General features: G+C 44.5%; 1 protein-coding gene across 1 annotated transcript; it reads right to left on the bottom strand.

The window, feature by feature from the left end:
• Positions 1-11,883: 11,883 nt before the first annotated feature.
• On the bottom strand, positions 11,884-46,282 carry LOC144691582 (POU domain class 2-associating factor 2-like). The gene is made up of 5 exons (XM_078559799.1): positions 46,199-46,282; positions 45,771-45,920; positions 32,529-32,574; positions 26,304-26,611; positions 11,884-14,893 (listed from the first exon to the last, which is right to left on the bottom strand). The coding sequence occupies exons 1-5, from the start codon at positions 46,280-46,282 to the stop codon at positions 14,456-14,458; spliced, it is 1,026 nt and encodes a 341-aa protein (XP_078415925.1). The 3' UTR covers positions 11,884-14,455.
• Between the last annotated feature and the right edge of the window lie 25,807 nt (positions 46,283-72,089).

Genomic DNA, 72,089 nt, shown 5'->3' with positions numbered 1-72,089 from the left:
GTTGAACTTTCATATTCCTTAACCTTATTTCGGCCTTTACTATTTAGAGAGTCCAGGTGGCACTTTAGTTAATCCACTCCACATACTGTGGACATGCCCCCACTGTCTAACATAGAACAATTGAATGAGTCTGCAACTAGAACACCCATTACTGGACTAAAGCTTCTGGGGACAGTACAATTCCTTCTGACTGATCAGTATTGTCATTTTCCTCTTCTGGTCCTCCCTCGTCATGTGTCATTTCAAAAACCCTGTTAACCCATTTCAGACAACTCATCGCATAATGATATTTCGAGTCACGTCTGAAGCACTTAATCTGCCACTCCTTGGGTTCATTGTCTTGCCATGGTTACCTAATTCCTGTCATCTTTTAGAGCTACCAAAAAGGTTCTCCATCCTCAATTCTTTTGTTTGTGGCTCTTCTTTCATATTTATGCCCACACCCCATATCTAAAGTCACGAAATGCTGTCAGCATCAAATCCTCCACCTTTTGTGTTACCACTGAATGTTCCATTGGTGCCATGAAAGTGGATGGAAATGAATATTTCCCCAGAATTTTTTTAAGAGCTTCAGACATCTGTTCCAAAAGTGTACCTCTTTCTGAGAATCTAACTCCAGTCTAGACCAGGAGCCTGTCCATGTTCGATACTTTAGCACAATCTGACAATTTGAAAGGAAGCACAGAATTAGGGATCTCCAACTAGAATCTGTTATATAACTTGATAAATTCCATGATATATTCTTCTTTAGAATAATCATCCATCTTTCTAAATTTATTAAAACCTGACCACGCCTCATGTGAATTTAACAGGTCGTCGTCTTTCTTATAAATTTTGTCCACTAATTTTAAGAGATTATCTAAACCTCCCACAGTGTCCACATGATAAGCCTCTAGCTCCAAAAATACTTTGCACCTGACCCTGCTTCTGGTGGGATGTGAAAGTGCCAAGGCTATGCTTTTCCTTTGGTAAGGGCATAACCCATCCGCTTCATACTTCCATAAGGTTCAGCTTCACAGAACAACAGTGGAAAATCATACCCTGATACGTTACACTTGGTTTCAACCATTCTTTTCCAAAATAACTTCAATTACAATCTTCTGTCTGAAAATGTATCTAAGTTTCCAATCTTTACCTTTAAACCAACCATCCTCTGCCACCAATGTTAACTGGATCCACACCAGTTGGTGAAGTCAAAACTAAGACACAGAGCCTTTCCTTGCTGAGAGAGTTAATTGACTTTATTCACTGTCAACATTCTTCACATCCACCTAGTGTCCCAGCTATCCCCTATTTATATGTGTTCAAATACCCATCATCTGTTTCCCTTAACAATTTAATTGACATTAACAAACCTTAACAATGTAATTGATAAGACATTGATACCTGTGTCAACGGAAATGCTTTGTTAGCTGTCATCCAAGAGGGAGGCAGCAATCTTTATATGGTCCTGCTGTTAAATTAAGTGTTCCTACTTGGAAACCTGTGAACTAATGCTGTCAAGAAGTTGACCGAACCTCAACCACCAGGCTCCCAGTCTAAGTAGTAAAAACCTCTTGGAAAATTTTCACAGTTGTTCTTATGCTATTGGCAGGCTCATCTTGGGACCAGATATGGCCTATTCATTAACATCATCATCATCATTTATTTATGTAGTGCCTTTAACATTAACATGTCCCAAGTTGCTTATTAGGAATGTTAGAAAACAAAATATAACACTGAGCCACACAAGGGAATATTAGGTCAGATGACTAAAGGTTTGGTCAAAGAGGTAGGTATTAATAAGTGTCTTAAAGGAGGAAAGCGAGGTAAAGATACAGAGACATATAGGGAGGGTATCCCAGAGCTTCAGACCCAGTCACCAATGATGAAGCTATGAAGAATGGGAATGCACAAGATGCCAGAATTAGAGGAGCGCAGATATCTCAGCAGGTCATGCAGCATAAGCGTGAACCTATATAAAGCTCTGGTTATGCCGCAATTAGAGCATTGCGTCCAGTTCTGGTCACTACACTTTAGGAAGGATATGAATGTCCTTGAGAGGGTGCAGAGGAGATTTACCAGATTGGTTCCAGGGATGAGGGATTTTAGCTTTGAGGTTTGGTTGGAGAAGTTACTTGGAGCAAATAAAAGTTGTGGGGGGGAGTTTTACTGAGGTATGTAAGATGATGACATGTTTAGTTAAGGTAGACATGGGAAAGTTGTTCGCATTAAGCTGATGGTGCAAGGTCCAGGGGACGCAGATTTAAGGTTTTAGGAAAGGGATACAGGGAGGTTGTGAGGAAGAACCTTTTTATGCAGCAAGTGTTAATGACCTGGAACATGCTGCCTATGAGGATAGTGGAAGTGGAGATGATTGATGATTTTGAAAGTAAATTAGGTAGGTATTTGAGGGAAATAAATTGGACGGTTACATGGATAGACCAGGGAAATGGGCCCAATTAGATTGCTATACAGGGAGCCAGTATGGACTCGATGCGCTGAATGACCTCCTTCCGTGCCATAATGACTCCTGCCCACCATGGTTAAATCGGGTAAATGGAGCAACTGGTTGATGGGGGTCTGATGTCTGTTTTGTAGGACAATGGGCCAAGAATTAACGGAGACACATGAGGGAACATGTTTTTTAACACTTAAAATTCTTTATTTTTTATTTTCAAAACTGCTTATCTCCCCGAGGCAGCTCTGTGCCCCAGGGAGCCTTACCAGTGCACACTTGTGCACATGCACGAAGTTCGTTCTCGCCCTCACCCTCCCACCCCCCCAACACAGGCAGCGCTGAGCGCTGCAGCACGCAATTCACGCTGGGTGGGCCTTAATTGACCCACCAGCGTAAAATTGCGGTTGGGCCCGTCTCGCTGGCAGCACTCGGCTTCCTGACCACCTCCGATGAGCCCACCCGACGAAGGCAAAATTGTGCCCCATGTGATAGGAGCAACACTTATAAATTTGCATGAATCCCACTATTTTTTAACACCAGGTGAGAGGGGCCTCAGACACAAAAAAGGTTGAGATTATTTGGATTAGAGAATACACCGACCGCCTGGCCCATTGTCTAGTTTTATTGGCACCTAGAGTTCTGGTAAATGTTGTACCAAACCTTGTCGTCCTGAAATTTGCACATTGGCCCCTTGAGTGAGAAAAAAACTGGAATGTGATCCCTCATGCAAAAAGGTTGGACAACCCTGAGATATACCATTCAGACCAAATTGAGAAGGTTCTGGAGATGTGTGCCATTTTTGGTAAAGATTGGGTCCATGGAATCCGGTTGTTTGTGAGCTGCTGTCAGCTAGGGATTAGTCTACATCCTAGAAGGAGAGGAGCTAAAATTCTTCATGAGGAAGACAAAGCTTTGAAGGACTTTGTGACTGAGTTTGATGACCTATATGCTGTGTGGACTGCTAAGCCAAATGATAAGATCGGTCTTATCTGCTATTTAATGTGTAATTTATAGCCAACAGCAATTTGCCTGCTAATTCATGTTTAGCTTTTGTTAATTCTTGGTGTTAGAGTATAGGTGGTTAGCTAAGATTTAGTATTTAGCGTTTGCTTTGTTTCACTCTTGTATAGTAAAAATACTTCATTTTAAACTGTGGAATCTTATGGCTTCTTTCTCTTGGTAACTGGGATTTTGTTTTTAGAAAAAGGTCACTGGTCTCAACCGAGATTGTGACAAAATCATAAAATAAATGATCAAACGCTTCTTTCTCATGGTTCAGAATATTTGGGTATACAATAGCATACCTTCAGTAAGGTAGGCATCCATAGTGTGCTAGGACCTCATGTGGTGAAATAATGGCAAGACTATTTCAAAAGCATAAATTGCTGAGAGGAATGAATCAATCCTCTGGTTCTTGGCGCCAGTTAGGTTTCCACGCCCCAGTCTAGCCAACGTGCCAACTTTGTCATTCATTGCCATGGAAGTTCACCTCCTTGTGTTAAAGCTTATCATTAACGCAGTGGGATGGGAGGTGCCGATGTTCATGGCCTATTATTTAGTCATCCTGAATCCATGCCCCTATTCTTCGGCTTAGCTTTTGAATTGATAGCTATATTTTCTTGGAATGGGCAATCTTTTTGGCATCCGTATCAGCGTTTATTAAAAGCTGTTTATTGTTTTTCTTTTTAAGGAAACTGGAAAGTCTAGTTTGTGAATTATATTTCACACTCATGCAGGTCGATTCCTGTTAAGAAAGGATCCATACCTCAGAATGAATTACATATTCCTCAATCCAATATCTGCCTATTAATAACTGATCCCGGAAATGGTACAAAAGAATAAATGATTTTGAACCATATACTTTTCAGGATCGAGAAGCCCAGCACAGTCACTTGCTTAAAAACAATCTGAAAAACAATCTCAGTTGTTACAATATAAACTACTTTCCTCTGTTTAAGAAGCCTCTTCTTCATCATAATTTGCAACCAGGTACAGGTTTCAAAATACACAGTTCCTGAAAATCTAAGCTTATTCGCAGACTGTAAAAATTAGCTCATTATTACAACACCATCTAACGATAGTTTTCTCTCAACATTTCTCCAGCAGCTGATGAGCTACCCGAAATGGCGAGAAACTAGGAACTGCAGAGGAATGAAGAGTCCAAGTGCACAAACTAGTAGACAAGTGTAAAGCAATCAAAAAGGGGAATGGAGTAGGAATATTGACCTTTATCTCAAAGGTGTTGGAATAGGAAAAGGAGGAAATTATGCTTCAGTTGTACGGAGTCTCGGTCAGACACCATCTGGAGTACTGATTTCAGTTTTATTGGGGGCGGATGGTGGCATAAAAGTAAAGTCAGTGGACTAGCATTCCAGAGGCCCAAACTAGCAAGGGCTCAAGTTCCACCATGGCAGCTGATGGAACTTAAATTCAGTTGAACTGAAAGCTCTAGTCTCAGTAATGGCGACTGCAAAACTATCATCAATTATCACTAATGCCCTTTAGGGAAGGAAATCTGTCATTCTCAGCTGGTCTGGCCTACATGTGACTCCAGATAATGCGATTGGCTGTTAACTGAACAATGGCTTAGCAAGCCACTCAGTTCAAGGGTAATTGGGGATGGGCAACAAAAGCTGGCCTTGTCAGCAATCCCCACACTCATGAAATGAATAAGTAAGAAAAGGTTTTGGGCACTGCCCATCAGAAAGGATACACTGACTTTGGAGGGTGTGCAGCACAGATACACCTTTGGGGGTGGCAGGATGAAGATGGGTTGTATAAACCTGGATAAACTTGCATTCCCTTGAGCGTTGAAAGGTTATCTTTTTGAGGTGTTTAAAATGTTAAAATAGGGCCGATTCAGTGAAACTATATCCTCTGGTGGGGGAATCAAGAACAACAGGGACACCATCTTTAAATTAGGCTGGGCCATTTAGGAGGGAAATCAAGAAGCAAGTCTTCACACAAAGAATTCTCTCCTCCAAAAGGCTGTGGATGCTGGGAATTGGAGCTTTCAAGACTGAGATCAACAGATCTTATCCAGTTAAGGGTATCAAGGGATTTAGAACTGTTGTAGGTGAATGCAGATGAGGTGTAGATCAGCCAGGACCTAACTGAATGCAGAGCAGGTTTGAGGGGCTGAATGGCCTACTCCTGATACTATAAATGTCAAAAAAGTGATGGATGTAACTGACGGGTCTGCACCCTTAACACCTCACAACACGCTCTGATTAAGATGGGCACTAACTGGGTTTTAAGGTATGGGTACTCATTTCCTGTAAGAACTGAACTCAAAGAGGTGAGGTCAGAGTGATTGCGTTTGACATCAAGATAACATTTGAGTGAGTGTGGCATCAAGGAGCCCTAGCAGAACTGGAGTCAATGGGAATCAGGGGAAAAACTCGCCACTGGTTGGAGTCATACCTAGCACAAAGGAAGACGGTTGTGGTTGGTGGAGGTCAACCCTCTCAGCCATGGCACAGCACTGCAGGAGTTCCTCAGGGTAGTGTCCTAGGCCCAACCATCTTCAGCTGCTTCATCAATGACCTTCTGTTATGACATAGCAGATGATGTGTGCCAGGCGGATAAAATCCACGAGGGAAACTGGATCATGCGGTTACAACTGTTTTGTAATTTGTATTTTATTTTGAGATGCGTGCCTTGAATTCAAAAGTAAGAAGACTACCGTGACTTTCCAGAGGCTTTTAGAAAACTAAATTAAACATTTATTCACAAAAGAAAAGATTTCAAGCACATACATTATTCCACAAATTACTACTATATTAACTCCTGAAACCTCTAATTAATCTGAATCCCAGTTACACCTCAATTAAGGCAACAGTAAAAACAAATAGATTTAAACAGCCCACAGAAAGCAACACAATACCCTGGATAGGGAGTTTTTAAGTGAGTTTCCTCAGTTTCGGTTCCTATAGACAGCAACTTGATGAACAGAGGCTGGAGGCTTTGTGTTAGATCTTAGAATACTTTCTCCCCTTACACATAGCCTCATCTCCTTTATATAGGTTCCTCCCTTTTTAATGCAAATTCCATTGTTCCAATGTGTCTTTGGAACTTTACCTTTCTCATAATATAAACCTTTTCATAGTGCTAATTTTATCCGTAACCTTCAGGAAAAAAACACACACTGTTTGGCTTAGCTTCTTCTGGCTAGTTGCAACATCTTACCATCTCTTTGAAATTCAAACTTCCCTAATTTATGTTCCTTACACGTCCCATTTTAAAACTTCAGTTATTTTACGTATTTAGCATTTCAAACCTAGCCTCTTGTGGATAACTCAAAGCCCCCAGACCAGCTGTCTCCAATTCAATAAAATCACACACACACACACACACACACAGAAACTAATCCAAACCCCACTATTAACCCACTTTTACAATAAATCACAATAATATTATGAACATTATTATACTTTCATGACACCATCCCTCCAACACAAGGTCAGAAGTGGGGATGTTCACGGATGATTGCACAATGTTCAACACCATTTGCAAATCCTCAGATGCTGAAGTAATCCGTGCCCATATGCATCAAGCCCTGGGCAACATTCAGGCTTGGCTGATAAGTGGCATGTAATGTTCACATCACGCAAGTGCCAGGCAATGGCCATCTCCAACAAGAGAGAATTTAACCATCTCCCCTTAACATGCAAAGGCATTACCATTGCTGAATCCTCCACTATTGAATCCTGGGGGTTACCATTGACCAAAAACTGAACTGGACTAGCCATATAAATAGCGTGGCTACAAGAGCAGGTCAGAGGCTGGGAATTCTGCAATGAGTAACTCACCCGCTAACTCCCCAAAGCCTGTCCACCATCTACAAGGCACAAGTCAGGACTATGATAAAACACTCTCCACTTGCCTGGATGAGTGCAGCTCCAACAACACTCAAGAAGCTGGACATCATCCAGGACAAAGTAGCCCGCTTGATTGGCACCTCATCCACCACCTTACATATTCACTCCCTCCACCACCATCACATAGTGACAGCAGTGTGTACCATCTACAAGAAGCAGTGCAGCAACTAGCCAAAGCAACTCATGACCTCTACCATCTAGAAGGACAAGGACAGCAGATATATGGGAATACCACCACCTGCAAGCTCCCTCCAAGCCGCACACCATCCTGACATAATTATATCACTGTTCCTTCAGTATCACTGGGTCAAAATCCTGGAACTCCCTCGCTAACAGTGCTGTGGGTGTACCTACACCACATGGACTGCAGTGGTTCAAGAAGCTCACCACCACCTCCTCAAGGGCAATTAGTGATGGGCAATAAATGCTGACCTAGCCAGCGGCGCCCAAATCCCATGAAAGATTTTAACAAACTACTTGCTTGTCCAACCTTGAACTTCCTTCCTCTATTTTATCAGTATGATGCCATCACATCCCTCATCTTAAATGCCCCATCCTGCCTGGCAGCCACTCAATACCTGCTAGCATTCACCTAATTACTCAATCTTGTTACAGGACAAACTGGGACAAAGGCAGAGCATTTGAGGAAGCACCTTGATATTAAAGACCATGACCACACCACCCTCAAAGAGGAGGGAGAAGGACATGGAGCTGATGGGCAGGCTACCCACCGAGCTGTGAGAGATGGCAAGGCTGATGTGTATTGCCAGGGCCAGGTTTGTGATTGCATACCTACAAGTTGTTGCAGAATTCCTGAGATTGCCAGAAGCTACATTCCCTTCTTCATCCTCCTTCTTCCAACTTTTTAAGCCCAGAGAGGTAATGCTTATTATTTTTAACTGATATTCCTCCTTTCCTGCAGGTCTACAGCAATTGTATATGGAGGATAAGAAAGCAAAGGAAAAGTGGCAGAAATGGCTTCAGTCCTATCTTGCAGCCCAGTACAAAAAAATACTCAAATTTTACACAGTAGAAATGCTAAAAATTGCATGCAATTTCAGGGCAATTTTATTTGCATTAAGTTTTATTTATTCCTTATGTCAAGAGGAAGAACAAAAGACTTGAATTTATATAGAGCTTTTCATGACCTCAGGACATCCAATGCAATGTTCCTTCTAAGCAGCACAGCGCTGCAGCAATCGTGAATGAACAAATGGACTGTGAGCAAACAGCATCCCCTTTAAGATCTGCACATGCATGGCTGGGTTTTGATCTTAAAGGGACCGCGCGATGCAACAAGCAGAAGTTGAAGGAAACTTTGTCCCAAAGCACTTTGCAGCCATATGAATATTTTTTTTAAAGTTTGGTCACTGTTAAAATGCAGGAAACACAACAGCTAATTTGTGCACAGCAAGCTCCCATGTGTAGCAATTTGATAACCAGATATCTGGATTTTTTTTTTAGGCGTTGGTTACGAGCAAGCTGCAAATTCGAAAGGGGGGATAGGCCAAAGCTCCATTATTGATGTTAGCTCAGGAGGAATTTCCCAAAGAGAGCCACACTTGTACTTTCTCACAACAGCTGCAAACATCTCCTGGGAGCAGTCTTAACAATACTATAAAAGTGAGCATAAGGAGTGCATTTCATTACAGATAGCAAGCAGAGGAAACATTCCCCCTTGTGGTACGCTCCGCATATTCCCGGTATCATTGGTTTATTTATTACATGACGTTGGGTTTACAGCTAGATAGCAAACACTCCTGTTGGTCAGGTCACTGAGAAATGTTTCTGAAAGGGTTCGATTTCATACACACCAGTTTATGATCATCAGGAAAGAAAATCTTGAAGAATATCATCTTGATAAGTTTTCTGAATATTAAATAAGTTGTATCTCGGAATTTTTTCTGCACAACCCCATTCCATAATATTGTCACAGGTGCACAGCAGGGGAGTTGAGACATCTGCATGCAGCTTTGCAAAATGAAATTAGTGTGCAGTAATCAGATTTTGATGTCAGAGTTTCTTCACTAAAGAGACAAGAGGTAGACGGAAAAGATTGTGTTGGTCAGCTCAGTGGATGCAACACTAGATTATTAGCATCCATGGCAGATGAGTTCAAACCTCAGGCCTCAATTGTTAGACTTATGTACCTTTCCTTAGTGGCTAAATTTGTGGGGTTTCTCAACATGGCCACTAGATGGAGAGCTGTGCAGTGGGTCTGGAGAGTACTATATAGAGCAACAGCACCAACCAGAGATGTCATTCAGAAACATAAGAAATTTATGGCACAGAAAGAGACCATTTGCCCATCATGCCTGTGCTGGCTGCAAAAGAGTGATCCTGCCTAATCCCAGCTCTTAGCCTGTAGCCCTGTGGGTTCCAACACTTCAAATGCATATCCAAGTGCTTTTTAAATGCTTCCATCACCCTTTCAGGCAAATGAGTTCCAGACCTCCACCACCCTCAGGTTAAATTACATTCTCCTGAACTCCTCTAATTCTTCTACCAATTACTTTAAAGCTATATTCCCTATTTATGAAACTCTGTTAGAGGAAATCTCTGTGGCTGTTGTCCGTCTTGTAAGATGATGGTTTGTGCCATGTCGGCCTACACTGGAGTGGCTCAGTAGTTCCACCAGGTACGGCAGCCTCTGTTGCCTTTGCTGCAGAGGAAAACAGTGGGCGGAGAAGGTGCACAATTCACTGGCCTCTCTGGGCACTCTTCTTGGCCAGCTGAGCTTCTCGTTCCTACTCGTCCCTGCCAACGCCCTTCCCAGCGGTCAGTTTCCAGAGGTCACAGTCACCAGAGACTGCCTTCCAGTTGTCAGTGTCAATGTCGGCCAAATATGACCCTGATCCAGGTCCTTCCTATCTACTCTGATAGTGTGTCTGTTTTATTATCATTTACACCAGAGACCTCAGCTTATCTTTCAGTACATTTCTCTGGGTTTCACCAATTTTGAATTCCAGAGTAGTTACCATTAAGTCGGTTTGTTGTATGTAGCAACCCACCCAACTCCCAGCTTGTTTTCACATCAATGGCCCTGAAATTATCACAAGTTCAGGGACTGAAGAACAGGAGAGACATATTCCCAAGGAAACTTACTAGAGATCATATTATATTTAAATTTAGCACTATCTTTTTAAATAATTGGACTACCAGTGCTTTAATGGAATCTGTTTTAACCTTGAATTCAGTTTTCTGCAACAATTAGGTCTGGGTCAGAATGGATATAAAAATAGATGGAAAAAGAAACTTTCCTGATGATAATTGTTGACACTTGCAGTAAACATGAGGCTGGATTTTACATGCCCCCGCCAGGAATGTTTTCAGCAGGGGAGGCACATAAAATAAGTCGGGTGGTTAGTCCACCATCATCCCACCCACCCCCGAGCTCACACCCATAATACGCTAGGTGGGTGAGTGCCAAAGTCAGCAGCCTGCCTCTCTTATGTAAATAAATAATTAAGTGTCATTCAGGTTTGTTAACAAGCCTAATGAATAATACGCTGCCCATGCCATAACCCGGTTAGCATGGGCAGTGGGGTGGGAGACGGCGGGCTGTTTTTCAAGGCCAGCATAAACAATGGCGGGAAGAAAGGTGGAGCACCTCATTCGCTACCCTATGCAAGCATCAGGGGAACCCTGCTCCCCCAAGATGTCACCACCTCCTCTTCCTTCCATGCCGCCTGCCTTACAAGAACATGTCTGCCCATCCCACCTTTCCCCTCCCCTCCCTGGGCTCTGGGAACACTCCCCGCCCTAAAACCCCAGGACCTACCTCCTTGGGGCAGCCATGTTCCTCTCCTGCCTTCTCACTGTAGTCCCGGCAGCGCCCACTACTCAGCTCCGGCCCTGCTGGGAGTAATGGGATTGCTAGCCAATCCAATTGGCCGGCTGCTGCTAAGGATGGGACTTCCGCCCCCCCTCCCCCGAGTGAGGGGGGCAGAAGTCCCCTTCTCCACCAATTTAGCCCACACGCAGTCTGTATTGGTCACAGGGTGGGCTGATATGGAGCGAGTTGGCTTCTGGCTGACTTTACTTCCGGCGGGGGGGGGAGGGGAGTGGCAAGCAGTCCACTTTAAAATGCAGCTCATGATTTCAAATCAGCTGATATGATATCATGTTGCATCTACGTGTTGTTGCTTTGGTTAGGGTTAATACCATGTGGTTTCAAGGGGGCTTCACCAATTTGATAACCAAGGGAATTCCTATTTTTGCTTGCAAAACGGTACATTCATCTTGTATTTATGTATGAGTGGGTTCACTTTGTATTCATGCACGCATGGATTAATTTTACATTTACACACATGAGTGGATTCACTTGACGTTTGTGCACAAGTTCAGATCTAGTACAGGTCTGTGGGACTTGGTTACAGAAGAGCACCACCAGACTCAGGAGTGACATCTCTGAAGAAAGTACCACTGTTAGAATTCTACCTTTTGGGTTGATATCAATAGCCCTTCAGAGTAAAAGCCAATTCAGACAGAACCTACTAGCTTATTAATGAAAATACTTCTCAAGTTAGCCAGCTCAGCATTTCTTTTGGGAATAGTGTTTATTCTCTTTCATTAACCACACATTTGTTTGAATATTATATACACAAGACCAAAATCTTAGATTCCACAGCACTTTCCATCTTAAAAGTTGTAGCAAACAATCAGAAGTGGGAAATAAAATTGGCGGTGGGGCCTTCAAAGTGGGCTGTCCCAGGTAAGACCCTATGGGAAGCTCACACCTGAAAGCAACCATTCCCATTCCTGCAGGCACAAGAGAGATTTAACTGAGGTAATGTGTCAGTCATACCTTGAATTGGGAGGTTAATGTTACTCAGGGCGTGGTTTAGTTCATGAATTTAGTTCTTTGGAGCCAGAGTGAAATTTTGTATTCAGTTGGTGACATTTTGGGTATTCGGGAGGAGGGTAGCTCTTTGTGGATCAAGTTAACTATTGCTGCTGGCCAAACGTGAATGATAAAGAACATGGAAGCCTGTTTCACACCAAAATGGAAAATTAAACACGCTAAGGTGTACAACAGGCTGTTGATCTACTCTTGCCCCTATTTTTCTTTTGGCTGGTTGTAAAAGTTATCATAACCGACATTTACATGTGAACACATACGAAATGTAATGTTTGCAATTCGGTTACACACATGGTGAGCAGGCCAACTCTTCATCCCCCATTCCCCCCACCAACGTCAGCATCGAGCACTTCCGGATCAGGTATAGTGATATTTTATGCTATCTCAGGATCCTTCCTCTCTGCCATAGCCACCTATTATTGCATGAGTGAAACATTTTCCATTTCCCACATCCATGGCCTCTGTGCAATCGCAGATCCAGTATTGAATTATTTTTTTCAATTGTAATTGTATGTAGAAAATTCTGTTATGAGCTTTACTGAAAAAAAACAGGAAGACTACATACAATGTTAGATAGATGTTCCACCTACACAACATATCTATAAATACTAACATGTTATTCGCTAGTAATCAACCGCTGTGTATACCTTGATAAACCTGCAATGACCGTGTCGATGTCAATAGCCCTTCAGAGTAAAAGCCATCACAACAGGTAATTGGCATCTACCCTCCTACACTCTACCAACAAAATAAAATGAGAAATGAAACAAAACTATCCCAAGATTTTCACAGTATACAAACTAAAATAAATAGCAATAAATGGGGCAAATTTCAAGACTGCAATTCCATCAAGGGGTCTGGAAATAGTTATAAGCCACTTGGACCTCACCCTCAATGCCTGAGAGGATATCTGAACTCTGCAATGAGCTCACTTTACTTGTAAAAAGCTATTTCATTGGGCACTGAGAACTCTTCATGTGCAGTGTGACTGGTCACATTTTACTCACTTATTGCAACATGCTACGCAATATAAATATCAGATTGGCTTAGCTGTACAGTGAGCTGTTGCCTCAATCTTTCTTTTCTGCAGTGATCATACTCAGGGCTTCACGGTTAAAGGGAGTTAAAATAGCATCCCAGCTTTATTGTAAGGTGTTAAAAGCCTTCTGTTTAATATATATACCCCTCGCAAAATGTATCTTCAGTGGAATCCAGGAGTTAAGATGTTTTACACCATTATGGTTGTAAGTTTAAATCTTGGAATTGATTGGTGCTCAACTCAGTTTACCATGTTTTGACTGGTGACTGTATTATAGCTTTTGGCTGAGAGGTAGGATAATTGTGCCTCGTAAGGAGAGGTGGAGGTGTGGGCAGCAGGAGTGGGTGGCATAGGAACTGCCACCCACCACCCACAAACCCCCACCCCCCTGTCGTTCCAATTACATGTTAAACAGGCATGGAGGAGCCTCTGGACAGTCTGCCAGTCGTCTAATCGAATTCAGTGATGAGAGGCTGAGTAAATTGGGCCTATATTCTCTGGAGTTTAGAAGAACGAGAGATGATCTGATTGAAATATACAAAATTCTGAACGGGCTTGACAGGGCAGATACAGACAGGTTGTTTCCCCTGGCTGGGGAATCTAGAATGCGGGGGTTAAGCCTTGGCATAAGGGGTTGATCATTTAAGACTGAGATGAGGAGAAATTTCTTCTGAACCTTTGGAGTTCTTTACCCAGAGGGTTGTGGGTGCTCCTTCACTGAATATACTCAAGGCTGTGATAGACAGATATTTTTTATCTCTAAGTGAACAAAGGGATTTGGGGAGCAGATGGGGTAAGTGCAGTTGAGGCAGAAGATCATATTGAATGGCACAGCAGTCTCAAGGGGCTTATTGATCGACTACTGCCCCTATTTTTTACGATCTTACGTTCTCATTCACCAAGTTGTCTAGCGTTTTTCCCAGAGGAGCAATGTTACCGAGTGCATTAATTGTCACAAGTCACAGCCCACTTACCTGTATTCTGTAAATGACCCAGCTTTAACATAGCTGAAATGAATGTCTGTGTTACATATCTTCAGTTCCAATTAAACATTAATTTCATATTATATAATTACAACAGATACAGGCAACATCATTGTCTGACAATCCATTGCCAATGCAAAATTAAAAGTTGATTACTTTTTGATTTTTTTTCCCCTACAATAAGCGCCCGACAACCTTGAAAAAAACAACTGGGGCCCTTCATGCAGCTAAATTTACAACTGAATGGCCATTTTAATAGGTCCGCCTGACTTCATATAAAGGCCAGGTGGTGCTGGCGTCTTCTTTTGCCCAGGAGGAGGCATCGAGCATTGAGGTGGTTGGTATTTCAGGAGATTCTTCAGAAGAGAGATGGACGATCTTGGCAGCCAATTCTGAGGGTACAGTCATAAACGGTGCACATCCGTATGCCGAGGCAGCTTGGTAACTGGAGGCAAAGTGCATCTCCTCCAGCGGGTGAAGAGGATACGGCTGCGATCCCTGGCTTGACATGCTGCTGTTCCTGTTGGTGTTCCTGTACTGAGATGCGGAGGTGGAGTCATGGCCTGACAGAGAGTGGTTATTGTCGTGAGAAGCTTGACAATTAGTCACACTCGCCTGCATCTGCTGGAGGGAGTCACAAATTGCATCGCCCTGGTTGACACTGTCTGGAACACTGTCCCACGAATCTCTCTACGATTGACAGCAAGAAACAAAGAAGATAAATTTTAAAACATAACTCATACCGCAATGAGCCACAGCTAACTTTATAAAGGCCATGGAACATGGTTACAAGGTGATCAAGACTGGGAAATAAATATTCCAGGGTGCACAATATTTCAGAAAGACAGGCAAAACAGCAAAGGAAGAGGGAAGCCCTGATAGTAAAGGATGACATAAGGACATTAGTGAGAAAGGACCTGGCCTCAGAAGATCATGAAGCGGAATCAGTATAGGTGGAAATTAGAAATAACAAGAGTCAGTAAGCATTGGTGGGTATAGTTTGTAGGCCCCCTAATAGTAGTTATACCAGTGGACAGAGCATTAAACAAAAAATTTTTGAGCTTGTAACAAAGGCAATTTAGTAATTGTGGGGGACTTTAATCTTCAAATAGACTGGGATAATCAAATTGGCAAGAGTAGACTAGAGGGTAAGTTTGTAGAATGTTTTCTTGGAGCAATACGTTGTGGAACCAACTAAGGATAAAGTTATCTTAGATCTAGAATTATGTAATAAAACAGGGTTAATTAGTAATGTCAGAGTAAAAGATCCACTTGGAAATAGTGATCATACCATTGAACACCATGTTAAGCTTGAAAGTGACATACTCCAATCACAAACAAGAAACTTTAACAAGGCCAATTTCATAGGTATCCGGGGAGAAGTGGCTAAGGTTAATTGGGTAAATAGGCTAAAAGGTATGGAAGTAAATGAACAATGGGGGACATGTAAAGAAACAGTTCAAAATGTTCAACAAAAATTCATTCCATTGAAAAACAAAATCTTAGCAAGAAAGACCCATCCATGGCTCACTCAGGATGTTAGGGATAGTATTAGATTGAAAGAAAAAGCTTATAATCTTGCAAAAGACAATAACAAGTCTGGCGATTGGGAGTGTTTTAGAAACTAGCAAAGGGCCACCAAGAAGTTGATAAAAAGGGAAAAATAGAACATGTGAGTAAACTAGGCAGAAATGTAAAAACAGATTACATAAAAAGGAAAAAAGTAGCTAAAGTAAATGTTGGTCCCATAGAAGCAGCGACTTGAGAAATTATCATTGGGAATGAGGAAATGGCAGAGTCATTGAACAAATATTTTGTGCCTGTCTTCACAATAGAAGACTCAAGTTGACAGTACCCCAGGGGGTAAAAAAAATTGACAGTAACCTAGGGGATAAAAAGAGTGAAGAAATAAAGGAAATTAATATCAGCAGAGAAAATTTATTGGAGAAAATGACTAAAATCTGACAAATCCCCAGGACCTGATACCTACACCCTAAGGCTCTAAAAGATAGCTGCAAAGATAATGGATGTGCTAGCTATGGTTTTCCAAAATTCCTTAGATTCAGGAACGGTCCCATCAGACTGGAAGTTGGCAAATGTTACACCACACTTCAGGAAAGGAGGGAAAGTGAAAACAGCGAACCATAGACCAGTTAGCCTAATATCAGTCTTTGGGAAAATACTCAAATCTATTATTAAGGAAGTCTTAAAATGCACTTAGGAAAGCATTGTGAATGAGTCAACATGGTCCCTGCTATAGGGAAACCCTGTTTGACTTGAGGATGTAACTAGTAGGATAGATAAAGGGGAACCAGTAGATGTAGTTTATCTGGATTTTCAGAAGGCATTCGATAAGATGCCACATAAAAGGTCAATAAGCAAGATAAGGACTCATGGAATTGGCGGTAATATATTATGGGTAGGGGATTGGTTAATGGACAGAAAGCAGAGAGTGCGCATAAATGGGGCATTTTCAAGTTGGCAGGCAGGGAATAACAGAGTGCCGCAAGGATCAGTGCTGGGGTATCAGCTATTTACGATCTATATTAATGATTTAGATGAAGAGACAGAGTAATGCATCTACATTTGTTTAGATATAAAGCTAGATGGGAAGGTAAGCTGTGGGAAGGACACAGAGAGGTTGCAAAGAGATATATACAGGTTAAGTGAGTGGGCAACAAGATGGCAGATGGAGTATGTAGCGAAGTGTGAAATTATTCACTTTGGTTTTAAGAATAGAAAAGCAGGATATTTTTGAAAAGATGGGTGTGTTTGTACGAAGAACACAGAAAGTTAGCATGCAGTGCAGGAAGCAATTAAGAAGGCAAATGGCATGCTGGGCTTTATTGCAAGGGTATTGGAGTACAGGAATAAAGAAGTCCAGCTACAGTTATGTAGGGTTTTAGTTAGAACACATCTGGGATACTGTGTGCAGTTTTGGCCTCCGCATTTAAGAAAGGGTATATTTGCATTGGAGGCAGTACAGCGAAGGTTCACTAAATTGGTCCCTGGGATGATGGGGTTGGCCTATGATGAGAAGATGAGTAAATTGGGCTTATCTTCTCTGGAGTTTAGAAGAATGCAAGGTGACTTCATTGAAGCCTACAAGATTCTGAAGGGGTTTAATAGGTAGGGTAGACGCTGAGAGATTGTTTCCAAATCTAAAACACAGGGGCACAGTCTCAGGATAAGGGGCCAATCATTTAGGACAGAGATGAGGAGAAATTTCTTCACTCAACGGGTTGTGAATCTTTGGAATTCTCCATCCAGAGGGTTGTGGATGCTCCATCATTGAATACTTTTAAGGCTCGAATAGACAGATTTTTGGTCTCTCAGGGAATCAAGGGATGGGGAATGTGCAGGAAAGCGGAGTTTAAACCCAAGATTAGCCATGATCGTATTGAGTGGCAGAGCAGGTTTGACAGGCCATATGGTCTACACCCGCTCCTATCTCTTGCGTTCTTATGAGCCCTGTCTTCAAATGTGAAGAATTATCATGAAAACCCAGCTAGATAAATCTCTGATTGGTGGTGGTGTTAATGGATAAACAATTCATGTTCAAAAATGGGGTGGGAGATATAAATGGGCAATATCACCAGTGTTAACATCACTTCAGCGTGCCTACATGGCACTTACCTCTTTAGTTTAGGAAGGAACGCTGTGAGAAGTGTGTGATGTGGCTCAGTAGGTGGCACTCTCAACCCTAAGTCACATCTTTGTGGGTTCAAACCCCAGAGCAGGAAACTAAAATCTAGGCTGACATGCCAGTGCAGAATTAAGGAAGTGCGGCACTATCAGAGTTTCCATTAAATAGGGTCACATGTACATTAAGTTGTAAAATAACATTATATAATACGTTAAACACCTGTATGTATTTGGTGAGGAAAATAAATTGAGAACTTTTAAGGGAGCCTCTTTGGATAACTTTTTCTTATTTGATCTCCCAAGCATTATCTCAATAAAAAGCTTTTTCATAAAAATCTCGTGCCTTATTGACTCTACGGGCTGAATTTTCTTGCTGGCGGGGGAGCGGAGTGGGAGTTGGCGCGGACCCGATCGCCGCCCGCAATCGGGTCCGCGCCGCCATTTTACGCTGGGCGGGCCAATTAAGGCCTGCCCAGCGTGAATCGCAGCTCCCAAGGTCAACGGCGGAGGGTGTGCAATGACCACCGGGTCCAATGGTGACCCGGCAGCCTGTTTTAAAAAGTTGCTGCAGCCTTTCCAAGGCTGCGAATCACGGCCAGTGGAAGGGCTCCCCAGAGCGCTGCTGGTGAGCAGGCCAGGCAGGAGGGTAAGGCAGGGGGATACTGTGCCGCTCATTTTTCTGATGATTGCCTTGCTGCCCTCCTGGAGGAGGTGGCAGCACAGCAGGAGGTGCTGGTTCCCCAGGTTGGGAGGAGGAGGCCCCCCCCCCACATGACGAAACGCCCCTGGGAGGAGGTGGCGGAGGTGGTGAGCTCCCGCGATGTGGTGCGGTGCACCTGGATCCAGTGTCGCAAGCGCTTCAATGACCTGTTGCGCTCAGGAAGGGTGAGGACCATGTTGGCACTGGTCACTTAACCCAGCAGATAGGCTTTCTCCCCTGATGCCCCCACCCCCCCAAGTCTGAGTGTAGCAACTGCATTGAATCATTGACGGCCTGTGACCTTCGTTGGGTGGACCAGCAGATATTGCCCATGCCGAGGTCACCCTGAGAGGGTGGTAAAGAGATGGGTTCTGCCCCCGCAGCATGTGGTACACTGAGACCCACATTACTGACTTGGGGGCAACCTGGAGGAGCTGCACCTAGGCACAGTGCTGGAACTGCAGGTCATGTCAAAGTCAGGGTGATGAGATACTGGGAAGGGAGCTTCAAGGTGGCGTGGCACCGTTCGATCTGCTGTCCTCTGCGCTCCACGTGCTTGCGCCTCTTTGCCATGGAAGGTTAGACCATGTGGTGCCTAATGTATTGTAGGCAGCATTTGGCCAAGGGAGTGGGGAGGTGGGGGGACAGGCCCAGCATCTTTGTGTGAGTGTTCGACAGCAGCAGCGGGGTGAGAAGGCACTGGAGCCCTGCAATGTTCCACTCTGGTTGGGGTGGGCCGTGCGCGAAGAGAATCCAGGTACAATTAGCCTAATCAATACTCTTCTCTCCTTTTCAGGAGAGGAATGCACATAATGCAGCTGAGCAGGTGAGGACTGGTGGTGGGCCGGCACAGTTGGCGATTCTCAGCCGCTTTGAGTAGCAGTAGATTTGGAGAGGCACCATGCACACATGTCCACCGGTGTCGGTGAGACTGGGGTATGTTTGCCCAGCAGTGAGGTCACCATTGATCTCCCAGCAGCCATGGCACTGCTGAATGTTCAGTGATTAAAGTTTGCAACATGGCTTGACCATTGCTTATGGCAGGATGAGCGCATAATGATCCGGGGGACAGTGATACACATTGACATTGTCTCCACATTAACTGATCCAATGTCCTTGTCCTTCCTTTCAGCATCAGCGGAGCAGGGCCGGGAGGAGGAGCAGCAGAGGCCCCCTCTCACACCTGAGGGCCCTGAAGTCTCACTAGCGTCACACCATCTCTACCAGACAGGCACCAGCGCAGATACTAGCATCTCAGTGGGAATTAGAACATCAGCTAGTGTCCCGGGGCACAGCAGTGAGGACACTTCACAGTCGCTGGAGGAGCTGGCAGAGACAGAGAGTTCCCATGGCGCCAGTAGTCAGAGGACTGCAGGGGACCAGGCACATGCTCAGTCGGTGCCTGATGATTTGCCTCTGGAGTTGTCCGCGATGCAGCAGGGGCATGAAATGCAGCCGGGTGTGCGGGAGCATCTGGGGGAGATACATGAGGCTATGCTTTTGGTCTCCGTGGTGGAGGAGTCTACATGGACGCTCGCCGAAGCAATGAGCCTCATGTCCAAGCGCCATGCGTCCTCCATGGAGAGAGTGGCGACTCTCGTGGAGAGGCTTCTCCAGGAGACCCATCGGGGCTTCCTGAGGATGCGCTCTGACCAGCAAGTACCTCACATCGGCATTGACCTCAGCTGGTCAGTGCCAGTGTGGGCGATGGTCTGGGCACCAAGTTTCCCAGCTCGGTGCCCATCCATCCACGGTGAGCAGGGAGGTCCGAAGCGACCTCACGTCGGCGCAGCAGCTGCCTGTCCTCTCTGCGGGCTCCTCTCAGGGTGCTCTGGATGAGGGGGGCAGCTCCTCCACCCCTCTGTCAGTGACCATAGCAACTGGTCAGGCTGCAACAAATGGGGAGATGCCAGCTGTGGAACAGGCAGCTCCCTCCCAGGCGGGGCCAGCCAGGCTCCACGGGCCAGAGACCACCAAGGTCAGAGGCCAACAGGACAGCAGAGTCAGCAGGCTGTCTCAGATACCGCTCCCAGCAGGTGGTCAGCACCAAGACGCAGCACCCAAAAACGTAAACATAAGGCACCTTAGGCGCACCACAGGTTTTTCACTGGTGCTTTTGTGTTGGCCCAAGATGAGGTTTTTATGAGTTGGTGTGATTTTTAACACCTTTTTCATTTTGTTTCATAAAGTTTCTTTGCTTGTAATATTAAATTCAGACATGTCACCATGGCTGAGGGTGCCTCTTTTCTTCCGCAAGTGGATGGTTTCCAATAATATAATGAGTGCTTTGTGGGACATTCAGCTTTATTAACAAGGACCTTAGTTAATGTTCCTAACCAGGCAGATTTTGCACTTAGGTGTCGCGTATTGAGCCTACAGCCCAGGCTTGTCCTGGAGGTCCATCTGTGGTGTGCTAGCTGAGGATTCGTTGGATTAAAGTCTCCCGGGTGTCCCTGCCTCCCTATGCCCAGGTCAGCGTCTATCCCCTCAGCATTTCCCTGTGCGTGCTCATCCTCGGACTCACTGCTGGACTCATCATGTGCAGCCGCAGCCACTGTGCCAACGTCTTCATTGTCCACTGCGTCTCCCCTTTCCAGCACAAGATTGTAGAGAGCGCAGCATGCAACCACTATCACCAAGACACGATCTGGGGGGTACTGGAGTGCGCCCCCGAGCGGTCCAGGCATTGGAAGCACATCTTGAGAAGACCAGTTGTTCTCTCTACCACAGCCCTTGTGGAGCTTTGGCTCCTATTGTACCGCTGCTCAGCTTCTGTTCTTGGAATGCGGAGAGGCGTCATGAGCCACCTTCTGAGGGGATAGCCTTTGTCACCCAGCAACCATCCATCCAGCCGGGCTGGAGCACTGAAGAGCCCTGGCACCTGGGAGTGTCTGAGGATGTAGGTGTCATGGGAGCTGCCTGGGTACCTTGCACAGACTTGTAGAATCAGCATCCTGTGATCACACACTATCTGCACATTCATGGAGTGGAAGCCCTTCCTGTTGACGAAGGCACCGGGCTCACCTGCTGGCGTCTTGATGTCCACATGTGTACAGTCTATAGCACCCTGGACACAGGGGAAGCCAGCAATGGCCGCGAAGCCTCTGGCTTATTGTGTCTGGCTTGCCTGGTCCCAACAGTAGAGGATGAAGGTCAATGCCTGCCTGAACAGAGCGTCTGTGACCTGCTTGACATAAGTGTGGACAGCTGATTGGGCGACACCACAAAGATCACCCACCGAGCCCTGGAAGGAGCCAGAGGCATAGAAGTTGAGGGCAGCTATGACCTTTAGAGCCACTGGCATGGGGTGTCCGCCCACACAGTTCGCGGAGATCTCAGACCCAATCATCTGACAGATGGAGGTGACTGTCTCCCTTGAGAGACTGAGCCTCCTTCGGCACTGCACCTCAGACATATTGAGGTAGCTGCTTCACTGCCTGTAAACCCTGGCAGCAGGATAGTGGCATCTTCTGCGGCCCCTTTCACCTTGGACTACCTCTTGGCCCTGCACCCCTTGTGCCTGCGCCTGACCTCCCAAAGGTGGCTCCCCTGGAGGCTGAATGTGCAATCCTGGCCTCCTCCCCCTTCTAGCCCTCCCTTCCTTCTCAGAGGAGGTGCCTCCAGTAGAGAGTTCAGCTCCCATTCCCAGGCTAAGGGGAGGCTTCCTGAAACCTGCAGGCCCAAAAAAAGATTCCTCACTGCAGAGTGCTGACCTGAAGGTTGTGAGTCCGGACTAAACAGCTGGTATGTGTTTTGAAGTACTGCAGATGACACAGTCAAGTTTCAGTAACTTTGAAAAACCAATACTTGACAGTGCACACTCGCGACCCCACTGAACCCTCTTATCCCACCCGTGGATGAGGTTTGTACAAATGCGTCCTACCCACCTGCCCGTTGCACCCGTGCGCTGACCTGAAGATTGCACGGGTGCCGAAAAATCGCGGTGGATTGGAGCGTCAAGAGCCTTAAGTGGCCCGTTAATTAATGGCGGGCGCACATCGGAGAGCATCGCGCACCCTCCCAAAGAAATATCGCGATGGCGCGTGGTGATGTCGGGACGCTCGCCAGAAGTCACTGCGCGTCACTTTCCGTGTTTGCGTGCAGGGCTCACCTCACCTTGACCTGAAATAAGAGACACTAGAGTGGGGATAATTACAAATGGGTTAGGGAGAGGAAAAATTGTTCAGGCCTCCTGCTCCCGTTTCCTATCCCCCCTGAGGGGAGTGAAGTACTTGGGTGCGGCTATCGCCTTAGGATAGGATCTAAGCTTGTGTGTGGTGCCTCTGTCGCCTACTAATGCTTGTTATCAGGGCTCATGTGTGGAAAATAACTACTGGGTAGGGTAATAACTGGAAGGTGACATGTTGCCATAGAATATCCTCCAGCAAGGAGTCAACACATCCAGGAGTTGGGCAGGGAGGGGGGCGTTGGGGGGGGGGTTGCAAAAAGTGGTGTAAAGATGAGGAAAAAATAAGTTTATTTAATTTTTGGTGCCATTCTGCAAATATAACATAGTCACTAATAAATCCAAAAGGGATTTCAGGAAAAACACCTAACCCAAAGAGCGTGAGAATGTGGAACTTGTTATGACATGGACGGGGTTGAGGCGAATAGCATAGACACTTTTAAGGGGAAGCTAAAGATGTCCATGAGGGAGAAAGGGATTGAAGGATAAGGAGATAGGATTAGACAAAGAGGGATGGAAGGAGGCTCATGTGGATCATGAACACTGGAATAGGTCATTTGGGCCGAATAGTCTCTCTCTCTCTCTCTATGCTTCTAAATTCTATGCAACTCTAGTCGCTTAAGTTTTCTCAACTGTTAATAAGATAGGTTCAGCTATTCCCTTGATTCCCTTGAAAGTTCTGTTGAAGGGTCACGTGGACTCAAAACGTCAACTCTTTTCTTCTCCACCGATGCTGCCAGACCTGATGAGTTTTTCCAGGTAATTCTGTTTTTGTTTCAGTTATACCCTTGATTTGCCTCTGGCTTCAGTAGTGACTGTGCACCAATAACTATCCACCTGATGACTCAAGGCAGGATGAGCAAGATCATCTTGGCAGTGAATAATATTTTTTCAGGCAAATATTTGAATACCTCTGCTGGTGCTGTCCTATGAACAGGCATGAGCGTTGTGGACTCTCAGGCGCAAAGTGACCAAGGTGTTATATACAAATATGCTCAAAGCTGATTCGCACCTGCCAAATATTTCAATGCTTGTAGCTGTGTAGATTATATTGAAGGCGGAACTATATACCTAGTGAATGATGTTGCCTCGGGTCATCAACGATTCTTCAGGCAGTTCCATCCTCACATTTACTGCTCGCATTGTGAAAACTGTTCGAACAGTTATTCCTATTTTCTGCTACAATTTAAACCAAGAAACTCAGGGCTGGATTTAGTGAAGCTCACTGGGACGGGCAATTGTGGTGGGGGCCAGGAGAATCGGGTGAGAGTAATTGCATTAGGTTCACGACATCAGGAAAACTGCCCCCAATTAAGTTGGGGGTTGGGGGAGGACCTGTTGCAGGAATGCCACCTACTCGCAGCGGGAGGGAAATAATCCCTGAGCCCACCAGAATTGAGTGGACTCTCCCAAACTGAATTCAGGGAACTGACGTGGCTTTCCCACGCCCTATTGGGTTTTCCTGCAGCCTTGTGGTGGGGCGAGAACACAGGCAATTTTTGCCCGGTTGAAAAACCCAGTATCGGTGGGGGGCAGTGGGCAGGAAGGTGGAGCACCCCACATCTCTGGAACAAAATCCAGCCCTCCATTTTTGTTAACTGTTCCTCCACTCTCAGGTATTAACACTAGCATCTCTGGTACAGTTGACATTACCTTGTGTCACTGCCTTAGCTACAAGTCAATCGTGGGTCTTAGGAGTTTACACGAAATGAATTCATTCCAATGCAGACATTATGCAGCTTAATAGAATTTCTCACACTCAGGATTTAGTTCGATAACAAACTTCCTTATACAAATTAATGCAAAGAGCACCTTGTCACATGTTCTCATTGCCTAAAGTCAAAAGCATTAATAATATGTTAGTTATATGAAGTCATACACCTTACATAAAAGTAATAAAAGCATACATCATCGGAGGGACACAAACAGTTTGGCCTCTAATTACAATACAAATAATGGCTGCTACATTATTGTTAGCATCATCTGTTACCAGCAAAGCTACTGAAGGTGGTTGGAGAGGTGATAGCATAGTGGTATTGTTACTGGGCGAGTATTTCAGAGACCTAGGGTAATGTTCTGGGGACCCAGGTTCAAGTCCCAGATGGTGAAATTTGAATTCAATAAAAATCTGACCATGAGGTCATTGCCAATTGTCAGGAAAAACCCATCTGGTTCACTAATGCCCTTTACAGAAGGAAATCTGCTATTCTTACCTGGCCTCCAGACCCATAGCAATGTGGTTGACTTTTAAATGCCCTCTGAACAAAGGCAATTAGGGATGGGTAATAAATGCTGGTCTAGCCAGTGATGCCCACAAATAAAAAGGCATCATAATTGCATCAATTTTTCTCCACTTTGGTTCCTGCAATCTTCTCCAGCCCCACAGCCCTCCAAGATATTTACACTCCTCTAATTCTGGGCTCTTCCAGATTGTAATTGTTCCAGCATTGGTGGCTGTTCCTTCAGTTGCCTGGGACCTAAGCTCTGGAATATCTTCCCTGAACCTCTCCACCTCGCTGCCTCATTTTTCTCTTTAAGACGCCCCTTAAAACCTTCCTCTTTGACCAAAATTTTGGTTATCTGACTTAGTGGCCAGATCAACTAAAGGTAACACTCCCCTTCAGCCAGTGTAAACAGGCCCCTGCTGAGCTAATCCATTAGTGAGTCTTGAAGCTCAGCCAAGCATTCATAATGAGGCCATCTGTCTGTGTTGATACAATTGCCAGATGATCTATTTATGAATGCTTGAAACTTTTATAAAGTTGCAAGAGCAACAGTTTTTTTTTCAAAACAGATTTCTGAATGGGTGATTTTTCAAGAGTATTTCAAGATTTGCCACTGTTATTATACAGCTCATTAGTTCTGTACATAGTGCATACTGGGTGAGTGGACATGGAGGATGCAGGGGGCTTGGAATAAGTGTGGCAGATATGAGGGGGGGGGAAAGGCGGGTGCTATGAGATGCCTACTCACAATAGAACCAGCCAGGTTGAGAATGCATGGTGCGGGCTTGTTACCTGCACCCTTAACCCGTGCCAATGAAACTTGCCGGCGTCGGCAATGGGGGCTGGAATCCCAGAATCCTGTCCCATCCGCCATTTTAACAGGCTTCCGGAGTCAGCCCAACTCTGCGAAAATCTGGGTCAATATCTCCTTATGGGACTCAGTGTCATACGTTGTTTTCTAATGCTCCTATGAAATGCCTTGGGTTGTTTTATTATACTAAAGACGCTATAGAAATATAAGTCGTTGTTCTTCTTCTTTATCACTGCTGGAGTTCCTCAAAATTCAGTAAGAAAGCCTGAATGAATTCCTTGGGGGCTCAATTTTAACTCTGTACAGGGAGTGGGTTTTGAGTGAGTTAAAATCTTGCCCCAGTTTCTGAAGCCGGGATCTACGAGTTGTGCAAGGCATTCAAATGCACAATGTGCCATTGCAGCTTCTAGTCTGAGTGTCCCAACTAGAAGCCAACTCAATCCAAATACAAATCCAAATGACTTTTGTTCAACCTCAATGCTTATCAGTTTACCTCAGCCACTGACACCAGGTAAAAGTAAATAATTACCTACCAGCAGAAAATGTGATGACTCGTTGGGAAAAGGAGGGATGAGAGGCGGGGGAGCCTGAGGTGTGAAAATGGAATTTGCCCCGGATGGGAACGCTGATGTGCGGTAATCTCCAAATGCTTCTGCAAGGTACGGATCAAACAGAGGTTGATACCCAGAGACTCCTGGTGGGTCACAGCCAAGGGTCTTCCCGCCCAGGGAAGATGAGTATACATCAGCTGTGTACTGCTTAGATGAGTGGCAATGAGACAGCTCAGAATCTGACAGATAAGGCCTCCTTACACCATAGTAACCAGGTATTACATGAGAACCTGTTCAAAGAGAAAAGGAGGTGCGTTATTACTCATTGCAACTCAGCCTACTAAATTCACAATTAACAACCACCAGAAATTCTGCTGGAGGGAATGGCAGTTTACAGGGATCATTGCTTCAGGAGGTCACTGGCTATATAAAATCTTTAGCCAAGAGAATCAAAACAGTCAATCCCTTCCAATGGGGCCCAAGTGCTCAATTTTATCTTTTTATTTTAGCCATTTTAGGGAATTAAAGATTCTGTTTAGTTTGCATTAGCCAAACTAAAAAACCTAAAATAACCAATAACCCTAGATGTGGCATGAGCATACGCTCAGGTAACTATTAGTCCTGACCTGTTTTCGGGCACTCACTTGATGCTGTGCAGGTGGTGGTGTCCAAAAGAAGCAGGGTAACAATCAAAAGAAATGGGTCACCACATAAGGCTGCCAACTGTGATTAAATGTATACCTGGAGGTTTCAGCCCATGACTTTCCCCCATGCCCCAGACATTAGTCGGCCAATACATCCATCCTTGTGAAGCACTGCCTTCCTACGCCAATTGGAAAGCAAAAAGCCTCATTATTCCGCCCCCCGACCCCCGCCCCTCCCACCCCCATTTTCAAAGTGAAGTAAAGTGAAATGTTCAAAGAAAATGACAAAAAAAATCTTTTTTAATGTCCCGTTGATTTTTCCCCAGAGTTGCACACAGCAGTGTCCTGGAGATTGATCTTCAATTCCTGGAGACTCCAGGCCAATCCTGGAGGGCTGGCAACCCTATCACCTCACCTCGGCTGAATAATTGGGGTGAGCTGCCAATACTGGTTGCATCTCCGCTGGCAGCTCACCCTAATAAGGAACAACAATTCTAAGCCTGCTGCCTCGCCAACCAAGACCCTGAGGTAAGTCCTGGAAAGGGGGGAGTTTGAGCCTGCTCCAGGAATGGAAGAGGATCGATTGTGATGCCTGTGGATTCAGGAGGCCACCCCCTCCACCCCCGCCACCCGCCCCCACCTGCTCTGGCTCCACAGGAATGTTTTTTTATTTAATTTTTTTCAGTTCGCAAACTTGCTTTTCATTGATGCCAGATGTGGCTGGTGAATGAGCCCAGTGCCTCCTCTCACATTGGGATCTTGTATTGAAAAGGGACTGTTCAACGGGCATTAGACCCTTCCTTAAGACATGCTCATTAAAACATATAAAATTCTTAAAGGGCTAGGCAGGAGTAGATTCTGGGAGGTTAGAGAGTTTAGAACCGGGAGTCAAGGTTTCAGGATATAGGGTCGACTGTTTGGGACTGAGATGAGGGCTGTGAATCTTTGGAATTGGCTACCCCAGAACACTGTGAATGCTTGGACATTGAGTATATTCAAGTCTGAGATCGATAGATTTTTTTGGGCATGAAGGGAATCGAGGGCTATGGGCAGTGGTCAGGAATGTGCATTTGGCTTAAAAGTGCAACCATAATCTAATTGAATGGCGGAGCAGGGTCAAGGGGCCGAATGGTCTACCCCTGCTCTTGTTTCTTATGTTCTAGTCAAGAGGCTTAATACCTATTTAGGCTTTCACCTAAAAATAGACCCCACAAGTTTAAGAGTTGAACCAATTCCTAGGTAAATCAGGCACAATCCAGCCCACACTTCTAAACTGGTCTGTTTAGCACCCGTTTTGTTCCCGAAGAAACTGGAACAACACAAAACAATTTCTACCAGTGCACCACACAAACAGACTTGCCTCTGGATGCCTCCTTCTGTGCTGTCAAATTCTACGACCCTTTGTGGTCTGACTTCTCTGCCTAACGCATCAAGGTCAGGTATCGTCTATACCTTAAGGACACTCTGCAGCAGAGACCATTCTCTGCGCATGAGTTTTACTAAAGTAATCTTGTTCCGAGTCTCTGACATTGCTGCTCCTTTAATCTGACTTCTAGAGATAAAGGCCAGACTGATTGATCTAAATAAAAGCAAAATTCTGCGGATGCTGAAAATATGAAATAAAAAAAAACAAAGCACTGGAAAACTCCAGCAGGTCTGTGGAGAGAGAAAAAACAGAGTTGCCATTTCAAGTCCAATATGATCCCTCTTCGGAACTGAAGAGAGGTAGAAATGTGATGGGTTTTATGCTGTGAAAAAGGGGAGGAAGTGGGAGGAAGGTGGGAAAAAATAGGGAAGGACAGGGAAAGGTGGAGGGTGGGGGAGATTAAATATCAAAGATGTCATGGAACAAATGGGAAAGGGAGGGGTATGGTGGTAGTAAAGAAACAAAGCATTGGCCCAGAGTAGATGCAAATGGAAGAATAGGGCTCAGATCTGTCTGAAAGCAATAACATGAAAATAAGATACAAGCTGGCACTTGGGGGGGAAACAATCAAAATCGAGTTCATGGTCTCAAAGTTGAGGCCAGAAGGCTGTAAAGTGCCTAATTGGAAGATGAGGTGCTGTACCTCCAGCTTACGTTGGGCTTCAATGGAACATTGCAGTAGGTCGAGGGCAGACAGGTGTTTTTAGAGCAAGACGGTGAATTGAAGTGGCAAGTGACAGGAAGGTTGGGTCATACTTGTGGACTGAGCGAAGGTGTTCGACAAAGCAGTCACCCAGTCTGCGTTTGGTCGCCCCAATATAGGGGAGGCCGCATTGTGAGCTGCAAACACAGTAGGCTAGCTTGAAGGAAATGCAAATAAATAGCTGCTTCACCTGAAAGGAGTATTTGGGGCCTTGGACAGTGAGGAGAAGCGATATAAAGGGGCAGGTGTTACAGCTCTTGCAATTGCATGGAAAGGTGCCATGGGAAGGGGGTGAGGTGCTGGGGGTGATAGAAGAGTGGGCCAGGGTGGCACGGAGGGAACACTGACAGGGGAGGGGAGGGGAGGGGAAGATGTGTTTGATGGTGGCATCATGCTGGATGTGGCAGAAATGGCGGAGGAAGATCCTTTGACTACGAAGGCTGGTGTGGTGGAAAGTGAGGACAAGGGGAACCCTATGGGAGGGAGAGGAACGGGTGAGGGCAGAATTGTGGGGAATGGGTCAGAAACGGTTGAGGGCCCTGTCACCCACTTTGGGGGGGCGGGGTGGAACCCTTGGTTCAGGAAAAAGGAAGCGCCATTGTGTAAGGTAACGTCATCAGAACAGACAGAGGATGGAGAAACTGGGAGAACAGAATGGAGTCCTTACAGGAAGCAGGGTGTGAGGAATTATAGTCAAGGTATCTGTGGAAGTCGGTGGCTTGTAATGAATATTGGTAGACAGTCTATCGCCAGAAATGTAGAGAGAGAAGTCAAGGAAGGGAAGGGAAGAGTTGGAGATGGAAAATGTAAAGGTGAGGGAAGGGTGGAAATTGGAAACAAAATTGATGACTTTTCCAGTAAATTGATTTCTCTCCCCAGAGGCTCTGCTCCCTTCCTCCATTTGGTAAAGTGTATGAGCAGAATCAGTCCAGGGCATTTGTGTAACTATTCTGACAAATGGGCTACAGTTAAAATTGCACCAATTCAGTTTGAGATTTATAGCTCCATGTATATTTGCATATTGAATCCTAAATTACCAGTATTAAGCATATAAATACATAGAACTACAGAAAGAGACCTTTCTAAACAATGCTGTAAAGATTTTTTTAAATTGTATTTCAATGCTATTTTAGCAGCTAGTGATATGTGTTTTATTAAAGGAACTGAAGAGTTTCTGTTATATTGGCGAAAGGAATATGTTTTCACAAATCATTTCCTGCATTGATCTCATACAATAATGACAAATCAGCCCCAATGTGAGATAGCAAAGTGGGACAAATGTTCTTGTGTAATGTACTTTAAATGGATTGAAAAATTATTTCTTAATTAAAATAACTTAGTATTTTATGTGAATCTCTCTCTCCAGTAGAATTGGCTATAGTATTTGGCCTATATTATCTTAAATTAAAAACAATCCATTTAAGATAATACTATATAGAACCTCAAGGATCAATGAACATGATAATCCCTTGATGCAGGATGCTAGAGGTTTGGCTAGTAATAAATCTATTGCAAAAAAATCTTCACCTTTTAGCTGAGAGCAATAGCAAAAGCACATTGAGTTGTAACTAAGGGCAGGTACTATTAGAAAGACAAGACTGATTGAACTAATACTTATCTATTGCATGACCAACTATCCACTACTGTCATTCAGTGGCAGCTAGACAAAGGTTTTACTTTTGCTCCACACTTTTTGGACTCTTTCACAAGAAGTCCCGCTTTTTGTACATCCTGGCCCAATATCTGGGGGCCAAATCTAATGTAATAATGAATCTTAGCTCAACGCCTTTGAGGCATTACCAGGTTTCATCCATTAAAGATAATTCTATTTTAACTGCAAATTCAGTTTCGCCTAGCAACCAAAAGCACGTTGGCATTCAAATAAGATGTGACTAAATGCAGAACTATTAATCACCAGGCACTGCCTCATGATACTTGCTTAATTTGTTTTGTTCAGTTTGTGCACAGATTTAGTCACCCTTATGAAGGAAGCAAGCACAGAAGTAAGACCCGTAAGAAATAAAAACAGAAAATGCTGGAAAAACTCAGCAGGTCTGGCAGCATCTGTGGAGAGAGAAACAGAGCTAATGTTCCAAGTTCCTCTGACTCTTCTTCAGAGCCGAAGACGGTCGAAATGTGATGGATTTTATACTGTTTAAGAGGCAATGGAGCAGGTGGAACAAAATAAAAGGTCAGGGATAGGTGGGAGGTCAGGAGAGATTTGACAAAGATGTCATGGACACAAGTCAAAGGGAGTGTTAATGGTAGTGTTAAAGATCAAAGAAGGTGCTGATAGTGGCATAAAGGTAGAATAGCAGAATGTATTAACAGCAGAACAAGAGTCAGCACTCTGTGAAAGCAAAACATTAGAAGAAATGACAGATGGGCTTGTGGTGGGACGGTGGTGGGCGGGGTGTTGGGAAAATAAATTGGATTACAAAAGGGGCCAAGATGGAGAAGAGAGTTCATGGTCTGAAGTTGTTGAACTCAATGTTAAATCCAAATGTCTTAATCAGAAGATGAGGTGCTGTTCCTCCAGTTTGCATTGGGCTGGAACATTGCAGCAGGCCAAGGATGGACATATGGGCATGAGTGTTGAAATGGCAAGTGACAGGAAGGTCTGGGTCATGCTTGTGGACTGAGCAAAGGTGTTCAGAAAAGTGGTCAGCCAGTCTGTGTTTAGTCTGCCCAAAGTAGAGGGGGTCGCATTGGGAGCAACGAATACAGTTGACCAAATTGAAGGAGGTGCAAGTGAAGCACTGCTTCGCTTGTAAGGAGTGTTTGAGGCCTTGGACGGTGAGGAGGGAGAAATTGCATGGGAAGGTGCCATGGGAAGGGGGATGAGGGGAGTTGGGGATGATAGAGGAGTGGACCAGGTTGCCTCAGAGGGAATGGTCCCTAAGGAATCCTGATGGGGGGGAGAGGGGAGGCATGGTGAGGAGACCCACAGAGCCATATGTCACTTGCTCTTATGTTTTGCTTTCACACAGCGCTGACCCTTGTTCTGCTGTTAATACATTCTGCTATTCTACCTTTATGCCACTATCAACACCTTCTTTAGTCTTTAACACTACCATTAACACTCCCTTTGTCTTGTGTCTGTGGCATCTTTGTCAAATCTCTCCTGACCTCCCACCTATCCCTGACCTTCTATTTTGCTCCACCTGCTCCATCGCCTCTTAAACAGTATAAAATCCATTACATTCCTACTTCTCTTCAGCTCTGAAGAAGCCATACGGACTCAAAACATTAACTCTGTTTCTCTCTCCACAGATGCTGCCAGACCTGCTGAGTTTTTCCAGCATTTTCTGTTTTTATTTCAGATTTCCAACATCCACAGTGTCTTGTTTTTATTTAAGATCCATAAGAGCCTGATAAAATCCCTTGTTTTGTATTTGGTTCTTTGGAAATATTTAACAGAAAATTGCACTTACCAGACATTTGGACGTAAGCTGGAGCTTGAGAGGAGTTAGTTCCAGTCTACAAGAGGAAGAAATGAAAGGAAAAGCTTACTTTTAACATGCGAACATATGTATTAGGAGCAGGAGTAGGCCATTCGGCCTCTCAAGTCTGCTCTGCCATTCAATAAGATCATGGTTGGCCATTTTGTGGTTTCAACTTCACATTCCACCTACTCCCAATACCTTTGACTCCCTAATTAGTCAAGAATCTAACTACCTCTGCCTCAAAAATATTCAATTACCTAGCCTCCAGTGCTATCTGGGGAAGGGAGTTCCAAAGAATCAACACCCTCATAAATACAATCAATAGCGTCTTCAGCACAATCGATAACTTCATGGAGTACAAGAGCATGCATGATGAACGTTTATAAAACTCTGGTTCAGCCTCAACTGGAGTATTATGTCCAATTCTGGGCACCACATTTTGGGAAGGAGGTGAAGGCTTTAGCGAGGGCACAGAAAAGATTTACAAGAATGGTCCAGGGATGAGAGACTTGAGTTACATTGATAGATTGGAGAAAATGGGGCTGTTCTTAGAAAAGAGAAGGTTGAGAAAGGATTTGATAGAGCTGTTCAAAATCATGAGGCCTCAGAAGATAGGGAAAAACTTCCTGTTGGTGGAAGGATCAAGAAGCAGAGGACACACATACAAAGTGATTGGCAAAAGAATCAAAGGCAATATGAGTAACAACCCTTTTTTTGCTGAAAAGAAAGACATGTTACTGAAGCTTTTTGTCTTGCACTCATCAGGACAAATGCAAGAATGCCAAATTTCAAACAATCACAACAATTTATACTACAGGAGAAAAGTGTGCTGATTGGTTGTCAATTTGACTCTGATTGGCTGAGGGGTTGCCATGGCGAAAGCAACGGGGAACTATAGGCTCCACAAGCTCCCAGGTAATTCAAAAAAGGCACAAACATTTTCCTTTTGTTTGCAGAGAACAGGTCCCTGTCTATAAATGTATTTCACTTCTAGCAAATGTAAATGAGCCACATTACAAGCTCAACTAATTATCTTAAATTGATTGTTAGTGTATTTATTAGCACACTGAAAACATTTTTGAGAGGTTTTTATGCGGTGAGTGGTTAAGATCTAGAACGCGATACATGAGAGGGTGGTGGAGGCAGATTCAATTGTGGCTTTCAAGAGGGAATTCGATAAGCGCACGAAGGAAAATAAATTTACAGGGAAAGGGCGGGAGGGTGGAACTAGCTAAATTGTTCTTGCATGGGCTCGATGGGCCGAATAGCCTCCTTTGGTGCTGTAACCATTCTATTGTTCTATTGAAAGTAGTGTGGATCATCATCTTGGCACAGATTACTCAATGCTTCAATTTACTCCTCCATAAGACCATTATGCATTCTATTCTCTAAATGAGAAATTCCTAATCTCACAGCTCCAGGAGTCCGTGTGGTCAAAGCAGGGCGGGGGGCACTCCTCCAAATAACAGGGCAAAACTGGCAAATAGCTCAACTTAGCATATTCTTGGCATGTTAGCAACTCCCTTCCAGACAGAGGAGGGGTATCAACATGAGATGGCCAACAGGAATGGGCAATAAATGCTGGTCCTGCCAACAAAGCCCACTCCCTGTGGATGAATTCAAGAAATTCCTTTACCAGCCTCCAGGATGGCATCTAGCAGATAAAATCCTTAGGTCAAAATAAAAACAAGGAAAATTTTAAAAATGCAACTGAATAATCCAGAAAACCACCGCATGTGGTGCACAAGTGCATTTTTATATGGCTATACCAAGAAAATAATGCAGACCTGTTAAAAAGCCAGAAATTCATTCAGGGGATGATGGTCATAATTCTCCCCAACATGTACAATGAAGCACACAGCACCAGTCAACATTACAGACCGTTTTTGTGCAACTGCCCATTGAGCTAGTACCACCCCACCCCCTGTCCCAGAATAATTTTTATGCAAATATATGATCAGCGTAATTTGCATGCAGCAGCAGTTATTGTGTTTGGATGCTGTAGGTAGGGCTCTGGGAGCTGTGGCCAGCTATTCACCACAAGTGTTCTGGCCTGCTTAAAGAAATAAGCCATTATGTGGCCAAAGAATTTTTTTTTTAGCTGTAACCAGTCATCATTTATTTTTCTGAGGCAGCTGCTTCCTGGCTTTACCTCCACCCTGATTAGCACTGTCGGGAAAAAGCTACATCAGTCATGGTGGGTTGGTCACACATTAGCTCATCATGGAAAGGCAACTTGTCCCTGAAGCTCTGCTTTTTGTATCGGTGCTGGGTGTCTGAACCTCTCATTTATCTGTAGTGTCATATGAGCAAGGACATTTTGAGTACAGGAGTAAAGAGGTCTTGCCGCAGTTGTATAGAGCCTTGGTGAGACTGCACCTGGAGTATTGTGTGCAGCTATGGCCTCCTTACCTAGGGAAGGATATACTTGCCATGGATGCAGTGCAATGAAGGTCCACCCCCAGGCTGATTCCTGAGATGGTGAGATTGTCCTATGAGGAGAGATGGAGGAGGCTGGGCCTGTATTCTCTAGAGTTTAGAAGAATGAGGGGTGACCTAATTGAGGCCTACAAGTTCTCACAGGGCTTGACAGGGTAGCTGTAGGAAGAATATTACCCCTGGCTGCGAGGACCTAGAACCAGGGGACGCAGTCTCAGAATAATGGGGCAGGTCATTTAGGACTAAAACGAGGAGGAATTTCTTCATTCAGAGGGTGGCGAATCTTTGGAATTCTTCACTCCAGGGGAGTGGAGGCTCCAGTCATTGAGTACGTTCAAGATGGAGATCAATAGATTTCTGGATGTTAAAGCTATCAAGGGATATGGGGATAGTGCAGAAAAATGGTGTTGAGGTAGGAGATCAGCCTCATGCAAGTTGAATGGTGGAGCAGGCTCAAGGGGCCAAATGGCCTACTCCTGCTCCTATTTCCTAGTTTCCTATGTTCCAATTTTATTTTATTGTGAAATTTAAATAAGAACATAACAACTAGTTGCAAGAGTAAGCTATATGGCCATATGTTAATTAGGAAGGACATGATATAATTTATGAAAATGGTACCAAAAATACATTGTAATTACTTTGATCATCACTGAAATCAGTACTCTATTGAATTTAAATAAGTAGACACACAGTGCTTATTTGTATGCTGACAGTTTCCCTGTCTCGCGACACTGTCCAGATAAGTGTAGATAACATCCTATTCTGGGTATAACCATGCAATGGCCGTGTCTGGATACACACAGACCTCTCTTGCATGTAGCATTCTGATGAGGTGGGACGTGCCGGGAATGGGGCGATACAGCGTGAAAACCTGCCATTGCAGCCAGTGGGCAAAACACCCTTTTTCCCACCTACTACCGCACTTTGGGACGTTTCCGAGATAAGATCATCATTTATTTCATCCACACAATATTGCTGCCTAAAAGTATGCACCCAGCACCCACCAATGCAGAGTCCCTGCCTGGACACATGCAGCACTCAAGGGCATCCCAGGGCTGATGTACCAGCTCACTGTCCCAATGAAAGCAATGGGTGAAATTGCTCTTTGGCAATAGCACAAAGCAGTTGACAGTGAATGGGCAGCACTTGTTCCACCTCAGCTCCAAAAGAGAGTCATACTGGACTCCAAACATTAACTTTGGGCAGAAATATCCCAGATTTGCACAAAGTGCAGTAGCAGGCAGGAAAAAGGGTGTTTTACCCGCCAGCTGCAATGGTGGGTTTTCGCACCGTATCGCCCCATTCCCGCCGTGTCCCGCCTCATTAATAATGCATTCCCGGGAAACACACCGGGTCACTGGCAGGGTGGCCTCTGATTCACACACCCTGCCCTCGCTTCAGGCCTTCAGTGATCCGGGTGCAATATATAAAGGGGGTCCATGCACAGAGCCAGCTCTCTCTAAGGGATCAGGAGTTGCTGCAAAGTCATGGCTGCCAAAGGGGGGAAAGATTATGCCCCCAAATTTAGCGATGCCTCCCTCGGGCACCTACTGGACGCACTGGAGGATCGCCATGAAGTCCTCTACTCTGGGCAAAGACCAGCAAGCAAGGTCACCAATCCAGCAGGGGAGGTGGTGGCAGTGGTGGTCAGTGCCAACACCCTGCAAAAGAGGACAGTCACCCAGTGCCGCAAGAGGATGAATGATCTCCTCCGTTCCGTCAGGTAAATCACTCTTCTCATCACTCTCAACTCACACACTCACAAACCCATCACACACCCACAGGGAACCTCACTCACTGCCATTTCAAACAACATCATCATTCTCCCTCTCACAGACACATTTATCTGCCCTGCAGGTCATTTCCTCATCCTGTCCATGGCATCACTCACCACTCACACATACCAGACATCCTTCTCATCTGGCCTGGCAGGCATCCTGCTTACACTCTCTCCATCTATCTTCATGCAGGACAACCTGGCACACAAGAAAGGGGAGAGGTCGCAGGCTGGTGGAGGAATGCCCAACATCAAGGTCCTCACAGACTTTGAAAATAGAGCCATCCAGCTGGCCGGCAATGATCTGGACCATTCCTGTGCTGATGGTGAGGTCAGTGGTGCTCTACCAAGTGAGGATCCAGCAGTGCAACATCCACCAGACACCCATGATGTGAGTCAGTTCCCCTGTTCCGCAGTCCCCTGCCATGCACTACTTATCTCTCTTTGCTTTCGCAGGCACATATGGGAAGCAGCTGAGAGGGTCCACGATCCAGGCCCTCAACTCAAGCCCCGAAGACATCTCGGAAGAAGAATCCAATGACACCCTCACTGAAGACCTGTCACAGCGCTCACCCACATCCAGCGCAGAGACACACATGTCGGTGGGCCAAAGCTTTAGAGTAGCCTAGGGACCACAATCTGGGATGTCTGGAGTGCTTCTTAGATTGCAAGGCACGATGGAGGAGTCCATCCGTCTTCAGTTTGAGGTGATAGTGCTGGCATGCCAACGCACCGAGGTCAACGCTGGCATGATGGCAACTGCCATGGAGACCTTGGTCCAGGACATCACTCCTGCATTGCTGCATGGGCTGAACTCCATCACTGATGTCATAGTTGGCCTCCAACAGTGTCAACTAGAGAGGGGTGCAGGGCAGCTTGATCTCACTCCAGCTTCCCCTTCTCCTCAAGGAGTCAGCCTGGGATCCTCGGGCACCCATAGGGAGGACGATCAGCAGGTGCACACCCCGGGCCATCCACCAAGGTGACTCCGGGAGTGTCTGGCCCATCCAAATCCCCTCTTCCTGTGACCCCAGCAGCTGCAGCTCCATAGACCAAGGAGGGTGCCGCTGCCACACAGCACGACCCCGAAAGCAGGCCGGGGGTCTCCAAGTCTCAACCCTCCAGAGGACACCAACCAAGGTCACCACAGACAGGGCGTAGCAGTCAGAAGGCTGCCTCCACCTCCGCTGTGGATGTCCGGGGAGCACCAAGACATAGCAGCAGGGGTAGGAAGGTTAAGAAGATGTAGTTGCACAGCCTGGGCATGGATGTTAATAACTTGTACATAATGTTCACTAGTGTCAATAAACTCGCAAACTGGTTTCATGACAGCGTAAAACCACTTACCACACCCCCCCACCCCCCTTCCCCCTTATGCTTTCACAAAAACATAAGAAATAGGAGCAGGAGTAGGCCATTCAGCCCTTTGCACCTAGTCCACTGTTCAATGAGATGTTTCTTGTTGCACCTCCTGACCTTGGAGTCAATGAAAATCGATTTCACCCTAAATGTCTTTATGTACAAATAGCATCCTAGTCTCAAACCAATGTGCCATCCTGGTCTCAGTCCACCTAACACCCTGACTTAGTGTAGATCCCAACCCTAGTGCAGATAGCATTCCCTTCTCAGTGCATTGTGTCAATGCATTCGGCACTCCTGTCTCAGTACATTTACCATCCTGATCACAATAGATTTGCAGTTCTGGTCACACTGTATGCAAAACTCCTATCTTTGTTCATGTCTCATTCTAGTCTCAATGAATGCGGTCTCATGATCTCAGTGTATGCATCACCCGTGCATGCCTCAGTGCTTGCTGTCTCTCTGCCTCAGTGAATGCAATGTCCTGTTTCAGTGCAGAGTCATTAGCCTGCATATTAACAGGGGCAGGTTACGTGCACGGGGAGGTGGGGACATAGAGTTTTGGTTGGAAAACCCAGAAATCTGGGTTGGTTTCCCCGCGTACTGTGGTGTTTCTACGATGTGTGTCCTTTAATCCCGACAGGTTCCCTGCCTGGAAGTCAGCCTGATAGATAATCAGGCGGAGAGCACTCTGGAGTAAGCTGCAGAACCAGGTAGATCTGATCATTGAAGATTGAAGGCGGGTGGGAGTAGATCCATTCCAGGAGAGACCCGATCCTCTGCCTCAGGGCCTTTGTATATAGTCTGGTGGAGGGGAGCTTGTGGGGGACTTGGGGGGGAAGCGTTCCTGTTCCTCCAACAACCCATTACAGCAGTGCTGTAAAGGCACTTACCTTCCCCTGAAGCTCTTTCTCGCCTCCCTTTAGCTGCTGGATTTCCCGAAGCCTGAGAAAGCAGATTCAATCACAGGCTTCCAGGCTCATTAATATATTTAAATTGAGTATTGCTGAAAAAAGAGACATGTCAAAGCTTTTTGTCTTGCACTCATCAGGACGCTTCGCAAGAATACCAATACAAGGGGAAAACAACAATTTATACTGCATGAGAAGAGAGCGTTGTTTGTCGTTATTTGCAACCGGCAAGGTACAGACCATAAACAACCAGCCCATGCCTGCAAAGCGTGAAACACAGTGTCCAATATTAGATGCAATTCCACGGTTGGACAACATGTGCCAAATAATACTCTGCGTGCTAAGAATTATGCTGACAACCAATTTAAGATTGTCAGTTGGGCTCGAAGTATGGCGCATTTGCGTGTACTGGAAGCTACATATATTAATCAACAGGGCCGTGTTCTTTGCATACAGGAAGTACATGTACACACATTGTGCCTGTTTCAGCTAAAATAAGTGACAGCCATTCACTGACTCATTCCTCAGGGCAATGCTTTGACAAATCAAGGTCAAACTGCCTGGTTTAAATTTCAAACAATGCTTGGCAGTTGACTGTCAGTCACCCTCAATTTGTGTATTCTCCATGGCAACGCATCTACCAATCAGAGTGCCAACCAATCAGCATTTTCTTTTCATACATTATAAATTTTTGTTTTCCCCTTGTATTAGTATTTTTGCGAAGTGTCCTGATGAGTGCAAGATGAAAAACTTCAACATGTCTCTTTTTCAGCAATACTCAAGTTCTGAACTATTAAATGACTATTTATAGTTAACTTGCCAGCTTGCCTCCTGGGAGGTCACTCATTTTAAAGCATTCCCCTCTGTCTGTGTGCATGCTGTCTCAATGCTTGCAACACCCCAATTATTATACGAACAGAACTCCCATTTCAGTGCTTCAGTCATCACTCCCTGCACAAAGTCAATGGAGGTGAAAATTTGCAACATGTGTAATTAACAGTCAATTCAATACAGCCCATTTTATACCATCACCCGGAGTTAAAATTACCCCTTGATACCTACCTCAATACATGTAAGTTTTAAATAAACATGTTCCATTTCACTACCTGGAAAGAGAGTGCTCTTTGATCAGTTTATTAACAAAAAGTTACACAGGGAGTTAAATGCTGGATTTTAGTTCCAGGACCTAAGATTGAATCCAGCCCAAACTGAGAATCTCCTTTCTCTGTTGGAAGCAATGGTCATATGCAAAATTAGTTTGGTCAATTATAATCTAGTTCCAAGTAGGCACAGTCACACACCACAAAAAAATCCCTAATTCAGTAGCAAATTGGTAGATTGATGGATAGGGCTAATTATTTTTGGTTCTGTATAATTAACAAAGATAGATTGCATTTATATAGTGCCTTTAGTGTAGCAAACCATCCCAAAGCACTTCACAGGAGCATTATCAGACAAAATTGGACACCGAGCTACATACGCAGATATTAAAACTAGTGAATAAGAGTTTGGCAGGTTTTCAGAAGAGATTTAAAGGAAGAGAGGGTTAGGGAGGGAATTCCATGCAAAGAAGGCACAACTGTCAATGCTGAAGTTATGAAAGTCACAAACATGCAAGGAGCTAGAACCAGAGAAGAATAGAGATCTCAAAGGTTTATACAGCTGGAGAGAGCTACGATAGGAAAGTGTGAGTCTGTAGAGAATGTATTGGTTAGATTAAGCCTGTCTGATAAGGCACAATGACAACCATTGTCTCCTGGAGCCAGTTCGCTCTCTAATTTGCTATATAAATGTAAGGTGTTGTTGCGATATCAGTAAACTCCTGTTTGCTTTGGTGTTTCTCCTACAGACACTGTCCTGTTAATGAGTGGAATTAAATAATTCTGCAAATTATCTAAAGAGTGCTTCACTTCACTTTTAGCAGAATGTTAGTGGAAAGTGAAGGATTTAAATATAGCAAACGTATCATCCTTATACCAGAAATACGCAAGGGGTAGGAGGTTAGGTGTCATTCCATCGAAAACACGTTTCTTATGGAGCCCAACAAAGATGTTTGCGAGAGCTGGGCCGAGAGGGGATCCCATTGGCACCACCATCGACATGATGTTGTTAATGCTGAGTTCAACTGTGCGACTTGCTGAGCTCATAAGCTCAATGAATACAGGGATTCATGCAATGGTAGCTATGATATAGTGCTGCAGTGCAAATGTCTTGGCTTCCTTAAGTGGAACATTAAGGTGAACAGGCTAGCAATGCCAAATGAGCACATGGATACAGCATTGCTATTGATATGCAAGTCCTGTATGCTCTTTGCAAATGTGAAGGAGTCCATCACCATGTATCTGGAAAACTTGTTCAAAACTGGCTGTAACAATTCGCCCAACCATTTGGCCAATTCATGCTGTGCTGAACTGGTCATAGGTAAGATAAGACGTAAAGGGACATCACTTTTGTGATCTTGGGCAGCCCATATATACACAGATGCAGCGAGCCGTGATAATGAAGCCTGTCATATATATCACGTGGTAGCTCATCGCTTTTACCCAAGTCTAGCAAGCATTTATTTTTAGCTTACTTTGGAGCAAGGCTGTCCAGTCATGTTGAGGGGCAGGTCCAATGAATACAATTTTGGACCCATCATTAAGAATGCTGTGCATTTTGTCGATGTAGTCTTAACACGCTTGTTAAGGATGACTATTCCCCTCCCTTTGTCAGGTTTACTTATGTGTGGTTGGTCTTAAGGCCTCGCAACGCTGTATGACATTCATGCTACATGTGAAAATCAGACAGGTCATTCGGAATTCCCCATTAGGTCAGCTAGGCGTGCTTTCAAGGATCCAGCATCTTCAGTGGACACTGGCTTGTGACGGAGTGATGGTTTATGGTTGAGTTCAGTTTTAATGTCACCAAGTATGCCCAAATACGTGGTGTTGCCATGGAATCCTCTCTATGCCCAGCTCTCACAAACTTCTTTGTTGGGTTCCACAAGAAATGTGTCTTTGATAGAATAACACCTAACCTCCTACCCCTTGCATATTTCCGACATGCGGATGATACATTTGCTACATTTAAATCTGTAGCGACATGAATTTCCTTGCATGTCTTAATGGGCTCCATCCTGCGCTCAAATTCACCTTTGAAATGGAGCAGTCAAATGAACTCACTTTCCTTCACGTACTAGTTGAGAAATCTGCCAGGGGTTCTCTACCATGGTCTACCGCAAGCCTACCTTCACTGGTCAATATCTGCATTGGGATTCTTACAGTTCCACATGCTATAAGATTGGCCTTATCGACAACCTCGTAAATAGGGCCTGAGCCATTTGCTCACCATGCAAGCTTGATGCTAAAATAGGGGTGCATCAAAGGCATCCTGCAGGCTAACGGCTCCCCTGGTCAGATCACTTCATGCTGTATCTCACACTAACTCATGAACAGGCCTAAGGCCGTTACTTTCAGACCTGAGAAGTGCCCAGTCTACCTCAGGTTATCCTGGAAGGGACTGTATCTCAAAAATTTGAGCAACAGGTGAAGCTGGCTGTTTCACGCTGCTACTATGCAGCAGCAATGCAAGTGGTATTCGCAACTAACAGGATGCTGCCGTCAAGCCAAAAAGATGATCTGCCTATCAATCAAATGAGTAATGTGCTGTATGAATTTCAGTGTCTGTGTGATGCTAGGTATGTCAGCCATACATCCCAAAGACTGGCGGATCATGTCAAATAGCATGTCCCTTCCACTGTTCGCAACGGGCAAGAGACTGACCGAACCCAAACAGCCTGTGCTTGCAAAACTCAAAACACAGTGTCCAACATTAGATGTGATTCCGTGATTGGACAACATTTGCTTAATAATCCTCGGTGAGCTAAAAATTAACTGACAACCAATTAAGATTGCCAGTCGGGCTCACAATGTGGCACATTTGCTTGTACTGGAAGATACTTCTTTGCAGACAGAGAGAACACATACACACATTGTGTCTGTTTCAGCAAAACAAAATAAATGACACCGATTTGCCAGTTCATTGCCCAAGGAAATCGCCTTGACCAATCAGAGTCAAGCTACCTGGTTTAAATTTCAACAATGCTTGGCAGTTAACTGTCAGTCACCATTAACTGGCGTGTTCTCCACAGAAACACCTCTACCAATCAGAGTGCACTTGCCAACCAATTTGCACTCATTTCTCAAACAGTATAAAGTAGTTGCTTCCTCTGACGTTGGTATTATTGCGATTGTCCTGATGCGTGCAAGGTGAAAAGCTTCGACAAAATGTCTTTTTCAGCAACACTCAATAACGTGCTAGTAAATCAACAGTTGGCAAACTGATAAAAATTTGTTGGCCTCGCCCTAGCCCTCACAGGTCCCTTAGGATCCCCTCATAAACTCCTAAGGTTCAGAGGCCCGAGTTTAAAATCCATTGTCCTGAAATTTCAAGTGTCTGGCCCCAACATGGCGGGCATCGTCACGGGTGGCATGGACAAATTTGGAGAGCCGTTGTGGTTCTCCAAATTTGTCCGTCCCACCCGCAATGATGCCAACCGGTGTCGGGGCCAGAAACCCTTGCCCATTAAGCTATTGTTAGCACTAATGGGCAGGATTTTCCAGTCCTGCCAGTCAATGGACTTCTGGCTGCTCTCCAAATTTTCCATTCCCGCCCACAGTGATTCACCCCATAGGCAGGACCGGAAAATTCCGCCCAATGATTGACTAGTTTTTATGATCAGGGGTCCTAAAGAGGTTGTATACGATGATGGCAAGATGTAAGAATGCAGCAAAATACATGTATAAAATTTTTAAAACCTCCATCAAGGTTGCTTATTGAAGCTTTCTTTATCACCCTGGTGTCTGACTCATGTGGACGCATGTTGTCACGTTTTAGATTCTTGAAGTCAAATTTCAGAGAAATTTGTTGCAGTAGTCTTTTTTATCCTACCTATATGGAGTGAATATTCTCCTCAACTGCTTTGTTTCAGGCAATTTAGATGCAACTTGATGAGAACAAAGGTTTAGGGACTCCCAAGTGTGCCTAGGGATACTGGCTGATGGTAAGGCTGCACACCCTACCAGCTCAGGGCAAAGACGAGTTTCTCGCTGTCATTCCAATGTAGACTACCCAATAGCGCATTGACTTGCAGGTTTACTTGGAGCTGAGAGGGTGGCATTCCTCTGCTGGTGGCAAGACCCTCTGGATCCAATCAATGAGCCAAGCTGATTGATTATTCATCACCAGTTCCCTGATGGACTATACGGCTAGTGAGATGTAATATTAAATTATCTAGCCGCCCATAGAGGATTGACTCTGTTCCAGTCTTCCATCACATCCATATCATCTTAAAATCTCCTCAGGACCCTGCTTTCCTCCACTTTCCAAGTGGAGCAACCACTGCTTAGATCATAATAGCAACTCTATTGGCCATAAAGGGCTTTAGGACATTCCGAGGCCATGAAAGGCACTATATAAATGCAAATCCATTTTGTCTTTCTCATTAGACAACACGACTGGGTTTATACCTGTACGAAATGGATGGAATGAGCAGGATAGTGAGCAGCATGTCTCCGCATGACACTGCCACTATAACATAGGTAGGCCCCACAGAATGGTGGCTGCAGCAATTGGAGAAGTAAGTTTGTTCATTGAAGTAACCTCCAGATATGAACAGAACCAGGCAGTTGTCCCATTCGCACTTGGAAAACGTCCTCTGGCGAAACACGATTTCCTTGAGGCAGGATTTTGACCATCTTGCCTGTGAAGCCATTTGGAAGTTTGCATATCAGTCCCAGTATCTAGCTCTGGTGAACTGGCTCTCGGGAGGGCATCCAAATTTCTCAGAGATATTTGAATGTCATTTGCGAGTGACTAGACTTCCTGGTACTGGGGCTGCATGCTTCATGACTTCACTGCAACATATATGAAAATAAATTCGTTACAAGTTGGAGCTGAGTAGAAAGCTGATTTAAAAAGATAAAACTCCCAACTGCACGCCAAATATCCTAATATTTCAACATGTTTGCGAGGATCTTCCAATTCGAATTGGACTGAATCTGAGGCCGTTATCGACACATTACTTCATAATCTTGTTCCTCCTGCAGCTTAGCTTATGCAATGAGACAAAGATTTATGTGTTCTCCATTCCAATGATGTTACTAATCTATCTGTTGGTTATTGTGGTTTAAAGATTAATTCTCAGAAACAAGAATGGCAAGGCAACTAGCTTCTTATATCACGAATAATATCATTTCAATATGCATTTTTCCCAAAGGATTAGTTATTGGAACATGGTTGTAAAGTCACACTTTTGCCTTTTATTCAAGTTCATAAAATATTTTATTTGGCCTCCCAGCAATAAATTAACTGTTCACAGGAATAGAAATAGATTAACAGAAAATAGAAGCAAATGTGAAAAATGGTAGGATATATTTCAAAGATTTTACTCCCCAATTCATCCCTTCACGACAGAGGCAAAGCATTTAGCACCTAACAAATGGTCAAGTGGGCATCAAGCCGGTGGGAAAGCTATTCATAAGCTTTTTTGTAAATCCTTCCAGTTTTTAAAGGCAAGTCTACCCACACCTCCCCCCTCTCCCCCCACCACCGCCGTATTACATACAAACAAATGGTATTGCTTCACCGCAGCTCTGTGATTATAAAGAAAGGCACAGGGACAGTGATGGAAAATTACAGTCACTGTTCCTGTCTTAGCCCAGTTCCTATTTGAATTAAAAAAATAAAACGCACTTTACTCACATTGTATTTGAAGGACACATTTGTCTGTCGGGACCTTTTCTCTGCTAGTAGGTCTTTGACTGTATGCTTGACGCGGACTCCTTGATAAACACGTTTAGAATGTTCCGAGTGAACTGTTAAAATAATATGAAAGTGTAAGAGGAAAAGTTGCTCATGGATGAGCACAGCAGCAACTCAAAAGCCCAGTCTCCCCATGCACCCAAGAGTGAATGGCATTAACAGTGAATGGCATTTAAACATTAACAAAAAACATAAGCAAATGTATTGCAATATACAAATGTAGGAGCAAATAATTTGTTGAATGGACAATTAATGGTGGTGATCAGCACAGCTCAGTATGAACTTGTTCTGACCCTTCTGCGCTTTCCAAGGAAGGGCCACAGGGTAGCAATCAGGTATGGGAACACTGGACAATTCGCCTTCCTTACCGAGGACACTGAGACCAAGTATAGTGTCCCAACTGCTGCACAGGCCACGATAAGGTCAATCAGCATAGAAATGGAAATGTGCATGTTAGTGGGTAATTGCTATCTACCATTACACATGTGGAGATGGAAGTAGATTTTCACCAATTCAGTAAAAAAAACATGTTTCCATTTTTGACAAATCCCAAACTTTGCTGTGTGAATCTGGCGGTAAGTCTGAATGATTCTGAACAGAAATGATGTGAGCTTACCAAGTCTCACTCCTCTTCAGGTTGACCCAGAGCACAGGCTGCCAAACCTGCTTTACAGAATCTTCAGAGAACCCACTGGAGAGCCGCAGGCATTATGAAAAGTTAATTTCAAAGTTGAGATAGGATTATCCCCTGCCCATTCCCTAAACATTTAAACTTTAACTGCTGGATCAGGAGCACTAGGCTCCACTACAAATAGGGTACTGCTTGACTGTAACCCAGAATGTTCAAAAGCTGCTTTTATATGCTTTGAATGAGGTCCTGGACAGTAAAAATAGATTAAATGAGTTATAGTTTAGGGGATTGTCAATTTCTTTTCATGCCTCTGTAGAATTGTTAATAAAAATAATTTATTTCTTTAAAAAATTATTATAAATGAACAACGATATGGGCCATCAGTAATTTATATAATATAAATCTAACCTTCCCTAGCTGATGTTTTTTTCTGTTCATTCATGGGATGTGACGTCACTAGCTAGGCCCACATCTATTGCCCGTCACTAATTGCCCTTGGGAAGATGGTGGTGAGCTGCCTTCTTGATCCGCTGCAGTCCATGTGGTGTAGGGACACCCACAGTGCTGTTAGGGAGGCAGTTCGATGATTTTGACCCAGCGACAATGAAGGAACGGCGATGTAGTTCCAAGTCAGGATGGTGAGCGACTTGGACAGGAACTTGTATGTGGTAATGTTCCCATGGGTGGTAAAGGTCGCTGTCAAAGGAGCCTTGGTGAGTTGTTGCCGTGCATCTCACAGATGACACACACTGCTGCCACTGTACATCGGTGGTGGATGGGGTGCCATTCAAGCAGGATGCATTGTCCTGGATGTTGCCAAGCTTCTTGGTTGTTATTGGAGCTGCACTCATCCAGGCAAATGGAAAGTATTCCATCACATTGACTCACCCCCTGATTTGTGCCTTGTAGATGGTGGACAGGCTTTGGGGAGTCAGGAGGTGAGTACCCCCTTCAGAATTCCCAGCCTCTGATCTGCCCTTGTACCCACAGAAATTATATGGCTGATCCAATTCTTTTTCTGGTCAATGGTAATGCCCAGGACATTGATAGTGGGGGATTCAGTGATTGTAATGTCATTGAATGTCAAGGGACGATGGTTAGGTTCTCTCTTGTTGGAGTTGGTCATTGCCTGACACTTGTGTGGCGTGAATGTTACTTGCCACTTGTCAGCCCAAGCCTGGATATTGCCCAGGTCTTGCTGCATTTGGACATGGACTGCTTCAGTATCTGAGGAGTCGTAAATGGCTGAACATTGTGCAATCATCAGCGAACATCCCCACTTCTGACCTTATGATGGAAGGAAGGTCATTGATGAAACAGCTAAAGATGGTTGGGCCAAGGACACTACCCTAAGGAACTCCTGCAGTGATGTCCTGGGACTGATATGACTGACATCCAACTACCACAACCATCTTCCTTTGTGCTAGGTATGACTCCAACCAGCGGAGAATTTTCCCCCTGCTTTCCATTGACTCCAGTTTTGCTAGGGCTCCTTGATGTCACACTCAGTCAAATGCTGTCTTGGCATCAAAGGCAGTCACTGTCACCTCACCTCTGGATGTCAGCTCTTTTGTCCACATTTAGACCAAGGCTGTAATGAGGCCAGGAGCTGAGTGGCCTTGGTGGTACCCAAACTGGGAGTCAGTGACCTGGTTATTGCTGTGTGAATGCCACTTGATAGCACTTGCCAACGACAATTTCCATCATTTTACTGATGACCGAGAGTAGACTGATGGGGCGGTAATTGGTCGGGTTGGATTTGTCCTGATGGGCAATTTTCCACATTGTCGGGTAGATGCCAGTGTTGTAGCTGTACTGGAACAGATTGGCTAGGGGTGCAGCTAGTTCTGGAGCACAAGTCTTCAGTACTGTTGCCAGGATGTTGTCAGGGCCCATTGACTTTGCACTATCCACTACCTTCGGCCGTTTCTTGATATCTTGTGGAACGAATCGAATTGGCTGAAGATTGGCATCTGTGATGCTGAGGATTTCAGCTGGAGGCAGAATCATCCACTCAACACTTCTGGCTGAAGATGGCTGCAAATGCTTCAGCCTTGTCTTTTGCTCTGATGTGCTGGGCCTCCCCATCAATGAGGATGGGGATATTTGTGGAGCCTCCTCCTCCAGTTAGTTGTTTAATTATCCACCACCATTCATGTCTGGATGCAGCAGGACTGCAGAGCTTTGATCTGATCCATTGGTTGTGGGATCATTTAGCTCTGTCTATCGTTTGCTGCTTCTGCTATTTGGCACACAAGTAGTCCTGTGTTGTAGCTTCACCAAGTTGCCACCTCATTTTTAGGTATGCCTGGTGCTGCTCCTAGCATGCCCTCCTGCACTCTTCATTGAACCAGGGCTAATCCCAAGGCTTTGTGGTAATGGTAGAGTGGGGGATATGCAGGGCTGTGAGGCTACAGATTGTGTTCGAGTACAATTCTGCTGCTGCTGATGGCCCACAGCACCTCAAATATGCCCAGTCTTGAGTTGCTAGATCTGTTTGAAATCTATCCTATTTCACACAGTGGTAGTGCTACACAACACGATGGAGAGTATCCTCAATGTGAAGACAGGACTTCGCCTCCACAAGGACTGTGCTGCGGTCATTCCTACCAACACTGTCATGGACAAATGGATCACCGACAGGTAGATTGGGGAGGATGAGGTCAAGTAAGTTTTCCCTTTTAATGGTTCCCTCACCACCTGCCGCAGACCCGGTCTAGCAGTTGTGTACTTTAGGACTCGGCCAGCTTGGTCAGTAGTGGTGCTACTGAGCCACTCTTGGTGATGGACATTAAAGTCCCCCACCCAGAGTACATTCTGTGCCTTTGCCACCCTCAGTACTTCCTCCAAGTGTTGTTCAATATGGAGGAGCATGGATTCATCAGCTGAGGGGGGAACAGTAGGTGGTAATCAGCGGGAAGATTCGTTGCCCATGTTTGACCTGATGCTATGAGACTTCATAGGGTCCAGTGTTGATGTTGAGGACTCCCAGGGCAAATCCCTCCCAACTGAATAACACTGTTCTGCCACCTCTGGTGAGTCTGTCCTGTTGGTGGGCAGGACATACCCAGGAATGATGATGGTGGTGTCTGACACATTGTCTGTAAGGTGCGATTCCATGGGCCAGAATTTTATATCCCGCAGGGCAGGCGCACACCCGACCCAAACAGGCATAAAAATCACTCGGGATGACGTCAGGTGAGCGTCCCGACGTTGTCGTGCAGTCATGTGAGATTACACTCGGCGGTGCACGCTCCAGTTGGAAGAGCTCCCGCCGACAATTAAGTGGACAATTAAGCTCATTAACAGACCGATTGCAAGCGATTGTTCACGGCCTATCCAACCTTATGGTTGGCGGACGGGCCAAATCGGCCAGGCAGCCTTTACATTTTGGTGAAACCTCATCCGAGACAGGATGAAATCTCCGCTAGGATATAACATCTGGGGACTGTTTTTTTATGAGGTATGCTTTCAGGTGCTTGATTATGGCTGCATGGACATTTTTTTGCAGCATTTTTGTGCTATATTTTATTATTTGGAGGTCTGCAGCTCCCTGTGGCATCCGTCTGCCTTCAGGGAGCTCAGTGGAAGCGCTCGCTCACGCCCTTGGTGACATCATCGCCCGCTCTCTTCCCGCCCTCACCGGCAGTGCTGAGCCTTTCACAGGGCCCGTTTCACATTGGCTGGCTGTTCATTGGCCAGCCAGCATGAAATCACGGTCGGGGGGCCAATCGCGGTCGGGGTCCATTTCCTGTCGGCTCCCGGGCCCACCAGTCGCGCGCGCTTAGTGTGCGCAAAATTCAGGCCCGTGAGTGTGACTCTCTCAGGCTGCTGCTTGACTAGCCTGTGGGATACCTCTCCCAATTTTGGCACTAGCCCCCAGATGTTAGTAAGGTGGGGGCTTTGCAGGGTCGACAGGACTGGGTGTGCCGCTGTTGTTTCCGGTCGACGCTGGGTGGTCCATCCGGTTTCATTCTTTTTAGGCTTCGTAGAGGTTTGGTGCAACTGAGTAGCTTGCTGGGCAATTTCAGAGGGCAGTTAAGAGTCAGCCACACTGCTGTGGGTCTGGAGTCACATGGAGGCCAGACCAGGTAAGGGCGGCAGGTTTCCTTCCCTAAAGGGACGTTAATGAACCAGGTGGGTTTGTATGACAATCAACAATGGTTTCATGGTCACCATTAGTCTGGGTTTTAATTCTAGATTAATTGAACTTAATTTCCACCAGCTGCTGTGGTGGGGTTCAAACCCATATCCCCAGAACATTAGACTGGGCCACTAGATCACTGGTCCAGTGACACTACCACTACCCCACTGCCTCCCCCTCAAATGGCATTAGTGTTGCTGAATTCATCACCATCAACTCCTGGGGGGTTACCTTTGAACAGAAACTGAACTGGACCAGTCAAATAAGTGCAGTAATTACCAGAGAGGATCAGAGCCTGGGAATCCTGCAGCGAGTAACTCACCTCCTGACTCCCCAAAGCCTGTCCACCATCTACAAGGCACAAGTCAGGAGTGTGATGGAATACTCCCCGCTTGCCTGGAAGAGTGCAGCTCCAACAAACTCAAGAAATTCACACTAGCCAGGACGAAGCAACCCGCTTGATTGGCACCCCATCCACCACCTTCAACATTCACTCTCTTCGCCACCGACGCACAGTGTGTACCATCTACAAGATGCACTGCAGCAACTCGCCAAGCCTCCTTCAACTGCACCTTGAAAAGACGCAACCTCTGTGTCCTAGAAGGACAAGGGCAGCAGATAGATGGGAACACCACCACCTGGAAGTTCCCCTCCAAGCCACTCACCATCCAGACTTGGAAATATATCGCTGTACCTTCACTGTCGCTGGGTTAAAATCCTGGAACTCCCTTCCTACCAGCACTGTGGGTGTACCTAGACAACATGGACTGCAGTGGATCGAGAAGGCAGCTCACCACCAGCTTTTCAAGGGCAATTAGGGGTGGGCAACAAATTCTGGCCCAGCCAGCGACGCCCACAACCCGTGAAAGAATAATAAAAAATAATTGAGCTTGGCTCAACTCTCTCTAGAAATGATTGGTTACTGTTTTGACAGCTCCATTTATTTCAGATTTCCAGCATTTCTGGATTTTGTTTCTACATCAAATAAAAAGAGGCAGTCTGGCTGTCTATTGCGATAACATCAGAACGGCAGGCAGGAAGTGGCAGCAGTTCTAGCGCTGATCTAATCCCATGCAGTGACTGATAAAGCATCAACGTAACAGCCAGTTATAAACTCTAGAAGCTGAACTTTACACTGATCGGGTGGGCGCACGCCCAACCCGCTTGGGTGTGAAATCGCGCGAGACGACGCCAGGCGAGCATTCTGACGTCATCCCGTGCTCGCATGATATGTCGGTCGGCGGGTGCTTGCAAAAGTCAGAAGCATGACCGCCAACAATTAAGAGGGCAACAAGCCCATTAACGGCGCAATTGTCTGTCATTTCACGTAGCCCGTCCGACCAAGCCAATTGGCCGGGATATTGTGCTGCCCGCACCATAATACAGTTGGTATGGGCAGGCAGGCAGGACTGGGCAGTACAGTTTTTGAAGCCAAGTTGAACAAGGGCAGGAAGGAAGGGGAGCAAATCAGTCGGGAACCTATCAGCCTGTGCACATGGTGGGCAACCCCGGCAAAAATGTCAACCCCCCCTCTCCTTTGTTCCTCGCCACTTGCCATCCAAACCCCACCTCCCCCTCCACCCACCCCCCCCACCCCCCCACTGACTTTCTGCCACCCCCCCCCCCACCCCCCCCCCACCCCCGGGTTCTCAGATCCACCTCCCCCTGTCCTAAAAGCCTGGGACTTACCTATCTCAAGAAGCTATCGGTCTCCTTCATGCCACTCCTCACAGTGACGGCAGCACCCGCCACTGACTGAGATATGGCGATGGCGGAACTGCCGAAACTGTCAGCCAATCAGAGTGGCCAGCAGCTCCCATGGGTGGGACCCCCTCACACGGAGGGGCAGATGTCCCACCCTCACCTAGCTCAGCCCGTCAGCGGTGATTTATGGCTGCAGGGTGGGCTTTTCCTGGCGCATCGGCTGCCGGCCAACTTTGCTCCCCAAGGAGGGGGAGGGTGGAGGAGGGGGCAAGGAGCCCGCCACCCATAAAATCCAGCCTTAGGTATCACAGCCACCAGAGAGAATATCTAGGCTAACATAGAGCACGAAATAGTTCTCCCACATATTATTAGTTGTACTAGACCTTCCTAAAGGGGAAATAGTTAGAGAAATAATGTTAAAAAAATGAATAGAGTCAAGGGAAATGAAAAGGAATCACTAAATTGTTAACTGTTGATGAAGGTAGCTTGTTTGATTTATTCATCACTGGTCAACTGTAACATCCTTCTCTAGTAGCTACATCTAGCAACGAACAACACTGCTAAGAAAAGCGATGGATAAAACCCCCACAGTGGCAAAATCAGCAGTGTGCTGATTCCTGAGAAAGATGTCTTCCTACACTACGCAATGACTTGGGCACTAAGAAAGAAACAGGGCCCAATTTTAACTCTGTGTAAGCAAATGGGTATAGAGTAGGTTAAAATCCCGCCCATGAGGAACAAAATTTGTGAATTGCTACTTGTCGTGTTATTGGATGCTGAGTGAAGTCCCATCAGACCAGTTCAACATGCTTTCCTAAGTGTCAGGTGGTGGTTCTTCCATCCCCAAGTCAGAAGGTCATTAATTCAAGCTCTGAAGAAGAGTCATGCGGACTCAAAACGTTAACTCTGTTCCTCTCTCCACAGATGTTGCCAGGCCTGCTGTGATTTTCCAGCATTTTCTGTTCTTATTTTATATTATATTGTCGTTAATTCAAGTCGCACTATAGAGACTTGAGGATAAAAATGTAGGCTGGCGTTCTGATCAGAGGTGCTTAGGTGTGGATGTGACATTCAACTGAGGCCCCATCTACTCTCAGGCGGATGTAAAAGATTCAATGTCGCTATTTCAAAGGAGGGAAGGATGGTGTCCTGGCCAATACTTACCCCTCAGCAAAAACAGAATATCTGGTCATTATCACATTGCTATTTGTTGGCGCTTACACTTTGCAAGTTCCTGTCAAGTTTCTTACAATGCAACAGTGATTACACTTCAAATCTACTTCATTGGCTGCAAAGTGTTTCGGGACATCCTGGGGTCATATAGAACTCTGTATAAATGCAAGTCTTTCCTTTACCATTCTGCTTATTGAGATGTAGGATATTGGCTAAATACTGGGCAGACAATTTGGTTCATGAGTGTCCTTTAGGATGGAAACCTGATATCCTTTGCCAGTCTGGCCTGTACATGATTGACTCTTAATTGCATTTTGAAACAGCCTAACATGCCACTCAGTTGTATAAGCATGAGGAATAAATGCTATCCTTACCAATATAATAATACACGCATCTGCTGTATTTTTAAAATTATTTTTACTCATTCGTGGGATGTGGGCTTCGCTGCCTGGGCCAGTATTTATTGCCATTCCCTAAATGCCCTTGAGAAGACGGTGGTGAGCTGCCTTCTTGAACCGCTGCAGTGTGGTATAGGTGTGTCCACAGTCCCCACAGGGAGGGAGTTTTAGGTTTTTCACCCAGTAACAGTGAAGGAATTGGCGACAGTCCCAAGTCAGGATGGTCAATGTCAAATAGTTGCCAATTATATAGGTTATAATGGAAATCATTTTGACTGTGACGGCATCTCTAGCTGTGTAAGATAATGGGTGCACAATTAGTTTCATTTTAACAGATAGCATTAAAGGGAATGATTATGTTTGACAGCACAGCCCCAGCAGTGAAGCACTAACTTGCTAAAAGCAATGCCAGTTCAGCAAATGGTGAGAATATTATACTAACCACACAGTAATTATAAGGGATAATAAATGTCTAGTAATGTGATACAGTAATTGAAAGCCAGTTTATGAAGAGATTAAGCTAGTGATTTTTAGAAGTTAATTGAAGGCCAATGATTATATTTACCCTACAACTGTCCCCAAGGAACAACATTTATGAAGTGCTAAAAATCAAGTTATTGGGTGCTGTGGAGTCCTACTGACATAGCAAGAAAATCTAATTAAATATGCAAGATTGCAAATAGAATAAAGACGTAAAATTAGAACATCGCTCCAAGGTAAACAAAAGCAGTAGGACTGGGGAACAGATTCAAACTGAATTTAGATCTGGTGTTTGGAAGAATTTCTTCACATGAACAATCGTGTAGGGCCCAGTTGGATACCGTGATGGGCTTCTCTGGGATTTTTTCTTTTCGAGTGGCCTTCCTTGTCTTACCATACTCAATTTTTAAAGTAAAATGTAACTTTTCTTTCATTCACAGGGTGTAGGCATGAGTTGCAAGGCCAATATTCATTGCTCATCCATGACTACCCTAGAGGAGGTGGTGATGAGCCACCTTCTTCCATTCAACTCAATGGCTTGATGGGCCAGTTCAGAGGGCAGTTAAGAGTCAACCACATTGCTGCGGTTCTGGAGTCACATATAGGCCAGGGTGAGGACAACAGATTTCCTCCCTTAAAGTGCATTAGTGGGCAAGATGGATTATATAACAATGCAGTACTTCTACAGTCAGCACTACTGATACTAGCGTGTTTAATTCCAGATTGATTTAATTAACTGAATTTAAAATTACCTAGCTGCTGAGGTGGTAGAGTTTGAACCAGCATCTCTGGGTCATTAGTCCAGGTCTCCGGGTTACCAGTAACCACTATACTACCATACCTATAACCTGTTGGTGTTTAAAAAAAAGCATGGGTGAGAGTGATATCAGTGAAGACTAATGAAGAGATATAAATGATGATACAAGCTTTGGGATAGGCATATGATGGGCACTCTAGTACTTGTATTTGAAATGGCTGCAGGTTACTGAGAAATTAATTATGATTTACGGACAGCAGACTAGCTAAAAATGTTTTAAAGTTTGCTTTGTACGAAATACATCCATACTGCATCTTCAATGCAATCTTATGTGAAATTGGATGAGTGTCTTCTCCCCCTATTTACATTACAGTATCATGTGCTGTTGAATGAACAGAATATTATGATACAAAAAGTTGGAACTGGGCAACTATATCTGGCATCATGGTTGCTAGTTCATCACAGGATTTCTGAATCCATACCTCTTTTACTGACAATACAATCCACGTTTATCTGGTTCACATGCCCTCCCAACACAAAATCTCAGCCCCAAAGTGGTTAGTTTGCTAAGGAGCTCTGTCTGCAACCAAGTCAATCACAACACACAAACTCCAAACAAATTTTGATGACACAAAACCACAACTTGGGAGATTTTCAAGAAATACTTCTGATGCGTCAGGCACATTTCTGCCAATTACTAATCAGCAGCAATTACATCACACAACGTCATCCAATAGAATAACAAATAACAAATGGCAGCGATAATTTCATTTCAACCAACATTTTATTCCTTAATTTTTCGATGAAATTCTCAAATCGAACTGTATGGTGCAGACATGATGGTGATGACTTAGCAGGCAAACCATTTCCAAAGCTCTCAACATTAATGGCGCAAGTTGTATAATCATTTTCACATTGAGTGGTGTATATTTTTCAGAGCAAGCAATAAAGCCTAAACAACCTGAATGGTTTCTTTCTCTTTCCAATTGGCTACGAACTCTAGCCTGATTTCCATCATCCTTTTGTTTATGATTTCGCAACACCATATTTGCGAAATCTATGGTTTCAAACACCTGTGACCCTGAAGTTGCCCTGTATCTGATATGCTCTCTGGAGTGCAGGGCTGGTAAAAGGTTACAGACTTGAAACGTTATGCTCAGTTTCCCTCTCCACGGACACTGCCGGACCTGCTGAGTACTTACAGCATTTCATGTTTTTATTTCTGGACTTACTGGGGTTCAATCAAGTTAATTGTCCCAGACTCAATACTCACAGGATAATATAGGTTCACTGCAGCAATGGTAATGCAAAAAAAAAAAAATCACTCATCTATCAGTTTGGTGCGGTACAATTTAATGTAGGCTCAATCTCTTGTACTGTTACATAAGGGGAGTCAAGATAAAGTGCAGCCTTCATGTGAAGTAGGGTTAGAGGGGTTGGGAATCACTGGGCCAAGTGTGCCAATGTGATTCACTCCCCAATTTAAAATCTTATTTTTATATTCCCAACATAAATCCCTAGGTCCACATTCATAAAGGAAATTGGCTATGCAAATTTGTACAATGCAATTACACCCTCCAGCCATACTCCCACTGGTTGGTAGTGTAATTACAATTGAACAGATTTACACTGGCAGTTTCCATTGTAAATTTAGACATAGAAATTTCTAATAGAAAACTGTGTGGTGTATGTTAATTGCATATTACGTTTAATTATATACAGATAGTAGGCATTAACTGGGGATTCACTTGAGCCTCCTATAAATAGACAGAGACTAAAACTGCTGTGTTGTTAGTTAAGGAGGTATATGCTTGTAACGTCTAACTCTGTAAATAAATATTAAAGTGTGTAAAGATTGGCTCCAGTTCTATCCTTCACCAATTGGCTTTCTGGAATAGAACAGTATGTTGTAAATGTGCCAGCAGTTATGAGGAGGGGAGTAGCAAATGAAGATCAGGATGGTATTGTCATTGTATTGAGGCCAAAAAGTCAATCTTAGATTTAGGTCAACTCGCTTTTAATTTGGTCAAAAATTGATAGGGTATTTAATGGGTTTCATTTTGGCAGGCAATATATTTTCTGTTCATTTTTCAGGACATATTATTTGGACACAATGCTGTGCTTTTTTGATGAAAAACATGGTCATTTTTTACATGGGGCAAGTTTTTGTGGAATCATGGATTTGTGAAAAGCCAGAAGGAAACCATGACTGAGAGCTGTGTGGCTATGGAAATGAGAACCTTAAATGGCCAAATGTTCTGGGATCTCAGATACGTAAACCAAACTGCATTAGATAACTCATCAATTCACTCTGTAACTGGGAGAATCAGGGATTTACAATATTGTCTTAACTCAGAATGTCAGATAGGTAACTATGGATATTTGTTTCGGTTATTTACTTTTCTACCTTTTGCCCACAATTTACAATCTCTAAGCATGTCCAATTCAACAATGGACCTCCAAATAAATAAAGAATTTTAGAGAAATTTATTTACACAGAGAGTGGTGAAAATGTGGAACTCGCTGCACATTGAAGTTGTTGAAGCAAACACCATTGCTGCATTTTATTTCTATCATTCATGAGATGTGGGTGCCGCTGGCTAGGCCATCATTTATTGCCCATCCCTAATTGCCCTTGAGAAGATGGTGGTGAGCTGCCTTCTTGAACCGCTGCAGTCCATGTGGTGTAGGTACACCCACAGTGCTGTTAGGGAGGGACATCCAGGATTTTGACCCAGCAACAGTGAAGGAACAGCGATATATTTCCAAGTCAGGATGGTGTGTGGCTCGGAGGGGAACTTCTAGGTGGTGGTGTTCCCATCTATCTGCTGCCCTTGTCCTTCCAGATGGTAATGGTCGTGGGTTTGGAAAGTGCTGTCTAAGGAGGCTTGGTGTGTTCCTGCAGTGCATCTTGAAGATGGTACACACTGCTGCTACTGTGCGTCGGTGATGGAGGGAGTGAATGTTTGTGGATGGGGTGCCAATCAAGCTTTGTCCTGGATGGTGTCAAGCTTCTTGAGTGTTGTGGAAGCTGCACTCATCCAGGCAAGTGGGGAGTATTCAGTCACACTCCTGACTTGTGCCTTGTAGATGGTGAACAGGCTTTGGGAAGTCAGGAGGTGAGTTACTCACCGCAGGATTCTAGCCTCTGACCTGCTCTTGTAGCCACAGTATTTATATGGCTAGTCCAGTTCAGTTTCTGGTCAATGGTAACCCTCAAGATGTTGATAGTGGAGAGCTCAGTGATGGTAATTCCACTGAATGTCAAGGGGCAATGGCTAGTTTCTCTCTTGTTGCAGGTGGTCATTGCCTCACACTTGTGTGGCACAAATGTTACTTGTCACTTGTCAGCCCAAGCCCAGATCTTGTTGCATTTGGACATGAACTGCTTCAGTATCTGAGGAGTCACGAATGGTGCTGAACATTGTGCAATCATCAGCGAACATCCCCACCTCTGACCTTATGATGGAAGGAAAGTCGGTGATGAAGCAACCGAAGATGGTTGGGCCTAGGACACTACCCTGAGGAACTCCTCCAGTGATGTCCTGGAAATGAGGTGACTGACCTCCAACAACCACAACCATCTTCCTTTGTGCTAGGTATGATTGCAACCAGTGGAGAGTTTCCCCCTGATTCCCATTAACTCCAGTTCTGCTCAGTCTCCTTGATGCCACACTCTGTCAAATGCTGCCTTGATGTCAAGGGCAGTTACTCTCACCTCACATGGGAAGTTCAGCTCTTTTGTCCATGTTTGAACCAAGGCTGTAATGAAGTCAGGATCTGAATTACCCTGGCGGAACCCAAACTGAGCAGCAGTAAGCAGGTTATTGCCAAGCAAGTGCCGCTTGACAGCACTGTTGATGACCCTTTCCATCATTTTACTGATGATCGAGAGTAGACTGAAGGAGCAGTAGTTGGCTGGGTTGGATTTGTCCTGATTCTTGTGTACAGAAAATACCTGGCCCATTTTCCACATTGTCGGGTGGATGTCAGTGCTGTAGCTGTACTGGAACAGCTTGGCTAAGGGTGCAAAAAGCTCTTGAGCACAAGTCTTCAGTACTATTGCCAGAATATTGTCAGGATCCATAGCCTTTGCAATATCCAGTGCCTTCAGACATTTCTTGATATCATGTGGAATGAATTGAATTGGCTGAAGACTCGCATCTGTGATGTTGGGAACCTCCAGAGGAGGTTGAGGTGGTTCATTCAGTTGGCACTTCTGGCTGAAGGTTGTTGCATATGCTTCAGCCTTATCTTTTGCACTGATGTGTTGGCACCCCCGCCCCCCCTACCCACCCCCTGCCCCCCCCAGCCTTCATTCAAGATAGGGGTATTTGGGAAACCTTCCCCTCCAGTGAGTTGTTTAATTGTCCACCAACATTAATGACTGGATGTGGCAGGACTGCAAAGCTTTTATCTGATCTATCACATGCTGCTTATACTGTTTGGCATGCACGTAGCTCTGTGTTGTAGCTTCATCAGGTTGACACCTCATTTTTAGCTATGCCTGGTGCTGCTCCTGCCATGCCCTCCTGCATTCTTCATTGATCCGGGTTGATCCCCTGGCTTGATGGTAATGGTAGAGTGGAGGATATGCTGGGCCATGAGGTTACAGATTGTGGTTGAGTACAATTCTGCTGCTGCTGATGGTCCACAGCGCCTCATGGTTGCCCAGTCTTGCATTGCTAGATCTGTTTGTAATCTATCCCATTTAGCATGATGGATAGTTTTCTCAATGTGAAGACAAGACTTCGTCTCCACAAGGATTGTGCGGTGGTCACTCCTACTGAAACTGTCATGGACAGATGCATCTGTGGCAGGCAGGTTGGCGAGAATGAGGTCAAGTATGTTCTTACCTTTTGTTGCTTCCCTCACCACCTGCCGCAAACCCAGTCTAGCAGTTATGTCCTTTGGGTCATCATCAGGTTTTTAATTCCAGATTTTTATTAAATTCAAATTTCACCAGCTGCCGTGGTAGGATTTGAACTCAGGCCCCACCCACCTCCTTCCCCTCCCCGCCCCCCTCCTCCCCCCACCCCCCCTTCCTTCCCTCCTCCCTCCTCCCCCTCCCCCAAGCATTACCCTGGGTCTCTGGATTACTCGTCCTAGTGACATTACTACTATACCACTGCCTCCCCAGTGAGATGCGATACTTATGTGAGAGAGAAGGGAACAAATGAATATGGGGGCTGGGTGGAAAGAGGTAAATAGAGTGGGAGGAGGCTCATATAGCACACAAACAACCAGTTGAGATGACTGGACTGTTTCTATGCTCTAAATTCTATACAGTTCTTCACTCAGAGGATTGTGAATCTTTGGAATTCTCTATCGCAGAGGATTGTGAATCTTTGGAATTCTCTATCTCAGAGGATTGTGAATCTTTGGAATTCTCTATCTCAGAGGATTGTGAATCTTTGGAATTCTCTATCTCAGAGGGTTGTGAATCTTTGGAATTCTCTATCTCAGAGGGTTGTGAATCTTTGGAATTCTCTATCTCAGAGGATTGTGGATGTTACTTCGCTGAGTATTTTCAGACTGGGATGACGGGTTTTTGGTCTCTCAGGTAATCAAAGGATTATAGGGAGTAGATGGGAAAGTAAAGTTGAGACAAGAGATTAGCCTTGATCCTATTGAATGGCGGTGCAGGCTCGAAGGGCCATATAGCCTACTCATGCTCCTATTACTTATGTTCTTATGTCCAATTTAATGTCATTCTGAAGCCTGCACATTACTCTAACCCCCAAAATCAACACCCTGTGGATTGCAATTGACTAGAACCTTAACTGGACCACCCATGCAAATACTGTGGCTACAAGAGCAGCTCAGAGGCTGGGAATTCTGCAGAGAGTAACTCACACCCTGACTCCGCCAAAGCCTGTCCACCATCTACAAGGCACAAGTCAGGAGTGTGATAGAATACTCTCCACTTGCCTGGATGAGTGCAGCTCCAACAGCACTCAAGAAGTTCGACACCATCCAGGACAAAGCAACCGCTTGATTGACACCCCATCCACGAACATTCACTCCCTCAAGAACCAACAGCAGTGTGTACCATCTACAAGACGCACTGCAGAAACTTGCCAAGGCTCCTTCAACAAATCTGAGATTTGGTCCTTTTGTCTTGGGCTCTTGGGGTGGGAATTGGTTCTTGCACAGACTGTGGACATACTCTGGTATCTGCTTAACACTTGTTTGTTAGTACTACATCTAAACAGGTTACAGAGTAGGCACATAGCCCCTAGGTATGATTCCAACCCTTCTCTCTCTCAAGAGCCTAACAAGTAACTGACTGGTGTTAGTGGTACATCATCATCCCCGTCATACAAATAACAAAGAACAAAGAACAAAGAAAAGTACAGCACAGGAACAGGCCCTTCGGCCCTCCAAGCCTGCGCCGATCATATTGCCTGTCAACTAAAACATTTTGCACTTCTGGGGTCCGTGTCCCTCTATTCCCATCCTATTCATGTATTTGTCAAGCTGCCTCTTAAACACCACTGTCGTACCTGCTTCCACCACCTCCTCTGGCAGCGAATTCCAGACACACACTACCCTATGCGTAAAAAACTTGCCCCGCACAACTCCCCTATAGTTTTCTCCTCTCACCTTAAATCTATGTCCCCTAGTAATTGACTCTTCCACCCTGGGAAAAAGCTTCTGACTATCTACTCTGTCCATGCCACTCATAATTTTGTAAACTTCTATCAAGTCGCCCCTCAATCTCCGTCGCTCTAGTGAGAACAATTCGAGTTTCTCCAACCTCTCCTCATAGCTAATAACCTCCAGACCAGGCAGCATCCTGGGAAACCTCCTCTGCACCCTCTCCAATGTCTCCATATCCTTCTGGTAATGTGGCGACCAGAATTGGACGCAATATTCCAAGTGTGGCCTAACCAAGGTTCTATACAGCTGCAGCATGACTTCCCAGCTTTTATACTCAATACCCCTGCCGATGAAGGCAAGCATGCCATATGCCTTCCTGACTACCTTATCCACCTGCGTTGCCACTTTCAGTGACCTGTGGACCTGTACACCCAGATCCCTCTGCCCATCAATGCACTTAAGGGTTCTGCCATTTACTGTATAATTCCTGCCTGTATTAGACCATCCAAAATGCATTACCTCGCATTTGTCCGGATTAAACTCCATCTGCCATTTCTCCGCCCAAGTCTCCAACCGATCTATATCCCGTTGTATCCTTTGACAATCCTCTTCACTATCTGCAACTCCTCCAACCTTAGTGTCGTCTGTAAACTTACTAATTAGCCCAGTTACATTTTCCTCCAAATCATTTATGTATACCACAAACAGCAAAGGTCCCAGCACTGCTCCCTGCAGAACTCCACTAGTCACAGCTCTCCATTCAGAAAATCACCCTTCCACTGCTACCCTCTGTCTTCTATGACCATATACATTAGCATATCCCATCTGTTAACCCGTTAAACTATAAACAGTGCCTTCCAAACCACTGATCCCAACCACATGGAAGAACAGGGGAGAAAACGCATAGGAACAGCACCATCTGAAAGTTCCCCTCCAAGCCACACACAATTCTGAGTTGGAACTATATCGCCGTATCTTTGTCCTCACTGGGCCAAAAGCTTGAAACTCCCTCCCTGAGGGTGTATTTACACCACACCCACTGCAGTGATTCAAGATGTTGGTTCACTTCATCTTCTCAAGGGCACTTAGAGATCGACAATTAATATTGGCCATGCCAGTTATGCTCAAATCCCATGAGTAAAAATAAAATAAAGCATGCAAGTCAGTGACCTGGAGGTGAAAAATAGCTGTGAATAGAATGTTTCATTTACAATAACTTCCTCTTGCAAACAAAGTTTCTCTACATTTGTTCCAAATGTTTTGTTAGTGAACTTTACCTCTCTGGTTGTACTGCAAACAATTAAGTCAGTTATTTGCAACAAAAGCAACATTGTGCTTGATTCTTGGTCTGGGGATATATTAATTTGAATTTTAATTATTTTATTGTTTTACCTGCCCTACCTTGCCTCTGCTAGCATAAAAATCCCATTTGGCATTTGGACACCTGCACCGATCTCCATTTTCTCTGTCCAGAGAACAAGATGGCATCGACCATCTAATTCAGGTTTGTTGGTTGCATACCACTCTGAAGCCAGTGCCCGTCACACAAAATCGCCAGGCAATCTAACAGAGTGCTCAGTTGGATATTTCCAGGAAGGCTGTGTTTGTTGCCAATGCCATGCATTGCACAGGTCTGGGGGCAGAATTTTTCGCTCGGCGTGCAGGCACGCGCCCAACACGCTCGAGCGTGAAATAGCGGGTGATGACGTCAGGCGAGCATCCTGACGTCATCGCGCCCTTGCGCGATATTTCAGTAGGCGGGTGCGCACAAGAGTCGGCAGCACGCCCGCCAACAATCAAGAGGACTAGGAAGGCCATTAACGCATTAATCAACTGTCATTTTTCGCTGCCCGTCCAACATTACGGTTGGCGAGCGGGCAAATCGGCCAGGACGTGGGATCATCCAAGGGTGGGATGAGGTTTCCAATACAAAGTTTTAAAAATTAAAAAGTTTGCACAGAACTTTCACATTGTATATGTTCAGGTGACTGTTTCTGACCCGTGGGCATTTTTTGCTGGATTTTAAAATCTGTTTTTATGGGGTTTGAATTCTTCAGTTCCCTGAGGGCAGCTCCCTCCCCCCCCCCCCCGCCCCGGCTGTGAGCGCTCCCACCCCCCTCCCCACCCACGCTGACTTCAGCGCTCGCCCTCCTCCCGCGCCCCCACCCTGGCAGCGCTGAGCATTTCAGCGCGCCTTTCACGCTGGCTGGTCGATAATTGGCCAGCGAGCGTGAAATCGCGGTCAGGGGCCGATCGCAGTCAGCGATCCCGGGGCCCGCTAATTGCGCCCGCCCACCAAGTTGAAAATCCAGGCCCTGGTGTTTTGCTTGATCAATCCTATAGTGCTCTCTGAAGAAACAACAGGAAAAGCCCACAAAGACAATATAGTAGATGTAATTTGCTTGGACTTTTAAAAGTCTTTTATAAGGTATCGTATAGTAGCCTCATGACTAAGGTCGCAGCATGTGGAAATAGAGGTCAAGTGACAGAACAGATAGCAATCTGGCTACAAACAGAAAAGTAATGGGTTAAAGGTACTCAGACGGGTGGAAGGTGGGCAGAGGGGTTCCACAGGGATCAGTGCTAGGGCAACTGCTGATCACTATTTGCATAAACAATTTGGATCTGAGAATTGGAGGCTCAATTCAAAAATTTGTGGCTGACACTAAACCTTGGCGTATATTTTCTACTGAGGAATACTGCAATAAATTAAAAGAAGACAATGAATTTGTGGAATGGGCACATCGATTGCAAATGAATTTCCACATAGATAAGTGTGGGGAGGTGCATTTTGGTAAGAGGAATATGGAGGTGACACACTCCTTGTAAATTCAGAGTCTGAAGAAAATAGAGGAACAAAGGGACCTGGGGATATACATTGACAAGTCATTAAAAGTAGCAATGCGAACAAGACAATAAAAATGCAGGCAAAGCACTGGCTTCATTCCTGGATGAATCAAATTGAAAAGCAGGAAAGTTATGTTGCGCTAGGAACATAGGGTCAGGAGTAAGTCATTTAGCTCCTCGAACCTGGAGCATTTTTTGAGGTGTAAGGTAGGAAACTCAGCAGCCAATCTACACACATAAAATGCTCTCACAAACAGCAATGTGATAATGGCCAGATAATCTTTTTCGTTTTGTTGATTGAGGGATAAATATCGGCCAAGACAGCCGGGATAACTCCCCTGCTCTTCGAAATAATGCCATGAACCCAAGCAGGCAGATCGGACCCCGGTTTAACATCTCATTCAAAGCTGGAGCTCTGGCAGTGCAGCACCCTCTCAGTGCTGCACTGGCGTGTCAGCATAGATTGTTGTGTTCGAGTCCTTAAATCCCCATTCATTTACTGCTGGATGTCATTCAGTACCATAACCATTAAAGCACACAAACGCCAGAAGATTAAAGGAATCATCAATGAATCAGACTCAAACAATGTCTTTTCACATCATTTTTAAAAATAATGTTGTAGTCTCGTACAGTAACCTAACCACTGTGTTATAACAGTCACACATTGATATATCAAAGAAAGAAGTGTCTCAAAAAGGGAAGACATCAAGGAAACATATGTTTGAAAGCTTTTTTTTAATATGAATTCAGAAGCTGCCGGTTAAGAAAATAGAATGAAGGGAAGACAGCCGCTCATTCCTGCACAAAGCACCTTTTAAAGCCAACGTACAGTGAATCTGTTGCAGACAAACACCACCTGCACCTGGGGATTATTTGTAAAGGAGGCTATTCAAATATCAGGTAGGCCTGATAGTCGCTGGTATATGCATCAGAGAAACAAAAGGAAGCATGTTTCCGGGGATATGGGTTTACTGAGAATAAGATTTGCTTGTGTTGGTGAGAGGAAAGTAAACAGCAAACACAAAGCAATCTCTGTGCGAATACAACCATACTGCAAACTGTTGTTTCATTACCTGCACCTTTCCTTTTTCCTTAGTCACAGTGTGTGCTGTTATTGTTCATTCACTTGACTTCCCTTTGTTTTTTTTAGGCACGAATTGGTTCCCTTATGGGCATAAAAGATGATACAATAATCGAGGCTTTCGGCTTGGAGCTCATTGGGGATACTGATTGGGATATCAGAGACCCCCCAGCCCCCAATTTGCCAGCTTGTTCATTTCAGTGGACCACCTGCAGACCTGCGCTTTCTCAGCTTTCCCTTGCTGTGTGACTGTTGCGCTTCACCCTGAGAGCTGGATCAAGGTCAGGCAACCAACGATCTGGTGTTTCAGAGCTCATTTCCTTTTTTAAATGACAAATGAGGAGAATTTCCCCGTCTTTCCCCAGAATGAATAATCTGCTGATTGAATTACATCTGCAGAAATTGCTTTTCCAAATCAAAGTGAAATCACTATGATTCACTGGCAGATTATTCAAAAAAAAAGCCATTCTCTCGTGTTCCATTAGGTGAGGAGATTCAGCACTTAATGCTTTCTGAAGATTAGTCTTCATTCACTTGTCGTTTGAAAGCAGGGAATTAACACACTGCTCAGTTTCAATAAATTAACTTCCATCTTATTTTCACTTAAAATGAAATTGCCTGTCACAGACTGCTCCTTAGAGAGTTCAATGTTCAGCCGTCAAATCGGAGCTATACTGTTGAGTGCACCTGTTACAGAACTCAGCAAGACAAGAACCTGCATTTGTATAAAGTCATATCATATCCACAGGGCATCCAACAGCACTGCATAACTCATGAATTTTTCTAAACGAGTACTTTTTAATGTGGGCCAACACAGCATTTAATTCGTACACAGCAAGATCCCACAGAGTGATTAAAATGAGTGACCAGCTAAACTGTTTCAGATGAAGGATAATTGCAGAAAAGGACACCTCCCCTAATTTTCTGCAGATAATGCCGTGGGATTTTTCACACCTACCTTTATTTAATTTATTCTTTCATGGGAATCGAGGCAACATTTGTTGCCCATCCCTAACTGTCCTTGAACTGAGTGGCTGGCTAGGCCATTGCAAAAGGTATTTAAAAATCAACCATATTGCTCTGGGTCTGGAGTCACATGTAAGGATGGCAGATTTCCTTCCCTAAAAGACGTTAGTGAACTAGATGGGTTTTTACAACAATCGATAACAATTTCAGTTGTGATAACTGAGGCTATTAATTTACTAATTGAATTTAAATTCCACCAGCTGCTATGGTGAGATTTGAACTCATGCCCCCAGAGCAATAGCCTGGGCCTCTGGATTACTAGTCCAGTGACATTACCACTACTCCACCATCTCCCCCAACATCTGATTGGAGCCTGGTTTATTATCTCACCTAAACTGTACTGAAATGCCAGCCTAAATTCTGTACTCAGTGTCCTGGAGCTGGGCTTGAGCTCATGGCCTTGTAGCTCAGAGGTAGTGGCCCAGAATAAACCTGGTCCTGCACAGTCAAAAACTTTTGCCCACTAAGTCACTGGAAATATGAGATGGTAATGGTGCAGTGAGGGTAATAGGGTCCCTGGGACTGAGTGAACAAGATATCTAATAGGTTATCTCCTTAATCAATGAAATTTAAGGATTGAGAAATGAACAGAGGAAGAATTGAGAAAGGGAATAAAATAGAGCGGGGTGTATTTAACGTCAAATCAGGTACAGAAAGGGAAATAAAGCGAGGGAAATTCACGTTGAATTATGAGGATGAAAAAAGACAAAGGAAAAATAAGAAAAAATTCTCAATTTGAAATTTTAACTTTTAAAAATCTCCAACAACAATTCATCACCTGAAGGAATGAGACTTCACACTTGTATTGCTTTCTGGGCAGGAGAGGTTGATTGACAGTCATTAGCAATTATCACATCATTAAAAGGATACTAATACTATTAGTTACAAGATTGAACTTTCTGTGACAAGTTTAATGGGTAATTAACATGAATTTATTTTATTTATTTTTTTCACAGGCGTGGACATCCCTGGCTAGGTCAGCATTTATGACCTTCCCTAATTGTCCTTGAGAAGGTGGTGGTGAGCTGCCTTCTTGAACCGCTGCAGTCCATGTGGTGTAGGTACACCCACAGTACTGTTAGGAAGGGAGTTCCAGGATTTTGACCCTGCTAATGCAACAACCTGTTGAAACTCGCAGGAGAGTTAAAGGCAAGATGCCATTTTTGTGAAACTTACAGCAGAGCAGCACAAATCGGCCAGCAAACTTGTAGCGGTTCACAATTCACAGGGTATCTCTTCCACAAGTTGCTAGCCGATGTTTACATTAATGATGGCGTGTGTCATTCACACTGTTACTTTTTCAGCAAATTCTGGTCCAAGATTGCCACTGCTGTGCTAAGCTGATGCAACAATAAAGCCCCCGTGTTTGTGGACTCTGCTATACAGGTGACCAAGATTTTATGTAGCAGCTTGGAATGACATTTCTCTCATGGCATTAAAAAAATTCAAAGGTTGAAATTCTGAAACTCCCAGTAGGTTTATCGGACCGTCTAAAGCACTGTTGTGACTTGATATGAGGCTGAAACTACACTACTACCAAGGCGAATGCCAAGTGGCATGACACTTCAGCTAAACATAATATCACAACCTTTACTTTAATAGATCACAGAGTCAGACAGCTGAACTGAGTTCTGCTCTATGCTGGTTCTTCTGCACCTATGAGCACTTGAAACTGCTGTGCATCATCACAAATTTTATTAAATAAAAAGTGCTCTCATTTCAGAACTATTTTGCACATCTGACCGTACATTTTAACCATATTTGCATCTCTTTGTCTCCTTCCACGTGCACAATAAATCCGTCTGCACTAGATATTTCCTCGGCCTAAAACCAGCACTCGTTTTTCTAACTAAATAAAATATTGATGTGGATTGTTCCCTCCTGTACAGGAACACCGCTGTCTTTCGAGAGTCCCAGATTGCAGGCAATGCATTGCCTAAGGAACACGTTACTACACTTCTGAATAATTCACTGTAATTGAAGCGTTTTCAGGCATTTCACATAAATGCAATCGGCTGTAATATCACCCTTTCATAATTAGGAATCTAGCAATACAACCAGTTCTCTAATAGCCACCAAAGTGCAGTCTTCAATGTGAAATTATACTTTGACTGCCAAACATTGGATCATTGCAAACCTCCCTGACCTTGACCCCACCAGTCACACTTTGGAGCAACAGTCACGAAACAGCAATGAGGAGTGTAGACTATGAAGGATTCCTACCATTTCTACCTCCAGCACCATTGGAAATAATTACTTTTGTCATCAAATCATATAGAAGAGAAGAGGGTGGAGGGGGGGTCATTCAGTCCATCAAGCCTGTGCCATTTCATTGAAAAAGCGATCCAGTGAGATCCAAACCCCTGCTCTTTCCTCATTTGCAGCTTTTTCCCCTTCAACTATTTATCCAACTTCCTTTTGAAAGTTATCATTAAATCTGCTCTCACCATCTTTTGCCAATTATCTGTGCAGAGCCAAGGAGCCATCCTTGTCCACTTGTCTCAAGGCCTTACCAAGCTGTGAATTTACCCATTGATCCAACGTGGCACAAAAATTCCCCAACCCATTAAATTTCTACTGCTTGTGGAAAAATACCAAAACATCTATTCATATTTTTCCAAGAAATAGCCCATTTACCCAGAGAAAATTAGCAGACACTTTATTTTTTATTCTTGTATTGTGGTTACGCTGCCAAAGTAACATTTATTGCCCATCCCTAATTGTTCTGAAGGCATTAAGAGTCAGCCACATTGTGTTGGACCGGTGTCATGTGTAGACCAGACCTGGTGTGAATGGAGGGCTCTTTTTTCTGGAAGATATTGGTGACCCAGTTTGGATTTCCAGATAATTGTAGAATGGTTATAGCACAGAAGGAGGCCTATCGCGTCCATAGCGGCTCTGCCAGCGCAACTCAACCAGCCCCATTCCCCTGCCTTTTCCACGCAGAGCTGCAAGTCATTCCTATTCAGATAATTTTCCAATTCCCTTTTGAAAAAAAACAATTGAATCTGTCGGGCAGTGCATTCTAAATCCTAACCACCTGCTGCATAAAAAAAAGTTTTCCTTCCTTCGGTTGTTTTGTCAATCACCTTCATTTGCAGCTTTTTCCCCTTCAACTATTTATCCAACTTCCTTTTGAAAGTTATCATTAAATCTGCTCTCACCGTCTTTTGCCAATCGTCTGTGCAGAACCATCCTTGTCCACTTGGCTCAAGGCCTTACCAAGCTGCGAATTTACCCATTGATCCAATGTGGATCTCACTGGATCGCTTTTCCAATGAAATGGCACAGGCTTGATGGACTGGATGACCCCCCCACCCACCCCGGTTCTCAACCCTTCCGGCAAAGAGAACAGTTGCTCTAAAGGGGAGTTATACGGACTTGAAACGTTGGCTCTGTCTTTCTCTCCACAGATGCCGTTGGACCTGCTGAATTTTTTCATTATTTTCTGTTTTTGTTTCGGATTTCCAGCGTCTGCAGTATTTGCTTTTATTATAGAACAGTCGTCCTCTATCTACCCTGTCCAGACCCCTCAGGACTATGACAATCCAACTGCTCTCATGGTTATTTTAGTTGGATGCAAGTCCTTAAAAATCAGCAAGTTTATCGAACTCAGTGTCATCACTTGATGTAGCGGGTTTCTAATTTAGAACCATAAAGATGAGGCTATCACTCCACAGGTGTAGATACATTCACTACCTCAGTATCTGAGCAGGGAAACCCAAAATGAAAGTAATTGGGGAATGGACAGGGAGGGATGAACGGAAGAAAAAAAGAAATAAGAGTAGGATTGAAAAAGGAAAAACAGCAGAGAAATAGTAAAATATAAATGAGAGGAGGTGTGAGAGGAGGTGGAATGATACATGAACATTTATAGCTTCTCCTTTATTTCAATAAATACCGATGTGTCACATTAGTTTGATGTTTGATGAACAATCAGTAGCTGCCAATCGATCAGTTGGGTTTTCTGCATCAAACCCATTGTCTGACAGCTATCATAATAACCCAAGAAAACATGTAAACTTTACTGAATTCAATAAAAGTTTATATGTTAAAAAAACTGCAACTTATTATTTCTTTTCATTTGAACTCATTATAAAATGTTGTCTTAGAATTATAGGGATTTCAGCCTTTGGGATATTGGCCTTTTGTGCTTGCTGCTACCCATTCTAATGCTATTTCTTTGCTCTTGCTCTGTACCTTGCAATACTTTGCTTCTACAAACTTTCCTCCAATTCCCTCTTAAATATTCCAATTCAATGGCCACTTGTATCTAATCTATTCCATATTCCATTCACCATTTTTAATGGGGAAAAGATTCTTCTTCCGTCATGTAAATCTTAAATGTGTGTCAGATTAAGAGATGCAAAGAGAGGTGTTCAACTCATGCCATATGATCTCCCCGCCCGCTAAGGGACATATTTTCCAACAGATTCTGTTCTATACAAACCCTCAGCATGCCCTCTACAAAATGTTTAATGCGTGTGTTAAATTGCTTGGGCTCCATAAGTTGCTTCAATAAACACAGCAAGTTGGTTTTAACACACGTTTCCTGCAATCCCTCTTTTATTTCATTGTATATAGGCTTAGAGGCTGTATAGTAGCAGAGAGACCATATAAAAGTGCTATATAATATACTGAACGACTGATTTAGATATCAATATCTTGTGTATATGGAATAATATTTATATATGAGAGACGGGGAATCAAAAATTCTCCTTATCAAGAGAGCATACTTGTTTCTTTCTCTGTAATTAACCAGTCCTTAATTACATTCTCAGAAAAAGTTACCTCTGAAGTGTCGCATAGCTACAACTTCGTTAGTCATTTTTAAAAAAAATTGACGATGAAAAGCAGTAATGTTTTGGTGCGTTAAAGGGAAATTCTGAGACCAAATCACGGTTTTACATCAAAACCTCATTTCCATCTATTTGGAAGTCACTTGAAGATGCGCATCATCCTAATTGCACATCATATAGAGCTCACAGAGAATCCTTTCTAGCCCATCTATCTGTCTGAACCTGTGCAATGGGAGCCATCTAGTCTCATACCATTCGTCACTAATAGCAAAATCGTGAAAAATCTGAGTTGAAACTGTGCATTTGCTTCATGGGTCATTTTAAAATGAAGCAATTCATCCCCAAAATTAAGCGAGACTAGGTGTATATTTTCCAAAATATGGACAGGGAAATGATTTCTTAGCTGAATGCTGCAAAAATAACATACACATCAAATAAAACGGTCATGAAATGTGATGGCTTATGTAATCAATTACAGGTCAATTTCAGAAGCTGTGTAGGGGCAAAGAAACATTTAATTCCACGTCAGCATTTATTTACTATTTCCACTCATTTTCGGGAATAGAAACGTTATACAAAAGGGAGAATAGCAGGAAGACTCCTTTATACAGTCAGA

Source organism: Cetorhinus maximus, chromosome 2, assembly GCF_964194155.1.
Source record: "Cetorhinus maximus chromosome 2, sCetMax3.hap1.1, whole genome shotgun sequence".
Lineage (NCBI taxonomy): Eukaryota > Metazoa > Chordata > Chondrichthyes > Lamniformes > Cetorhinidae > Cetorhinus > Cetorhinus maximus.
The sequence above is the reverse complement of the archived record's forward strand: the minus strand, read 5'-3'. Positions and strand labels throughout refer to the sequence as shown.

Excerpts from the sequence above, each read along its gene's own strand:
- LOC144691582 (XM_078559799.1), bottom strand. The coding sequence starts at position 46,282 with ATGCACATTTCCATTTCTATGCTGATTGACCTTATCGTGGCCTGTGCA. Across the intron at positions 32,575-45,770 it reads ATGTGTCCTTCAAATACAAT|ACTGGAACTAACTCCTCTCA; the intron begins GTGAGTAAAGTG and ends TTCCTCTTGTAG. Across the intron at positions 14,894-26,303 it reads AGTCATCACATTTTCTGCTG|AGAGATTCGTGGGACAGTGT; the intron begins GTAGGTAATTAT and ends TGTCAATCGTAG.